Source organism: Theropithecus gelada, chromosome 20 (genome assembly GCF_003255815.1).
Source record: "Theropithecus gelada isolate Dixy chromosome 20, Tgel_1.0, whole genome shotgun sequence".
Classification (NCBI taxonomy): Eukaryota; Metazoa; Chordata; class Mammalia; order Primates; family Cercopithecidae; genus Theropithecus; species Theropithecus gelada.
Window position 1 is genome coordinate 18,652,160 of NC_037688.1, and position 72,089 is coordinate 18,724,248.

Here is a 72,089-nt window from a genome sequence, read left to right on the forward strand (position 1 = left end):
ACTTATAACATAAATAAAGATGACAATAATAATAATAATAGTAATATGTTGCTAATCACAAGGGGAAACATAAATAAAAACTTTCACAAATTTCCAGTGACACTATGAGAGAAATACTCAAAATGTGTACACCTGACATATTAACATGGTATAGTTAAGATTAGCAAATTAAAGATTAGCTTTATGACAGTTGTCATCACGTTAGTCACAATTTTAAATTGTGCAGGCCTAGGTCAAGGAAATATATAATTATTAATAACAAATATACACATTTTATTTGACCAAGGCAGGGGTTATATTGAAAAGAGTAAGCAATCAATATAATGTGCACATTGCCCACTCAGAAATTCTGCTGGTCATAAACGTCAGGATTTTGGTTGACTATCAGAGGAATTTTCATGCATGAATCTGGACATTTAATAAGCATTTAAAGCACCTGCTATATATCAGACTATACTATAATTTGGAGGAATACAGTAATGCATAAGACATTGTTTCTAAAATTCAAGTGGCCAATGGCTACAGTCTAGGTGAAAAGTTGTAAAGCATAGTACTTGGGGTCTAAGCGCTACATTTAAGTTAGACCTTGAAAAATCAAGAAAGCCTTTACAGGGAAAATGACAAGTAAGTTGACTTTTAAAAGATCAATATCTTACCAAGCAGGGCATGATGGAGGTAGTACAGTCCTCTGGTAAAGGATTATAGTGCCAATACCACTCCAATGAGTGAGCTCAATTGTCACTGAAGGATCCTGGACTGAAGTTTGCTGTCGATATTGGAGCCCCAGGATTTAATTCTGAATATTTCTTCAACTGAGTTCTAACTTGACTGAGCCTTCGCTTTTATGACTTTTTAGAGACACTGGAGGCAGGGTACCATAGACCTAAAACATAGGGTAGCAGTTATTAGACTTCAAGAACTCCAGGCTCCACCTTCAGAGATTCTGAAAATTTGTGCCTGGAGTATGGTGTATGGCCTGTTTATAACAAGCCCATAAAGTCATAAGGATGGACTTTATCAAGAGACCACATTTTTGAAAACTCTGTAGTAAATATCACAGGATAAGAGCTAATAAACGATTTTGAGGAATTTTTAAGGCATACCCCACACACTTCATCTCCAGCCAGCTGTGCTAATTAAATAAGAATACAGTATTTCAACTATAGTTATTTCTATATCACTCACCCTGAGTGTTTAGAAAGCTAATTTTTTATTTTTTTATTTTGCAATATGTCCATGTTCCTTGGGACAGAGTATATTTTGTCTATCTCTGCTTTCTCCACAGCCCTTAAGATATTAATGCATCATCTTATCAATAAATGTTTAATGAGGGAAAGTTATGTTTTACATCTGGCCTGATGATTCATCAAAAAAACTAAGGCAGTGGGCTAAGCTGGTAACCTGAACTAATCAGCATGGATTGCAGGAGTGTAGTCTCACCCACTGGCTGTTTCATAGGTCAGTTAAGCATGCTCAGCTAATGTACTGAGACTTAAAAGCAAGCCCAAGAATAGGGTGGGTAGAGCTAAGGAGACTCAGCATTAAGGGGACTCTAAGCGTTTGCCAGATTTGTCAGGAGCAAAGTTTGCAGCTCATCAGGCAATACCTACAATTATGGGAATGAAAAAGCCACGTCTAAGAGCAGAACAGTACCAGGTTTACAGTGGCCAAATCCTTGGGAGGGAAGATAGTCTCCAAAAAGAAACAGTAAACAAAAAAAGCCTGTTGATGGAAGACAAAAGAAGTTGTCCTTATGCAATTAAAAAGGATCTTTCTTCAGAGCCCAGGGGTTGGCTGTATTCTACAGTCCTTCAAAGAGGACTGTAGAATATGGCAGAGTACAGCTATAAAGGTAGAAATCTGGAATGATAGACTCTGTGGCTATATTGTGTCTCTTGGTTAGAGGTGGCCAAAAGCTGCACCGAAAGCTGAAATAGGATTGAAAGCAGGCTAGATGGAAGATGAGTCATTAAAAATCCACTCTATGATTCTTCCCACCATCCTCTTCCCTCGCTGGGTGAAGTAACCTGCATACTGTAAAATCTTTCCTTTTTCTTTTAACTTACTATTTTCTAGTAAGGACATATTTTCTTCATCTAAAGTATTCCCTACCACTTCCACCATGGTGAGAGTAGATAAAAAAAGAAGGAAGATTCATAGCATAAGCTTTAGCTCAAAAAAAAATCTCATTTAACTTTGATGGATAAGAAGCCTGTCTGGCTCCTATTGAATTCTTCAAATTCACGATGTATTTTGCAGGGTAGGATGTACTTCTCTCAGTATTATCCTCTTTAGCAATTTTTTTTCTACACAAAAGTTATCATCAGGAAGAGCTGTTATCTAGGTGATGAAAGATACTCATTTTTTCAAATCTTAAAATTAATCAGAAAGTGGTCAACACTGGAAAACGTATGGATATGGTTGGCTGTGTCAGATTTAGGGACATGAAAATGGGGTCAGGGTAGAATTAGGGAGGAACCATGGTTAAGTTTGAAGGACTAGGTTTGAATCCAGACTTCAATTACTTACTAGCTATGTTGCTGAGCAAGTTGTTCATCCTTAGTGTGACTATATTTTCATATACGTATGTTTGTGTGTACATATTTGTAAAATAGGGTGTTCATGACACTTAGCTTGTGAGACTGAAAGGAGTCAATCTGCGTAAACCATTTGGATTGGTGCCTGGCATATTGCTAGTGTACACAGTGAGTGCCCAGGAAGGATGACTATAACTATTACTTTGAGAAATGAATGGCTTGTTTGTTTCTAGGCACTTGTCTTTTCCAAGCATATCTGGGACCACATTCTATGACTGCCTAGTCACCAGTCAGTGCAGTCAAAAAGTTTCATGCTGCAGAAGTTGCAAGCACCAGGAATGGCGCAAACAGAGGAAGCATAGTTTAGCTGAGCAACATCTCTGGCCTGCTGAAATGAAGGTCTCTTCTGTACCATTTGCCTCCTTCTATGTATCAGTAAAGTGATAATCATGATAGCCCTACTCCTTCATGGATTGGTAAAGAGGATTGCATGAAATGAAATGAATGCTGGTGCTTGGTGCTGGGTTGAGTGCTTGGCATTTATTCTGCCATTTAATCATCAACCATCTGATGCAGGCATTGCTATGATTCCCGTTTTAAAGATGTGAAAGCTGAGACTCAAGTGGTTTTGCAAGTTTCCCAGTCAGGAACATCTAATAATCTGCAGGATTCAAACCAAAGCCTTAGTTCAGATGAACATGTGTTTATAACAATGACCTTGGGTTACATCCAAATGCTAGGGCAGATGGGGCCTTGAGAAAGTCTTATCCCCTCTTGCTCCTGATCTGGAGAAAAGATCAGACAGACACAAGGCCATTCAGTAAACTGAGGAGCTGCCTTTTCAAAACAGGTCAAGTGCTACATCAAGGTCTGCTTGTCCCTTAATCTGCAGAAGGCCAATGAGGACATCACTGAAAGGGTGGATCCATCTTTCTCAGTAGTGCCATTTCAAGAGAAGTTCTGGATTTTTTGTCCTTAAAAACACAGATCACTATAAACTTCTGAGAGAATCACTTGCATGGCAGGTGCTCCGGGCCACTCATTTCATGAGTGCTTATTAGAACTGTGCATTTTTTAAACACTTGATACAAGTATCAACATCTGAAAATAGGTGCTCTACAATGATAGGTGCTTGTTTTTGTAATTGTCAACACTAGAAGGCTATTGCTGGATCCAATTACATGTAGAGACTCTTTAAATAGAAGAGGAGGGATTTTTTCACATGGACAGGGGTTACCTAGTTCTGTTTGATATCCCTAACAGTCAGCCACCCTGGAACACAGAAGCTCTCCTTTGCTCTAACATATTTGGTTCTTAGTTATTCAGAAAGGCTTAATGATTACTGATGTGGAATGTACAGTCAGATTTTTATATTTAAATGCCAGGTTCCCCACTTAAGATCTGTGACAACTTGGGCAGGATATTTAACCTTTCTGTGCCTCAATGTCCTCTTCTAGAAAATAGGCATAGTTTGTGGTGCCATCATCATAGGGCTATGTAAGGAACATATCAATTAATATTTACAAAGTGTTCACCACAGAACCTTGCATTTAGGAAGTGCTTAATAAACATTCACTATGATGAGTGAATTTCTGTAATCCTAGAATATTTTAATTTCGGGTATTTGCTAATATACAAAAATTAAAATGTAAATATGAAAAAATGTACACAAAATATACAAACATTTCTGTATTTAGATATCAGGTACGTTGAAAACAGATCTGGGCTTCCAATGGTTTACATTTGAGCAGGAAACACAGATAAATAGTTAATTGCATCACTCCATACATCCCCTGAGAGATGCAACAGAATACTATTGGAGATGAAGAAGAAAGAGCGAACTCTTTGAGGGAGTTGGGAAAGTATAATTCTGGAGGTTGTAATAGATGAGCTAAGTGAACCAGGAATGTAAAACAAATAGAAAGGCATTCCAAGAGAATCAAAGGCAAAAAGACATATAAAATCTGGTACATTTGGTGAATGCATATTTGATATGATTAGAGGACTGGGAAGAGGGCATGAATGTGTGAACACAGGCTACAGAAGCAACCTGGGGCTAAGTGAGGAGGTCTGGGCCTCACCATAAATGTGCACTCTCTCTCATGGTGTTTCTTTGGGGTATGCAGTAAGAGTTCTTGGTGACAGAACTGTGCTGCCTCTCCATAGAGATACAAAGGCTTGTTCTTAAACCCTTGCTCTGCCATCTCCGAGCTATGGGCAAATTTCATATTCTTTCAGCCTCAACACTCTCCTCTGTAAAATGGGGATGATGGTAATATACCTAACTCAAAGGGTTTTGGGAAGATTAATGACATAATGATTTATGTAAATCCTAAAGCCTAGTGTTCTTACACGTTAGTGATTTTGAATTTTAATATTACCAGTGACAAAATCAATGAGACATAGCTCTTAAGCATTAAAGTCAAGATTAGATCCAAAAGCCAGTGTCTAAGCTTATGGTGGTGTTTTGTTTTGTTTTTGTTTTTTTTTAGATAAGCTGCCCTTTAAAAAATATATGTGTTTTGTATATTTTGTTTTTGCTTTCCTGTTTTTTCTTTTTCTTTTTTTTTTCCAAGTGAATGGACATTACCTTTCCCCGAGCCTGGCAGGGAATCTGATTATTTTTCCTCCAGAGCAATTTCTAGTGTTATCGTTATCCATTCAGTGAATAGCATTTGGCCACTTCAGAAGCATTTTCTCACTTCCATGTAAATGGTATGATTAGATGTGAAAGGTAATCTTGAGTGCTGCCATGTTATGACATTAAAATAGTAATTCAATTGTTAGCAACCCCTCACAAATAACTATGCAATCCACTTGTGTTTAATACCTCAGCGTCCTTGCATGTCTTTCCTTTTTGAAACACAAAGCAGTATTGATTTCTCTTCATAACCAACTAAAAAGTGCTTTGAGCACTTTTATCATTTCATTATCCAGCAGCAAATAAGGAAAATAACATGCAAAAATGAAAAACAAGTCGATGGGTTACTTTTATCCCTTTCCCTGCAAAACTCAAATGCAGGCGAGAATGATGTTTTGATAGATTTGAGTGTCTTTATATTTGAAGATGCCTTGGCAGTCATCATGAAGGAAGCTTGTTGTAGTGAAAAGCTGTGGGTGTAGAAATGGAAGGCCTGGTGTGATTAGTCTGCTCAGGCTGCCATAACAGAATATCACAGGCTGGGTGGTTTAAACAGAAATTTATATTCTCACAGTTCTGGAGGCTGAAGGCTCAATATGAAGGGGTCCACAGGGTTGGTTTCTGGTGAGGCTTCTCTCCTTGAGTTGCAAATGGCTCCCTTCTCGCTGTGTCCTCACAGGGTCTTTCCTCTGTGCATATGACTTCTGGTGTCTCTTCTTCTGATGGGGATGCCAATCTTATTGGAGTAGGTCTCTACCTTTATGACCTCGTTTTGCCTTAATAACTTCCTAAAAGGCCCTATCTGCCAAGACAGTCACAGCAGGTTTAGGGCTTCCACATATGGCCTTGGGGGAAAACAATTCAGTCCATAACACCCAGTTTGAGAACCAGCTCTGTCACTTATTGGCATACAACCTTCGGGAACGATATTGGCCCCTTTCTGTGGGAATCTGATTTCTCAAATATACAGAAAGGAGTCAGTCAATACCCCTGATTTGTAAACTTTTCGAAAGCTTTATAAAAGCATCTTGGGAAGAAAATCAAGTGTATGTAGAAGTGTATATATATATTTTTTTGAAACAAGCATTTCCTACTGCAGTGAGTTTGCAGAAATTTTTAAATCAGGTTATTACCCCTGCTTTCTCCTCTAAGGAGTCAGGAGTCTGTGAAAAAGAGTTAGGAACCTTTGAGTGTGATGTGAGAAGATTCTGTTATCCTTGTCTTCAAGAAATCAGTGAGGACTTTTTTTATTTGTCCATTATGAGAGGCATGAAGAACTTACATTTTTGGCTTCATCTTAACCTCTTGGCCTTGCCTTAAGCTGTTTCCTCTAACCAAATGCCTTCATACAACTGACTGTCAAAGACTTCATTTACTTTCTGCTGCCCAGCACCATCTTCCCTCCAAAACACTTTTCAGAGACCTTCACACAGAGTCTTTTCTGTGCCATTGCAGTGGCAAATTTCCTTTGTCTGCCTTGTGATAAGGGCATGTGAATGTGATTCTCTTATGCACTAGGTTTGAAGCCATTGTAAGCCAAAAAAAAAAAAAAAAAAAAAGCCCAAATTTCAGACCAATTCAGCTTTGAATCCAAATTGCAGACCTTAACATGTTGAAAAGTGTCTCCAGGAGTATGAATTGGGGTGGGGTGGTGATTATAGATTAAAGGGGATTGTAGCCACCTATATACTTTTCTTTATCCTGTTGCAAAAGAAAGAAGTACTAGCTCTTTATCAAAGAGAATCTCTCAGTAGTTGTCCAAGATCCTTTTAAGACCAAAGGAAATATTCTTGCTGCTCTTGTGATTTCCCCCTACTTGCAAACTAACCAGTGAACCTGTCCCTGTTTCATGGATGCTGGCAGAAGACACAAGATTTCTGGATCAGAGACAAAGACCCTTATTAATCAGAGCACGGCAGGCTTCAGAAGCTTCATGTTCTTGCCAGTTCCCCTTCTCCCATAAGACCTGGGGGAGTGACGTGAAGTGGCCCTGATGGACATAGTACACACAGTGGACTTGTATCACACCAGAGGAAACCCAAGCTTAAGAAACCCCTAATCTTGTAAAAGGCCTCCTGGTAAACCTGCCTACCTTTGGCACAGAGGAGGACATTATTTTTATTTTCCTCCTGAGAAAAGAAAGATATCTTCCTTCTATCTTGGTATCTTCCAGGGTTGTTCATTGTTCAAATATTCTTGAAGAGTTAGTCCATGGCAAAAACTGTCACAAGATAAAACAGTTTACATTGTGAAAGAAATATTATAGATAATCCCTTATTCTCCAAGCATGTCTCAGCAAATTCCTCCAGATCTGCCTCTTGCTCCATTCTTCAGACAAACTCTGTAGGACTGTTCCTTCCTCATGTCTTACCGATCTCTTCCTTTGTCTACAGAGTGATGAACAATTGGAATGGACTGCCTGGCTCTTTCTCTGCTTTCTTATTCATTTTAAAATGTTTTTCTTCTGAGAAAAAAAGAGAAGTCTTCTCAGTTGGTCCGCCAGTGCTGCTCTGACCAAGTTCCTGAGACTTATCTTGAGGCCAGGGTTGTTCCAATGTTGTAGGACTATCTCTTTAGTTCAGCTAAAGACAGGGGTGGGGTTCTTGTCACAGAGCCACCAAAAATTAGGCTTGCAGATGATTTGAAGTGGGAGAAAAATAGAATGTACTGAGTGGAAAGGAAAAAAAGAGAAACAGGGACTCTCCACAAAGCCAGAGTGAGAATCTTGTTAGTATATGCTTCCCACTTCACAGACTGAATTTCAGGTTCCACCCAGGAAGAGAAGGGGCCAGGCTCCTTCCCACTGTGAATGGTGTGAACTTCTGTGACTCCACCCCTGTGCACACTCCTCCCAATGTGCAGGCCGGTTGGAGTTTCTCTGAGGACCCCTCCCTATCTGGCTGTCTCACTAAGACGCTACTTTTGCAAAAGGAATGGAAATAAAACAGATGAGGAAATATTTGCCTAAAGGGCATTGCTAAGGGTTGGGGGGAGGGGGGATGCCTTTTTCAGAATCCAATGAATCAGGTTCATTTTTTAGAATAGATAGACAGATGGTAACTATGGAAGTGACATGCAAGTGACCAAGCAGCAACCAGGAAATGCAGGATGATTAATGGGGTACATTCTGCTGCTTACGTAGAATAAGGTATAGAAGTTTCACTGTCCCTGTAACTTCTATGACCCTTCACTTCCTAAAATGGAAAATGAGACCATTTCCTAATTGCCTGCCCACTACTAGATTGTTGTAGCTATGGAAATAAACAGATTTGAACCAAAACCCTCTTTAAATGTAAATCTTAGCAATAGCTAAGCACTGCTTTGTAGGCCAAGCATTAAATTATGTCATTGTCCAATACCTGCATTTATTTCCTAGGGTAATTGCCTATACTGACTTAAAATGTTTGAGAAGTGAAAGGAGAGTCATACTCCACATTTCTGGAGTCCAAACTAGAATGTCAAAAGTCACCAGCAGAAAATCTAAATGAATAAGTGGACTGGGAGTGGTGAAGCCTGTGGAACACTTGACAATATAAGCCTCACTGAAAGGCAGAAACTATTCATCTCTAATTGAACTTTGCTGTGTAGAAATGTTGGCTCAATGTTAGCGGATCTTCTAACCTGTCAACGTTAATTGATACCGGGGCTTTCAATTGAAATGCAAATTTCAGTTTGATAAGTAATTCAATATCTGAAAACAAAGAACATATCTATGTTACTTGCTATGACTTCGTAACAAAACAATCCTAAAGTTAGTAGTTTTCAACAATAATGCGTATTTTGCTCATAAAACTGCAGTTCAGGGATCGGTGGGGTTAACTTCTTTCTGGTCTACTAGGTTCAATTGGGGTGGCTGGAAAGCTGGGGATAAGAATGTAGATGATGAGTTAATGAGTGCAGCACACCAACATGGCACATGTATACATATGTAACAAACCTGCACATTGTGCACATGTACCCTAGAACTTAAAGTATAATAATAATTAAAAAAGAATCGTCTGAAGGTTTGCCTGCTCATGTTTAGAGGTTGGGCTGGGAAGATTTAAACAGCTGAAGACTCTTACGACATAGACTCATGAAGTCATCTCTGCCTTTCTTTATGTGGTCTTCCCACATGGCTGCACAAGGTGGCTCCCAGGCAGCCAGCCTTCTCACATATCAGCTTGGGGCACATCAGGACCTCAAGAGAGACTTGCAGAAGTCATATCGCCTTTTATAAACCAGCCTCTGAAGTCACTGAGCATTACTTGTACCATATCCCACCAGTTCAGGCAGTAACAAAGGTCTACTAAGTTAAAGAAAAACATGTATATGGCTTCCATCTCTTAACAGAGGAATCTGAACATTATACTGTAAGAAGAGTATATGGGATATGCTATGCATTGGTGAGCACATCTTTGTAAAATGCCATTTGCTATCATGTCCGTATACTCATTGTCCACCTCTTGGCACCAGCTCATGCTCAAGAAATATTGGCATGTTCTGGGATTTGAGAAAGTAATGCTAAGCCTCTTTTAATGGTATATTAAAATTTCCTTTTCCTACTCCAACTTGCTTTTGCTGAATAACATGGCTCAACCTAGATATAGTCAACTATATGATTCCTTCCCGCAAAAGATTGTGGGCAGTCCTATTAGGAACTCAAAAATCTAGATAGCTGCTGCAATTAGTCCTGGAGAATGTTCTAGAGCAGACCAGGAAGTTGTTTTAGACACTTAGAAGTAGAAGGATAAATAGAACAGTTACTAAAATATTCCTCACAGTGAAGTAGGTCAAACTGGAAAAGATAATTATATTTTTAGCTCCAAGTGGAAGAGGCAGGTTCTAGGCCAGAAGTGGGAGGTAAAGCCAAAATATCAAGAGACAAGTTTGTAGTGACAACAGATACCCAATGGGATACTTAAGGTGCCTGGCATTGGGAAGAAGCAAAAAGGGAGCAAGAAAAGAAGATGAAACCTCTCAGGGGAACGTTACGAGAAAGCTGAAAATTCCTTTTGGAATCAACACCAGGGTATCCAACTCTACATCTTACTGCAGCCCAGCTACACGCTGTGAGCAAATGACTCTACAGTTATTCTTGCTCATGAAAGCAGACAGCATTCAGGTGGATTTCTTGAGCCTCCTAAATTCAAAAGCTTCAAATCAGGGTCAAATGTTAATGGAGCTCATGTGCTCACATTACAAAAGAACTACAATGAGTTGCTGATGCAATTGGTGCACCCTATAGAAATGAGATTCTTATTCTGAATATCTGTTGCTCTCCCTGTGCATCATCTCTATATAGATATTCATAGATATTATTTCTATATAAATATGTATCTAATTCTCAAAGGCAATGCAACTGATCACCACACTTTTTTAAAAACTAAAAAAAAATTTCAGGCTTAGGAGAGAGAGAAATTATATAAGAACCTCAGGAGGAAAATCTTTATGAAATACTCATGTAAATTGCCTTATCTTGTTGTAGTGTTATTACTTTTCAGTGGTTATGTCTGATGTTAACATTTTCATTCAAGATCTGCTTCTTTGTTGTGCTCTGCTGGGGAAGGATGGATTGCTTTATTATATTGTGATCTGGCTTGAGAAAAATCCCACATAATGTGTTCTTTTAAAAAATACATATATGTAACAGAAGTGCTTCATTTTGAATCAATTCTTATTGAAAACAAAATGGCATGTTTACTGTGATACTGGTAAAGCTAACTTCAGATTTTTTTTCAGTTATCTCTACCTTCGTAAATGTATCAATATGATGTTGAAGAGTGAGCAATAAGGCAAGAACAAGAAATCTTTGGTTCTGTGCCCTCTCTAGGATGCTTATTCACAGAGTTTTATGGTCGTTTAGCCTCAGTTTTCTATTTTATTTATTTATTTATTTACTTTTGAGATGGAGTCTCGCTTTGTCACCCAGGCTGTAGTACAGTGGTGTGATCTCGGCTCACTGCAAGCTCCGCCTCCCGGGTTCAGGCCATTCTCCTGCCTCAGCCTCCCCCGTAGCTGGGGCTACAGGCGCCTACCACCACACCCGGCTAATTTTTTGTATTGTTAGTAGAGACGGGGTTTCACCGTGTTAGCCAGGATGGTCTGGATCTCCTGACCTCATGTTCCGCCTGCCTCAGCCTCCCAAAGTGCTAGAATTACAGGCGTGAGCCACTGAGCCCGGCCAGCCTCAGTTTTCTAATTTGCAAAGTTAAACAGATGGATCTAAAATATCTCTAAAATCTATTGTTTCTGATAGATCATATTGTGTAAAATATTATTCAGTGAGAAGCCTCCAAGATTTCTTGCCATCATAAAAATAATCAAATTCCTGATGGTCCTCATTTAACCCCCCAAAACAGGTTCCAAGAAAGGTCAAGAGAGATGCCAAGGTGCCAAGACGCCAAGACGGGTTAGCACCATTGATTGCAATCCCCCTGGTACTTGCATTCATGATGAAGCTTTTTCTCAAGGGTTGTGCCATGCTTTGGTCAGAGTGTTTGTGTCCCCACAAAATCCATATGTTGAAATCTGATCACCATTGCAATAATAGTAAGAGGTGGGGCCTTTAGGAGTTTATTAGTTTGTGAGGGTGAAGTCCTCATGAATGAGATTAGTGTCCTTATAAAAGAGGCTTGTGGGAGCCTGTTAACACCTTCTGCCATTTGAGGAAACGTATCTATCAGAAATGGGCTTTTACCAGGCACCAAATCTTTTAGTGCCTTGATCTTGAGTTTCCTAGTCTCCCGAACTGTAAGCAATACATTTCTATTATTTATAAATTACTTCGTATATTTTGTTTTAGCAACCTAAACAGACTAAGACAGGTCACTTTTGTGTGCTCAATGACAGAAAACTATCTCTTAAGAGATCTATACTCTCAAAGAGTATTTTTGCCAAGTGCCCTTAAGATTTGTGACAAATCTTTTTCCTGCTATAAGATTCAAGGGTTATTTACGATCTTCCGAGTCAAAAGTAGCATCACTCTGGTGATTTCCTTCATTCTACTAATATTTTTGACAAAATGTCAATGCACAGTATATACACTTACATGATTACACTGACGTATAAAATGTAATCCTTGCCCCCTCCCAAATATTAAATTCTTTGGAAAATAAAATGGTCACGAGTTCCAAATATAGAGAGTTTGAGGAGAAAGAGGTGAACGAAACTGTTGCTTTGTTTACTCTTCATAGAATACATTCAACAAACATTAGGTAATTTACCTTAATTTTGACTGAAAATCTTTAGATACATTCAACCAACAGAAAAGACAAAAAGGAAATGTGCCTATGAGTTTATGATGCTGGAGAGGAAAAGAAGGCAGAATTAACAGTTGTTCTTGCAGGAGTTCATTCTTAGGCCAAGATTTCTCTTTCCCAATTCGCTTTTTTAACTGGTGAGATTTAAATTGTTTAGTAATATACGTAGTGAATAAATAAGAGAATTTAAAAGACATTGTATTGAGAGACCACAGGTTTCTGAAGTGTGTGTGTGTGTTTAAGTACTTTTGCACTAGTGCACAAAAAATTTAGTAGTATCAGAAGGCAGTTTTTAGAATGACAAACCCAGAATTTCTACATCAATTTTAAGCACACACATCGAAGAAGTATGAGAATCACAAGGTGGCAACAAGACATATGGAAGAAACAGGAAAGTCTTACCAGAAGGTGAGTGATGGAGGAATGGGGAACAGACAGTCAGGGATGGTATTTTCTCCTGTTAAAATGACAAGAAAGAGGAACATAATGAAATAATTAAAAAAGCAAAAGCACTTTAAGATAAATGAAAATACCAACTCTCTCAGAGTTTTGGTGGTGTAAAGAGGGTTGGGTGGGATAGAAATATTCCAGAAGGAATGGAACCTATTTTAAGACACTCAGAGACTCTCTTTACTCTCTTTAACAAAAACAAAAGAGGTCAGAAGATCCGGGGTAAATGTGATTTCAGTAAAGCCAAGCAAAACAAAACAAAAAAAGAAAAAGAAAGAAGCAAAGAAAGAAAAGGGAAGAGGCTTTTACTTCACTCTGGGCTGCTTCTCCCAACTGTCACTCACCAAAGTAAAATAAAAACTGAATGACTTCTTTACTTTATATATTTTGTATATTTAAGATAATCCCGTATCAGAGTTACAACATACTACACTTTTTCTATTAACTGTTCCAGATAGAATATTCCTAAATGTCTAAATTAAGCTTTTATTTCATTCAAAACTGGCTGTTGATACATTAATGTCTAGTATCACAGAGATGCCAGGAATATGAAAGGTAAGGAAATGGTTGCAAAGTAATCTAAAGGCTTAATTACATTATGGATGTCTCAATGGACAATTAAGATCAGAACATGGAGTAAACAATCAAAACAAATTACTGAAGCTCTGACATTGAAATCCAAATCTATATATCAAGACTGAGCAGAAATCCAAATCTTTATACACCAGACTTGGATGTATCCCAAAAAGGTCATTATGAGAATAAGGTATTTTATTTATTTTTTTCATGCACACGATTTACTTCTGAGGAAGTTCTCATTTCCTAAGGATAACAACAGTATTCAGATGTCTTTTTGCAAATTCTTAATCATAATTTTGAACAAAAGCCAAATTAGATACTTTATATGATTCTTAGTATCTGAAGAGATCTTAGAGGTAACCCATGAAACACTGTTTCTTAGGAATTGGGCTTGTTCAACTGGAAGAAGAAAACACTTGGTCACTACATAGTTGTGGCCTTCAGATATTTTGAAAAACTGTCAGTGGAAAAAGCAATACATCTACTTCTCTGCCTTGGCAGGAGAACAGTGATCAATACTTGAAAATACTATTACCACCTTCAAAGTTGGAGAATTAAAAACAAACAACCAATTACAAATTGGGCATCTTACACAGTTTAAAAATTGTACTTACTGGAGGACAGAGAGAGGAGGCTTTGTTACCATAAACAGGAATCTAAGATCCTGGGTGGAAGCTAAAATTCTGCAGGCCTGGCTGAAGGTGTTGTAGCCTCGAGCCGACATGTCAGTGTGCAGACACTGCCAGAAATGCCATGTGTAGCATCTCTTTCCTTTGCCTTCCAATCCTGTTAGTACCTTCCACTGCCCAAACCCAGTGGGAATTAGGAAAACTCAGCCATCAAAACTACATTTCTCCATAACACAGGCCAGGAGGGATAAAAAAAAGACAAGGCATGCTTTTCATAGCAAATATACCAATAGATTGGCACAAGAACCCAGGGATTTATATTTTCATTTAGTTTGGGTTCCATTCCTGGAACTTAGAAGTGACATTTGAGCTGACATATTAAAGACAACAGCAGACCAGAATTGTGAAGACCCTTCAAAGAGCACTTCAGGTGGAGGAAACAGCATGAACAAACTCTTGGTGGCAGAAAAAAGCTAAATGCATGTGAGAAGCAGAAGGGGCATCCAGTGTGACTGGAGCACACTTTGTATGAAGGTGGGGACTGGGGCTGTTGGTGAAAAGGTTGTAATTATACATAGAAACCAGATTGCTGTGCCATGGTGGGTTGTTGAGACTTGCTCTAAGAACCCCAGGTGTTCTTTGAAAATAAAGTATTAGGGGATGAAAAATTCTCATTATTGTTTTGAAAATATCACTCTAGGTGCAGGAAAAAAAATCACTAAAGACATGCCAAATAGAAATAATTGTAGGCCATATGCAAGTTTCTTATTATTTATTAACATACTTTATGGCAAGTAAATTTATTCCAATATATAACTGAAGTAATAATGTAGGCATTTTCCTAAGTTAAAATGTTTATTTAGAAGTACATTTCTCTGATTTGGAAGTATTTTACAATTTTTACCTACATGTAATATAGACACGTTTCCTTTTTGTTCCATAGTTAATAATTGAGAGTACCACAAAATTTATTTGAAATTAGGTTACATTTGGCAAAAGTTATAATATGAGGTAAACTAAGACCATAATTTCAACAAATAAATAGAATCTATTTGATCCTAAGATCAAATAGCACATTTATGTAATTTAAGAATATTTGAAAATCATACAATTTTTAAAAGTTATTTTATTGTTATTACAGAAATGACAAAAGCAAAAGTTTGCGTGTTTATTAAGTGGTAACATTTTAAATATTTGAGCTTCTTCCTCCATACTTTTCTTTAAAATGCAGCATTTTCATGGCAGCAAACCTCATTTTGGCCATTTTAAAAACATAGACTGTGTTGGGCACATGAAAAATGCAGAGATTGAGAAGGCAGAGCGAGATGGTGGAATACAAGCCTACACTATTCATATCCCCTGTGGGAGCACCAAATTTTAATTATCTTCACACAGAAAAGCAGCATTACAAGAACAACGACAACAAAAAAATCAGGTAGCATCTCGGCCACAGTGAGGTAAGGCAATGGGTAAGCTCTTGGAGTCCACAAGTTCAAGACTCGGGTCTTAGCATTTCTCGACCTGTGCTGGACCAAAGGGGAAACTGCTTTCCTGAAGGGTGAGTCCCAGGCCTGGAAGCATTCACCACAAGCTGACAGAAGAGCCCTTGGGCTTTAAGTGAACATTGATGGCCACCTGGAAGAATATCCTGTGGACTGGTGGTGGTGGTGATGGCCGCAGAGAGAGGCTCCTCTGCCTGTGGAAAGGAGAGTGAAGAGCAAGAATAACTTTGCATGGTGGTTTGAGTGTCAGCTTAGCTGAAGTAGACAGAACATTGGGTACATTGTTAAGGGTTTTGATTTTCCAGTTCGTGGCTCCCACACAGCATCTCTAGACATGCCCAGGACATGGAGACACTTGCCACCCAGAAACAAAGGGCACTGGGTAAGGCTCAGTGCTGTGCTTGCTTCTGTTCTTACTCAGAGCTGTTCCAGTGGTGCTGGCCACAGGGGTACTTGTATCACCATACCTACAGTTCCAAGAGGCTCAGCATAGAGAGAGAAATTCTGTTTGTTTTGGAGAAAGTAAGGGAAAAGAACAAGAGTCTCTGCCTGGTAATCTAGAGAATTCCTTTGGATCTTATCCAGGACTACCAAGACAGTACCTCTACAATTCTGCAAAAAACACAGCATTATTGTGCTTGGGGCCCAACTCCCTTTTCGAATGTCTGGAAAGCCATATGAAGAAGGACTGTCACAAACAAGTCCAGACTGTGAAGACCATAGTAAATACAGAATTATTTAATTTCCAGACACCAGTAAACATCTACAAGCATCAACAGCATCCAGGAAAACATGACCTCACCAAATGAACTAAATAAGGTGCCAGAGATCAGTCCTGGAGAAACAGAGATATGTGACCTTTCAGACAGATAACTCAAAACAGCTGTTTTGAGGTAACTCAAATAAATTCAGGATAACAGAGAGGAATTTAGATTCTACTAGGCAATTTTAATGAAGAGATTTAAATAACTGAAAAGAATCAAGCAGAAATTCTAGAGCTGAAAAATGCCAGTGACATGCTGAACAATGCATCAGTCTCTAATAGCAGAAGTGATCAAGCAGAAGAAAGAATTAGCGAGCTTGAAGACAGGTTATTTGAAAATACACAGTCAGAGGAGACAAAAGAAAAAAAAGAATACAATACAATGAAACAAATCTATAGGATCTAGAAAATAGCCTCAAAGGGCAAATCTAAGAGTTATTGGCCTTAAAAAGAAGGTAGAGAAAGAGATAGGGGTAGAACGCTTATTCAAAGGGATAATATCAGAAAACTTCCCAAGCCTTGAGAAAAATATAAACATTCAAGTAAAAGAAGATTATAGAACACCAGGCATATTTTACCTAAAGAAGAGTCCATCAAGCTATTTAAAAATCAAACTCCCAAAGTTCAAGGATAAAGAAAGAACCCTAAAAGCAGCAAGAGAAAAGAAACAAATGCCATTCAATGGAGTTCCAATACATCTGGTAGCAGACTTTTCAGTGGAAGCCTTACAGGCCGTGAGAGAGTGGCATGACATGTTTAAATACTGAAGGACAAAAACTTTTACCCTAGAATAATATATTTGGCAAAAATATCCTTTAAGCAGGAAGAAGAAATAAAGACCTTCCCAGACAACCAAAAGCTGAAGAATTTCGTCAAAACCAGACCTGTACTACAAGAAATGCTAAAGGGAGTCCTTCAGTCAAAAGAAAAGGATGTTAATGAGCAAGAAAAAAATCATCTGAAGGTACAAAACTCACTAGTAATAGAAAGCATGCAGGAAAAACACAGAACAGTGTTACACTGTAATTGTGGTGTGTAAATTTCTCTTGACTTAAGTAGAAAGACTAAAATATAAACTAATCAAAAGCAATCACTACAACTTTTCAAGACACAGAGAATACAATAAGACAAAGAAATAACAAAAAATTTAAAAGGGGGAGATGATGCTGAAGTGTAGAGTTTTTATTAGTTTCTTTTTGTAGAGTTTTTATTAATTTTTAAGGAGTCTTCACTTTAAAATAATTGGTTACGAGATGGCATTTCCACCCCTCATAGTAACCTCAAATAAAAAAAAAACAAACACATAACAGATACACAAAAAGTAAAAAGCAATAAATTAATGCATACCACCAAAAAAAAAAAAATCACCTTCACTAAAAGGAAGAGAAGAAGGAAGGAAAAAAAGAGAAGACTGGAAAACAACCAGAAAACAAATAAAAAATGGCAAGAGTAAATCCCTACTTATCAATAATAAAATTGAATGTAAATAGATTAAATTCTGAAATCAAAAGAAATAGAGTGGCTGAATGGATGCAAAAACCATGATCTGTTACCTAGGAGAAACATACTTCATCCATAAAGTACACATAGACTGAAAATAAAGGGATAGAAAAAGATATTCCATGTGAATGCAAACCAAAAAAGAGCAAGAGTGGCTATACATAAAACAGACAAAATACATTTGAAGATAAAAGCAGTAAGAAGAGACAATGGAAGTGATTATATAATGTCAAAGGAGTCACTTCAGCAAGCAAGAGAACATAATGGTGGTAAATATATATTCACCCTTTGGGTATATACCTAGTAATGGGATTGCTGGGGCAAATGGTATTTCTATTTCTAGATCCTTGAGGAGTCGCCACACTGTCTTCCACAATGGTTGAACTAATCTACACTCCCACCAACAGTGTAAAAGCGTTCCTATTTCTCCACATCCTCTTCAGCATCTGTTGTTTCCTGACTTTTTAAAGATCGCTATTCTAACTGGCATGAGATGGTATCTCATTTTGGTTTTGATTTGCATTTTTCTAATGACCAGTGATGATGAGCATTTTTTCATGTGTTTTTTGGCTGCATAAATGTCTTCTTTTGAGAAACGGGTTGATGGGTGCAGCAAACCACCATGACACATGTATACCTACGTAACAAAATTGCACGTTCTGCATATGTACCCCAGAACTTAAAGTATAATTTAAAAAAATACATGTAGTAGTAAGGAAGGAGACCACTACTACTCCTGCTGCCCTCCTCCCGCTACCTTGCCTAGTTCACAAGACAGGAGTAAAGAGAAAGAAACAAAAGTAAGATAAATAGCCAGACAACCTTGGCACCACCACCCGGCCCTAGGAGTTAAACAAAGTAATAATAATAACATCAACCCCTGGCCTAAACTACTTGTGTTATCTGTAAATTCCAGACACTGTATGAAAAAAGCATTGTAAAACTTTCTGTTCTGTTACCTGATGTATGTAGCCCCCAGTCACGTTTCCCACGCTTGCTCGATTTATCACGACCCTTTCATGTGGACTCCTTAAAGTTGTAAGCCTTTAAAAAGGCCAAGTATTTCTTTCTCAGGGAGCTCGACTCTTAAGACTCTAGTCTGCCGACGCTCCCGGCTGAATAAAAAACCCCTTCCTTCTTTAATCCGGTGTCTGAGGAGTTTTGTCTGTGGCTCGTCCTGCTACAGTAGTTGCTCCTGAGTTTGCAGTAGACATTTATAACAAATTCAAGTCCAATTAACAATATACTGTTTTATGAGCAGTGCAAATACATATATATATATATAATGTGTATATAAAACTTTAAAAAGTAATTCCATTTATAACTGCAAATAAAATTATATATATATATATATATTCACCCTACAGTGGAGCACACAGATATATAAAGTAAATATTATTAGAGTTAAAAAGAGAGATAAACCCCAATACAATAACGGCAGGAGACTTCACCACCACACTTTCAGCATTTGACAGATCTCCCAGACATAAAATCAACAAAGAAACATCAAACTTAATTGGTACTATACAACAAATGAACCTAAAAGATATTTACAAACATTTCATCCAGGAGCTGCAGAATATACATTTTTCTCACCAACACATGGATTATTCTCAAAGGTAGATCATATGTTAGGTCACAAAACAAGTCTTAAAAATTCAAAAAATGTAAATAATATCCACCATCTTTTCTGACTACAATGGAATAAAATTACAAATCAATAACAAGAGGAATTTTGGAAACTATGTAGCCACATAGAAATTAAACAATATGCTCCTGAATGAACAGTGGGTCAATGAAGAAATTAAGAAGGAAATTGAAAAATGTATTGAAACAAATGCTAATGGAAAGAGAACATATCAAAACATATTGGATATGGCCAAAGCAGTAGTAAGAGTAAAATTCATAGCTATCAGTACTTATGTAAAAAAAGAAAAACTTCAAATAAATAACCTAATGATGCATCTTAAAGAATTAGAAAAGCAAGAACAAACTGAAACCCAAGTTAGTCAAAGAAAAGAAGTAATAAAGATCAGGGCAGAAATAAATGAAATTCAATTAAAGAAAACAAAGATCAATGAAACAAAAAGTTGGTTGTTTGCAAAGATAAACAAAATTGACACACACATAGCCAGACTAAGAAAAAAAGAGAATGTACAAATAAATAAAATCAGAGATGAAAAAGGAGACATCACGACTGATACCACAGAAATTCAAAGGATCATTAGTGGCTACTATGAGCAAGTGTATGCCAATAAAATGGGAAATCTAGAAGAAATGGATTAATGCCTAAACACATACAATCTATCAAGATTTAACTATGGAGAAATCCAAGACCTAAACAAACCAATAACAAGTGACATGATTGAAGCTGTAATTGAAAGTCTCCCAGTAACGAAAAGACTGGGGCCAATGGCTTCACTTCTGAATTTTACCAAACATTCAAAGAAGAACTAATATCAATTCTATTCAAACTGTTCCAAAAAATAGAGGAAGAGGAAGTACTTCCAAACTCATCCTAAGAGCCCAACATTACACTGATACCAAAACCAAAGACATATCAAAAAAAGAATACACAGGTCAACATCTCTAATGAATCAGTACAGAATCAATGCAAGTTCCAGCAAAATACAAATGTCATTCTTCACAGAAATAGAATATAAATTATCCTCAAATTTATATGAAATCACAAAAGACCCAGAGTAGCCAGAGCTAGCAAAAATGGGCAAAACTGGAGGAATCACGTTACCTGATTTCAAATTATAGTATGGAGCCATAGTAACCAAAACAGCATGGTACTGGCATAAAAACAGACACACCATCTAATGGGACAGAATATAGAACCCAGAAAAAAATTTACACACCTATAGTGAACTCATTCTTGACAATGTGCCAAGAACATACACTGGGGAAAAGACAGTCTCTTTTATAAATGGTGCTGGCGAAACTGGGTACCCATTATGCAGAAGAATGAAACTAGACCCCTACCTCTCTCCATATACAGAAATTTAATAAAAATTTATTAAATACTTAAATTTGAGACCTCAAACTGTGAAACTACTACTAGAAAACCTTTAGGAAACTCCCCTGCACATTGATCTGGGCAAAAATTTCTTGAATAATATCCTACAAGCACAAGCAACCAATGCAAAAATGGACAAATGGCATCACATCCAGTTAAAAAACTTCTGCACAGCAAAGGAAACAACTTACAAAATGAAGAGATAACACACAAAATGGGAGAAAATATTTGCACACTCCCCCTCTGAATAGGATTAATAACCAAAATATATAAAAAGCTCAAACACCTGCATAGGAAAGAATATAATAATCTGATTATAAATGGGAAAAGATATGAACAGACATACTTAAAAGAAGACATACAAATGCTAAACAGGAATATGAAAAAGCACTCAACTTCATTGATTATCAGAGAAATGCAAATCGAAACTACAATGAGATATCATCTTACCCCTGTTAAAATGGCTTATATCCAAAAGATAGGCAATAAGAAATCCTGGGAAGAATGTGGAGAAAAGCGAGCCTTTGTACACTTTTAGTGGAAATGTAAATTAGTAAAACCACCATGGAGAACAGTTTGGAGGTTCCTCAAAAAACTAAAAATAGAGCTACTATACAATCTGGCAATCCCACTGCTGGGTATATATCCAAAAAAAAAAAAAAAAAAAAAAGAGGAAATCAGTATGTTGAAAAATCAGCACTCCCAAGTTTGTAGCAGCACTGTTAACAATAGCCAAGAGTTGAAAGCATCCTAAGTGTCCATCAATAGACAAATGGATAAAGAAAATTTACATATACACAATAGAGTACTATTCAGCCATATAAAAGGTTGAGATTCTGCCATTTACAACAACATGGATGGAACTGGAGGTTGCTATAATAAGTGAAATAAGCAAGGCACAGAAAGATAAACATTGCATGTTCTCACTTATTTGGTGACATTTAAAAATCAAAACAATTGAACATATGAAGATAGAGAAGAATGGTTACCAGAGGCTTGGAAGGGTAGTTGGGGGAACAAGTGGGGACATGGGGTTTGGTAATGGGTATAAAAAATAGAACAAATCAAACCTAGTATTTGATAGCACAAGAGGGTGACTCTAGTCAACGATAATTTAATTACACATTTAAAAATAACTAAAAAAGTATAACTGGGTGGTTGGTAATGCAAATAATAAATGCTTGAGGGTATGGATACCTTTTTCCATTATGTGATTATTACACATTGCATACCTGTACCAAAATATCTCATGTACCATAAATATATATACACCTACTATGTACCCACAAAATTTAAAACTATTTTTTTTTAAAGTAGGGCTCTGCGAGTGGAGTTTTGGATTTAATTTTCAAATTAGAATTTCAAATGCCAATGGCAGAGAATGCTATGTTTTTCTCAAAAGGGGTTTCTGCATTGACTAGCACACATTTACAAAAAGGAAACATATCAGAGTCTTCTTATCTTCCCGCTCAACTCTAAACAAGTAATTATTGGAATCCTTTATAAACTCTGAAGTATACTCTATATGTAATAGTTTCCTTCCCTCAGTGGGATGCAATTTTTATTTGGCAGGTCTAATCTTTACTCCTCAGATCACCGTGTTTTGATGGCTTCCTTTTGCCCTATGATAAAGTAAAAATTATTTACTGCAGTCTCATGCCTAATTCTCAACCTCTTTTCTTGTGGTGTTTACATCTCTCCTTCTGTATCATTCTGTAGCTTACGTTTGTCCCTCAAATGCTTCATCTATACTTCATTCAATTCAGTTTTTGAGCTTATATTATGTTTTGGGTTTTCTGCTGGGATGGGGACACAGTGGTGAAATGATTACTCCATATCTTGAATACTTATGATGCTCATACAGTAGGACAGTAATTAACATTAAATTGCCCATACCAGGAAGTTAGCGAAACAATACACAATAGGATTTGTGAACTGTGGCAAGAGGGAGAGAGAATAGAGAACAACCCATCTGATGGAGACTAGTACAGTTAAGCTAATCAGTGCTCTAGAAGGATATGGCTGCAGTATTTCCCCTTCATCTTAGTTTGGAATTGAAAGCAGATATGCAGAATTTTCTGTGTTGTCTCTTAGCATTTAAATCTGGGCCGGCAGCTAATAGAAAAAAAAATATTGTTCTGTAAAACAAAATATGTTTGCTGGATATGGTCTTCAGTCTCTGATCTGTTCTCTCTTTTCTTGAGGCAACTCATCTCTGGCTCAGAACTTTTGCTCATGCTGTTTCTCTCACACAAAACATTATTTCTACTACCAGCAGCATCCTCCAATTCACTTAGGGAATTCCTATATAACTTTCAGATCCCAGGGAAGCTTTCTTGCATCTTCCAGACCAGTTATTGTTGCATGCCATACATTCTTTATGTAGAGTGATAGGTTCCCTACCAAGTTACTTAAGGGTGCATTTGTCTGCTGAGTGAAACTTGAAGTCCAGGCAATGAGTCCTGTGGTGTCCAGCTGAGGGGGAGATGTTCCTGGGAACCTAAATATCCTATTTAGTATCTGTGAACCTACTAAGAAAAACAGTCACATCCCTTAAGCACAGTAAGCAAAGATCCAGTGTATTAGCCTAAAAGTAGTTTAAAGACGAGAGCCTGCAGGCTCTCTAGAGTTGGCATGTCACTGTCCAGGAGTGCCTTACATGTTAATTCCTAATAAGGTCATCTACTCATCAAACTGCAGTTGTTCAAGTCATTCTTTGGTCTCATGTCTATTTCCTAGTTTGGTGTTGGAGGGGAGATGTTACAGTCCAAAATGTTTCTCGTAGCATTTTATCTTACTATTATATGGTCATATTTTCCTGTTACTGATTATTATCAGTCTGTGTGCCTAGTTCTATAAGCTCCCCGGACTGGGTCTCTGTCCTGATCATCAACCCTCATGTCTTCTTCTGATTAATATTTCAATAAAAATTTGGAAGCTTGGCATTAAGAAGAGCTGTTTCTTAAGAAGAAAACATTCACCTTTCTGAAATTTGACATAAATGAGCCCATGATTCAGTTAGGAATTTTTGATCCAAAACTAGGCTACTGCTGGGAATGGCTCATTGCTGTGTGACTCAAAAAGTGAGTTAAGAGTTAAAAGCACTGCTTTGCTGTGACTACAATCCTCAGTGAAAAATTCAGTCTACACGCAATGTCCAGAAATTGGTAGCCGAACATTCATTCAGGAATCACCATAATCCAGCTTCTCTATATGAGTCTCTAGATGGTTTCCATGTGTTCATGACAGTCAGGCAAATCCAGCCAGGAATACATCAGCCAGGCAAATGTTTGTAATATCTTAAACCTTGCTCAAAATAATAAGTTCTATTTTTGCATGAGAACAGGGTGTTCGATAATGTTCAAACTGTATTGCAGCACCCCAGTAGAAATATATTGCTGCCTACCTGGGGTATCAGAGGCACAAAGGGACACTGGAAGATAGGTGTGCCTTCTTGGAGAATCAATTTTAGCCTAACCTGTGAGAATAATATATTTTTATATTGATTAGAAGGGAAATCTATTGTTGTGAAGTACAGAAATTTATTAGGTTAAGTGAGAATTATATAACATGTAATTGCTTAAAGGATTTCTAGAGGAAAATATATAATCATGCAGTTCTGTGTGTTTGAAAATAAATACTCTGAGTTATATTAGTACAAGTGAAATACACTAAATCAGTAGAATTAGGTGAGCATGACTCAGTCAGCAAGCTGTGCACATCTGAGTCAGCAAAAAATTTGGAAATGTAATGATGATAGAGGGAGATACTACAGTTTTGAGTTTCTTGGCGCCACATAAAAGATACAGGAACTAAGCTGGATTGTAGCAGAAGCTTGTACTGAGAACACAGTTGAGGTTTAATAAGAACGAGCTTGAAGGGGAGAATCTAAAAGGCTAAACTCGGTTGTGACTTCAGAAATTTCTCAAGCACCCTTTCTTCCTGTTATTTCTTGTGTCTCATCGACTCCACCACCCCGGCATTGGTATGTGGAGAAAATTTTGGATTGGATAATTATGGGCTTGACTCTCTCCGTGATTTTTAGAAATTGGCTGGATTAACTATCAACTAAAATATAATAGATATTAATAGATATCTATATATCTATTAATCTGTCAATCTATCCTTATCATTGGTCAATACCTGTCTATCAAAACAGCATTTATTAATAGTCAAATGGTACTTAAGGGCTTACAATGAAATGCAACATCTATTTCCCTTATTTCTCATAAGGGATAAACCATTTTAACTACCTGTTGGTTGAGTTTGTGTCTAAAAATGTGTCTTAGTTTGGGTCCCTCCAGAAGCAGATCCTGAGTCAAGGAGTGAAATCTAAGTAGTTATTCAAAAAGTGCAAGGAAATAAGGAAAGGACACAGGGAAGGTAAGGAAAGGACACAGGGAAGGTAAGGAAAGGTGCTAATGTAGGATGTATTGTGACCTCAGTCACCTTAATGAATGAATAGAGGTTAATTCTGTAGAAAAAGATATAAAATGGGTGCTTCAGAAATATGTCACTGGCTGGTGGAAAGAGCTAGGACATTTGTTCATCTTCTTCCATTGGACTATGATTGAGTTCTGCTGCTGGTGGTTACTCCCTGGCACTTCTGACCTGCCTCACCAGTGGGCAAAGTGGCCTTCTGGAAAAAGTCCTGAGGCTCACCGATGTAGGTGCCAGTTACCTGGAGCACAAATAGTAAAGTCCAAAGAAATGTGGTAAAGCACTGGTAATATCCCACACAATATACTTCTACTAAATGTCTTTATACTCAATATTGGTTATAATCAATTTCTTTTCTTCTAAAGTAAAAATTAAACTCACACCATAGTCTCCAGATGTTTTCTAGCCTCCCACATAACTGATTATACTTTTTATTCCTGAGCTGTTTAGCCTTGCCTCTTTTAAATAATACACATCCCATTTGTCTTTTACAGACGTTTTGATGTCTTTCCTTACAAATTAAACATATTAGAATCCTCCTACCCTCTCTCAATTCTCCATTACTTTGACATTCCAGCTCCTGTCTTTTATAAAAGTTTATGTGCCTTCCTATGTGTAACATTACATGTCATATACACGTTAAATAGGCTTTTCTGTAACATAATTAAGCCCTAATCAGTTTGCTTATGGGCTGCATGTGTAACCTGATAATTAATAAATATCATCAAATGTATAGGATCATGTTGAATACTGTCCAATATAGATTGTTCTCGAATCTCTAAAATCTTCTGCCTTAGTTTGTTAAGTCTTCATGTCTGCCCTAAAACCATCATCCTGGAAGTTTCTTTTGTTATTATGTGTCTTGTAATTATTATTGGAACTATTATTTCCTGAATCCCATATAAAATACTACGTGGGATAGTTAGAATAGGTATACAATTATTAGTCAAACATCTTTTATCCTCAAAACATGCAAGTTCCTTATACTCTGATCTAACACTTTAGTTTATTTATAAGTGGCTTATTACTGGTCCACCTCATACTGACCTCCACCTCACGATGACTTAGAATAGTCACTTTATTGCTTATGATTCTAAAATTATGGAGCAATAAAATGATTCAGTAGTGTCTAAGAATTAATCTTTTTAATTTCTAGCCTCATATTTTAATTCTGATGACTGATGCTTAGAAGATTCCTTTTTTTATATTGAATCCAATTTTTTCTTTGTTTTCCCTTTTTGGGATAACTGTTAGTATCATATAGCCAGGATTTATCATCTTTTTTCTGTTGTCACATTTTTTATCTTCATGAGGAAATCAGGAGATTTTATTGGCTTTGTTGTCCAACTTTAATTAATTGATCACTTTTACTTACAAATTTAGCAGTTTCTCTTAATTTCTACAATGTCTTTCATATTTTCTTACTTTACATAGAATTTTGTTTCTGTTTTTTGGATGCGTTATATTAGAGACTCCCATAGACAATACAGGGTTGAAAACAGGGACAACACAGAGATTTACTTGTTTAAAAATTTTTACTTTTTATATTATATTTCTGGTCTTTCTTTAAATGTCTGGCAAGCCCTGGAGGTCTTTTCATGTTTATGGGTACAGACAACAGCACAACAGAAGGATATTTAATTAAGTGAAGGATTCAAGAAACCTTCTGACATGCCTTTGGAGCACACCTCACCTTGTCGTTTTCTATTTTTATTTTTTTTTGAGATGGAGTCTCACCATCTTCATTTTGAGTGTTAAGCCTTTCAAACTATTTTTACTATTACTTCATTTGGGGTTTCAATAGAGACAAATGTGTGCTCTTAATTTGCTTTTTTATTCAGACATTTTAAATATTCAAATGATAATCTTCCATTTTCTACATGAACAGGACATGTCAGACTTCACTCTTCATAACTTCTGGGATTGTACATCTCACCCCTCTTTGGTAAGGATATTTTAGCAGAAATAAACATTAAAAGCACTCTGGGGAGAAATAGAATGAGTGTTCATATATATGGCTTTAACTCCTCTAAGAATTGCTCCATTTACAATCTTGGATTCCTAACTCTTCTTTACTGAGATTCAGTTCCTTAATTTGACAAATAAAAATGATAATGCTTACCTACCTCATATGAATTTTCTTAAGTATCAATTTTTTAAAGCATGCAAAATTATCTGAAAAACTTTTAACAAGTATGCATTCTATCAGGGATATAAAGATAAATAAGATGTAGTCCCTTTGAAAAAGCGCATGATGACCAGTCTTAGAAGAACATCAACAACGTCAAAGTAGAGCGCCATAATGCTATTTAAAAGAAATTATTATTTTAAACAATAGTCACTTATAGAAATTTTGTAGTTTTCAAGCCATTCATTTTAAAGTAAGTGGTCTATTTTTAAACAGATTTCCTCTTGAGGGGGAGAAAAAAAACCATATCTCTCTCCCTCCTTTTTTTTTAGCAGTAGAGACGGAGTCTCCCTATGCTGCCCAGGCTTGTCTTGAACTCCTCTCCTCAAGCAATCCTCCTGTCTTGGTCTCCCAAAATGCTGAGATTACAGGCATAAGCCACCACGTCTGGCCCCAAGTTTCCCATTTTATGTATAAATAAGCATAGGGACAAGTAAGTAAAAGGGTTCCTTCGTGAGCAAACGCCAAATAAGTGATAGAACCGGTACCTAAAAATAATTCTTCTGACTAAGCTTCTGTTTCTTCCTCCTTCAACTAAGATTTATAAGAACATATTCCACTTAAAAGAAAAGTTGTAGTTTACAAAATGTGTTATAGAATATACAGAAAGGAACAGGCTTTAAAGAGCAAATGCTTATCCTAAAATGAAATGAAATTAGTAGTAAAAAAATAACACTCGATTAGTGAGTTTTTAAAAATTAACATCAAAGAGAGATGGCAGGTAATTTTCTTCAATATTGATCATTTTTTTTAGTTAGAAAAGTAGAATATGAAACACAAGCTTTTGACTAGAATGTTATCATTCAGACTATAAGAAATATTGTAAGCATAGCATTAGCTAAAAGCAGAAAGTCGCTTAAATATAAATCCTATCACTGAAGACTAGATAGGGTCTTGTGTATGGATATCAAAATAGGAATAATTTCCCAAGCCAGGTGCATTCTCACAAAGATTCAACTTCTGCATTCTCCAAGAGCTATATCTGAGAAATAATCACGAGCAAAAGCTCCAGAAAATAAGAATTACAGTAATCCAAGCTTAGAAAATCAGAAGCATTTACCTGCATAGCAAAAGCCTTTTTGCTGATCTCTACCCACAGCCTGGCTAGGTTTATTTTAGAACAGAAAGTTTAAAGTGATAATAGTTTCAGCCAATACAAATAACCCTGGTGAAGATTAAAAATTAGGTGTTTACTTGAATGTGAGCTCACTAATGTTTTTCTATTTGCACTAAAAGTAGACCGCTATAACAATGATTTAGATTACTAGATTATAATTGCTCTTGGGAGATAACTCATTATTTGGTAGTTTGATGTAGTGAGCCCTCAAATAACTGTCACATTACCGAATAGTTGGAGGTAGAGTAAATTTCTAATTATAGAGTGTTAACATATTTCTGAACTGAAATAGCCCAGGCAAAAGGAAAAGGGATGAGGTATTTTAGAATTGTGTTCAGCAACCCAGAGTGGCATGGTGTGACCTCCTTCTTTTTACAATCTTTTGAATGGCTTGATGTTTACAAACAAACAATGTGCCTTGTAGAACAAAGAGAATATGAATTTAATTTAAAAGCATCTGAATTTTTAATGTTGACCCTGTTTCCTACTTAAGTAATTGGTTTTGTCTGATCATGTTTGTTACCTCATTTATAGGATGATGGGATTGAACTACGTGTCTCCTAGCGCCTCTATAAGCTCTAGCATTTTACGGCCACTTCTATTAATCTAAATGTCTGTACCATTGGTTGTAAATCCTTTCAGCAATGATCTCCAATAAAAACACTACTTCAGATATGCATCAGTTTGTATTTTTCTCTCTCATTGTCACCATGTTTTTGCCCTTGGCCAGCGGGACATCAGCAAGCACGTAAGCAGAGGTCCTTGTGCGTTGTAGCTGCCCTTTTTGGGAACCTGACCTGGAGCTACCACATAAGAAATCCTGTGCATTCCACTGAGGAATTCATGGAAGAGAACCAAGGCAACAGAGCTGATAGACAGGACTAACTGTCAGCCATGTAACTACAGCCACATTGGAGCTTCCAGAGCCACTGAGCCAACTGAGAATATAAGACCTAATCCATAATTGTTGTTACATGACACTAAGTTTCAGAATAGTTTGTTACAGGCCAATAGATAACTGACAGACCATTTGGAAAGGTCTTCACATACATAGAATACTGAGCTATTTCTAGAATTAGTGGTGATATGGCCAACAGTTCCTTGTCACATGGGCTCCTCCAACATGTCAACTTGTTTCCTAAAAGCCAGAAAGGAAGAGAAGCTGCCAGTAAAATGGAATCTTCAGTATTTTGTAACCTAAAAATAGAAAAGACATTCCATCACTTTTGCTGTATTTGATTTGTTAATGTCTAAGTACAGTCCCCACTCAAGGGCAGGGAATAACACAAAGACATAAATGCCAAGACATAGGAATCAATGGGGGTCATCTTAGAAATATGCCTATCATATGCCCATAGACAATGCTGAATATAATTTTAAACAGGTTTATACACCAATGAATAAGCAAACACGTGTTGATCAACATATATGTGCCAAGCATTGTGCTATATGTGGAAGACACTTAGCTGGTAATAACACAGTTCTGCTTTCTAGAGCATATGCTAAAGCAAGTGATACAGAGGTATAAAAATTTGAAATATACAATAAAAGTGTTAAACTGTAGTTTTTATGGAATGCATGAGCTACAAATGGAATTTAAAAACGGCATAATTAATTTTGTTGGTTTAGACAGGTTAGAATTTCTTGTAAGTATGGTAACTAAGCCAGGGTTTTAGAGATGATTCATCATTTTCCATCTCTGGACTTGGAAGTTATGAATCAAAAGACATTTCACCTATAAAATAACATGTTCTTGTGTTCACGTGTGTATGTGTAAAGCAGATAGTAATGGAGATATAGATATGTGGATTGGCATAAGTGTCATCCCTTGATTAGTCACAAACAAAAAGTGCTGTCTTGTAAAGTCTGTTGAAGAACCATCTATCTCAGAGCCTTTAGGTGACTCAGTGAAGGTCTTTAAGAGAAGGCAAATAGCCTAGTAGGTGAGAAGATCGGATTCAGATGTAAAGAGGAGCCTGGATGTAATTGAACTTGCAGTGGCCTCTATTTCCTGAATTGTTCAGGTTAATTGCATGTTGGAGAAAATTGACTAAGTTACTAGTTTGGGACAAAACTGCTCTAAAACTAATTCTTTCAGATGGGAAAGAGAAGCTCCTTTGACACCAGGACACCAGGGCTTTTCTGAGGATGCATTGTAGAGGAGAATTTAATGATCTGTAAACTTTCACATCTGTTGACAGTTGCTCTCTGCTGTTATTACAGAAAGTAAAATAAGAGGAAAGTGTGATTTTTAAAATGAGTGTACTGAAGGATTTATTAAAATTATAAATGGAAGTGAATGTATAAAGCCATGGAAGTGCCACTAGGGAAGATATTTCTTGCTTGTTTTACACTGGGTAAGTGCAACTGGTAAGTGTCGGTTTAGAATATTCAAGAACATGATTTGCACTCATAATTAAATTTAAATCCTGGCTCCATCACTTACTTGCTATGGGACCTTGAATGAGTCTCTTAATATTATGAACCTTAGACATTCCAATCTATAAAATTGGGGTATACATATTCTCTGATTTTTGTTGAGAAGTCAATGAAAATTTCAGTAAAAATACTTAAACATAATAGTATTTTGAGTTTCTTTCCCTTTTTTGTTTCATGCTCCAAGGTTTGAGGAACCCATGTCAGAATGTCTCCTATCTTACCCTCTGCTACTCCCTCTTCATATACTTAATCATCACACAGTGTTGCCACTTGATGAAAAATCCATTATTTAAAACATTCCCCAAAGATTATGTTGTTTTCAAGTCAAGTCAACAATGGCGATTATCTCCAAAGATCCCCAACACTAGTGAAGCTCTGAATTACTGGAAGAATGGGGCAAAGGAGATGACTTACCTAAAGCAAAGAGAAACCCGTTGAACACCCAACCATCAGTGGCCAATATTGCAAGTTTCCAAGGCCAAATACACACTTAGGCTTGATTGCCTGGGTCAAAGATCCTGAAATCCTTATTTGAGATGACCTTGCTCCCAGTATTTATGAGGGGAGAGAACCTATTCATTCTCTGACTTTTAGAATTTTACTGTATGGCACTCCAAACAGCCTATACTCTAGCTAATAGCAAAACTCAGCATGAACAGATTGAAATTGTCTAGGTTCAGGATTTGGGGTAGGGCAAGGGATAGAATTGAACACATTAGATCCATGTGAAGGCTTGTGAAGGGAGTCTGTTATTATAGAAAGAACATTATTTCTGAATGTAAAGGCAGGGGACAAGTGGTAAGAAATTAAACCTATCAGTGTTAGAAAATTGTATATAGGATGGCAGTTGTTAAAAGTGAATAAATGAAATATACTAGCAGACAGCATACTAGTCGGGAGAAAGAACCATCTTCTAATGTCTCCAAATTATTGGTAAGGCTCAAAATCAATCAATGTTTTTGAGAAAGAATGATTTAAAAGTATTATAAAAAAAAAACACAAAGAAAATCCATCTATGTTAATGGAAAGTTCTTACAGATAAATCATTCCCTAGATAGAAACTGCCTTCCCTGAACGTGAATTTGTCCTTTTTCTTAATCTTTTTCCCTCTTTCATGTGATAACATTATAAATATCCTATTCTATGCTTTCCCAACAATACCACCAAACTTATAGTCCCCTTTCACCCAGAATTCTTACCTCAAATGTCCTTAATTACTATATACATATGGCTTCAAGATGTCTCTTTATTCTGTTTCTGACAAGGCATGGCATTTCCGGACACTGCTACTTCTAAACAAGTTTTCTTAACTTTGCAAATTCTCAGTTCCACATGGATAAACTATGCAGAAAATGTCTCCCTTAGATCTGGAAGTTGCTGGAGGTGATAATATGAGAATTTGAGTATGAATAAACTATAGAGTGTATGGAATACATCAAGAATGCAGGTATTTGCTGGTTATTACCGTTACTGCTGATGTTATTAGTAGTATAATACTATTATAATTTTATTATTACAACTGCTTTGCTTTCCAGACTGTAAGCTTCTTGAGTGTGGAGCTTTAGCTTTCTTTATATAAGTCTTACTCAATACCCAATTTAAGGTCATAATATATAAGGTGACCAAAAGTGTTGACATCTTGGAAGACAGACAATTCGAAAAGAAAATCTAAGATACGCTGGCAACGTGAGAAAAAAGGATGTCATAGAGCTTTAATGCAGATGGAAACACATTTAACCTTTCTCTAAGAAAATGTTGGGAGAGGTCTGGGATTGTGGAGTAAATATTCCATATCTCAAAAAGTATGTGTCATAAATTAAATAATAATATTTAAATAATACTTTAAATAATTAAAACAAAACTTATAAAATATGAACAGCTGGCCAGGCATGGTGGCGCACACATGTAGCCCCAGTTACTCAGGAAGCTTAAGTATGAGAATCGCTTGAGCCTGTGAGGCAGAGGTTTCAGTGAGCCGAGGTCGTGCCACTGTCCCCCAACCTGAGTGGCAGATCAAGACTCCGAAAAAAAAAAAAAAGGAAAAAAAAAAGAAAAGAAAAAATCTTGGGAGACCAATTAAGGATAATTCCCAATTCTCATTACAAAACCCATTATTTGATTTCAATGCATATAGTGTCAAGCTAAAGTGGACTTCAAATGATTTCATGTTGGCACACTCTGAGTTGTTGTGCAGACCCGTAGTTTGAATACTCCTGATTGGCTGTCAACTTTACTTTCAGATTCACTGAGCATCTGTGCAGGTTTCTCTTTTCTTTGGAAGAAAAGACCTAGCTGAAGTCATGCAGACAGAGTTATGCTTTACCTACAGGGCAGCTGAAGTGGGCAATATTGCAGCAAAACAAGGTGTTAGAGTTCCCTGTAAGAGAGGTCCCCAGGGTTGTTTAGGCAGAGGCAGAAAGAAATCACACACAGGCAACTCTCCAAGCCAACAACGTGGCACTTCTTTTTATTGATAATTATCTCTTACATATCTGAATAAACTTAGGCTCCTGAAGGTGTAAAAATGCCCCAGAGGTATAGCCACCAAAAATTAACACTCCAATGCGCATCCTAATTAGGATTTAATTAGGAAACTTTTAAAAAATGCCAAGCACATGTTTTTAGCAAGTGCATAATCACTGACTTATTGCTTGTAGGTTTTCTACGTATTTTTCATTGTAAATATCCAATTATAATTGTCATTTAGGTCAGACTTTAGGAATTCAATTCTTATTCAAAATAATGAGAATTTGTTTCCTTAAGCATAATATCCTCTAGTATAGTTTTTGTGTCTTTTAATTTACAATGTGGTCTACACAGTTCCTCCTGGTTGCATTGAATCTGGTGTTTTTCTCATGATGTGATGCATTGCTTTTCATCAAAGCCCCAGAACTTGTATTTACAACCGTGCGTAAGGAAGAAAAACGTGACAATCACGTCTGTGTTCTTATTCCTGAGAGATTTGTTACAAACCATGACTGTAAAAGCTCAGTTTCCTTTCCACAGTAAATGCTGTGCCTGTGCATCCAACTCTGACCAAACTTTTGGAGTGATTTATAGCATATCTGTTTTGACCTACCCCTGATAATATTCAAATTAAAGTCATGGTTGGACAAGAACATGGTATGTGCTGTGTGAATTCCACTAAAGGTATGGAAACTGTTCCAACTTTAATTTGCGGCCACTGACACCAACTTTTAAAAGCCACAGCCAATGGGGAATAATGCCTGATGCTGATTTCTTAATCACACCACCATTATGGAAATAATAGTTTGCTAAAGTAGTAAGTGTTACTCCTTTTCATTGCTTTTCACAGCCGCTTCTAATGACCATTGAACTGTTTGGTCTAATGAGTGAGAAGATGCCAACATCTTTATTCAAAAGTCCCTAATGATAATTGCCATCTATCACCCCATTTTTCAGAGCCCATGACATAGATCCACCAGATTTCACTATCATCATCACTGCAGGGCTGCATCCCAATCTTGCTAGATTTGAATAATTAGGTCTAATTTATAGCTGATCCACTCTCAAATTCATGTTTTCTGTTGTATCTGAATATCACTCTACAAAGTTGTTTAAAGGTTTTTAAAGAAATCATAAATATGAATACTGACAGATTTAATGTCAGTTAATCAGTGAAAATTTTAATACCTACATTTCTTTATACAATATGGAGTGAAGAGCAAGGAATATGAAGGGTGTAGACCTGGATTAAAGTTTTCATTTTATCCCTTAACAGCTATTGTAACCTTTACCAGGCAAGTCAGGCTCTCTGAGGTTCAGTGTTCAGTCTCTAAAATGGGAATAAGGACAGTGCTTTCCTAATATGATGGTAGTATTCTACCTAAAATGGTACCTATTATTATCGTGATCTTTGTTACTACCATCATTACTCCCACCTCACATACTTCTGCTTTTTACAGAGAATAAAGAACCACACGCAGTTCTTAGAATGAGTACATGACTGGGATTCCTTTACTGGGACAAATAATTCAGCCGTGAATGTGAAGTATCATTTCTAGAGGTCTATCATTGAGCAGCATCCGAATCTTTAAGCTTCTATACTAAACATACCTGACTTGAGTTAGAAAGCTAGCAAATTGTTGAAACACAGGAAAACAAGCAGCAAAGAAGGGAAGCTGCCAATATGTAGAATGCACACAGATATAAGGCACTAAGCTAAGAATTTTGGCTTGTTATCTCCTATTTATGTTTGCAGAAATTGTATGAAGGAGATCACAATATTTCTCTTGAATATCTAAATAATCTAAAGCTTCTAGAGATAAGTAAGTCTAATTTCAACCAGCTAATAAGTGGTAAGAATGTTGTGGTTCTTTCTAAGATCTAAAGATACATAAACTGTGTGACCTTTCAAAGAATGTATGAATCACATTCTGGTTAAGACAGATACTTAAGGAATGAATTTTTAAAAATGCATGGAAAAAAACAACAATGACACATGCAATATAAAATTTGCAGGTGCTAGAGCACAGCAGAAGCTAGAATGTTTCTTTACATACATTTAAAGCTAAAAATACAACAATATGAAAATGGCATGCAAAAGTAAAAATTTAACCTTTGGACTATATTTGATATTGATCAGACTCAAATTAAAAATGTTTGTCCTGCTTTCCCATATACACAATATAAAAAAGAAAAGGTGAATATTGAATAAGAGTGATGTGCTAGGGACTATATCATATTAGAGTTTATCAGGGAAAAAATCCAAAAGGGAAGCCATTTAATTTCTGTAACAGAAAGTTACTTCAAATAAACACAGATATATCCTCAATATTCTGAAGTGAATGAGAAGCACACATTTAAAAATCACATTTATAATTAAGGTAGTCTTTATTGTAACTGAATTCTCTCTTATTGAAAATATTTAAATGTGGCTAGGAAACAATGATATGGTTTCCACCTCCAGTCTGGGAATAACTCCACATTAACCTTGTTAATTTTCATTTTATAGTTATAGACAATTGCAAAATGAATGATCACTATATTTTTCCTCTTCTTGTAAAGAGATGGAGCCTACTTTCCCTTCAATATGGGCTACCTTCAATATGGGCTGACCTTGTGATGTACTCAACATGTGAGAATTCTAAGCCCAACCCTCAAGAGATCTCAAAGCTTCCTTTCTTGTTGCTCTTGGACTCCTTTGTTCACTATGTGAACAAACCAAAGCAAGCCTGCTAAAGATTATATGGAGACAGGACCCAGCGATGCCAGCCATTACATCATAGACCATCCTGCCCCCAAAACCCACCAGATGATCACAGATGCTAGGACCTAACTGGTATCAGCTAAGGCCGGCCCAAATCTGAAGAACTGCCCTGCTCATCTCAGTCCAAATTGTTAACCCACAAAATTGTATGCTAAATAAACGGCTGTCATTTCCCATTACTACATTTTGGGGTGATTTATTATGCAGCAGATGTTAACTGATAAAAATTAGTTCAAACTACTTAAATGTGCCAATTTTATGAAATACTTCCCAAAATGCAAAAATATTCTAATATTTAAAGAAATTTAAGGAGCTCTCCATTTACTTCCTAGGAGAATTTTTATCTGATTTTTGAATAGATAATATACTCACATGATTCAAAATTCAAAAATCTACAAAACGGTATAGAATAAAATTCTCTTTCCTTTTTCTATTCCCTAGATATCCAATTACCCAGAGGAAAAGTTATGTTGTCAGATTCTAAAGTGTACTTCCAGGGATATTTTAACCTTTTAAAAGATGTGTGTGATATAAGATGCACGTGTCTATTTCCTAGTCTTCTCTTTGAGATCTTCATGACTAAAATCTCCCCCATGTTCAAGCAGTGGCACAAATAATCCTTTTAAACCGAGCTGCATTCTCATCTCTCTACTTGATTTACATTCTGTTTTCCAAAGCACTTGAAACCCTTCTAAGTGGTTTTTATTTTTCATACCACAATACCCCAATGTACTACATATATTGTTCATTGTAGTTAATATTTGCCTTTACCTTTGTATGTTCCTTGATTAAAAGGATAATTTTATGCTGTGTCTGGATATAGTTCAATCACCTAGTATGTTGTGTGCATATAGTAGGTGCTCAGTCAATTCTGTTAAATCAATGGCAACATCCTGAAGAGGAGACAAATCTGATGAAGATATCATAAAGGAAAATCAAAACTATACCTTGGTGTCAGATTCAGGGTAACAGTATAAGTTGATTTATTTATTCAACTAATATTTTTTGAATGCAAGGAAATGTATCTTGGTGTTATAATGAATAAAATGATTTAGCAGACATGTCTTTGCCCTCTAACTGATTGAAGGTTCACGGAGGTGATAGAGAGGTGTATTATAAAATGCCTGCTGCCTACTAGGATATTGATAGATGGCTAAAATAAAGCTGCTAAAAGGGTTGTACACTAATAACTCAATGAATTAGAAAAAATTAAGTACTGTGAGTGGCACAGACAAATTGCTGACAATTCAGAAGAGTGATTACCTTCTATTAGAATAATAAGGGAGCCTTCATACAGGCAAGGATTGTATTTGAGTTGGGCACTGAAGGATCTATAGAACAGAGAAGAGGAAGATTGGATAACTGTTGAGCAGAAATGGTGATCAAAAAGAAAACAGCATATAGGAGAAAACAATGTTAAGTGTGGATCACAGAAAGCCCTGATAACTAACACACTAATCTGACATACACTGATGCAGACCTCTGTATCACCTCCACGAATGAAAGGTAAAGTGCTCAGAATGACACCTTTAACATGGCTAATTAACAGTATTTTATGATGTTAATGAAACAATTTTAATTGCTTTGGGGCCATATTTTCATCAGAGTATAGAATTTCTGACCCTTTGTATAAGATCTTCTGTTATTGGAGAAATGTGGTATACATATGCTACTGATATTTTTCTGAAGTGAGTATTAATGATGAGGCTGAAATAGTTTGATCTCAAAAAATAAATATTTATAAAGTCATGGTGAAACTAACCAGCACGACTGTCTTTGGGATATAAACAAACTTCAAGTTATCATCTGTTGAATGGAAAGAGTTGACTATTTTTCCCCATTGCTACAATGTAACTTCCATCTCTTTGTTCCTTGTGGTAACCACATTCAACACCACATTTCAAAGTTTTCAGTCTTGTTCTAAGAGAAGAAAGTTTCTATCTGCCTACATTTGAAGAACGAGCTGATCAAGCTGATGACAAGTACACCCCCCTCCCTTGTATTTGCAGTTGTAAACTGAAACATCAGCATCCAGATATACATGCAATAATTGCAAATGAAAGAAAACAGTCAAACATGGTCATCAACGAACAAGAAAACCTTCTCTATAAAGAAACTTGTTTTAAACTTGGAATGCTTTTGCTATTAAAATGTTTTTTCAAGATTGATTCTTCTAACACTCTATTAGACACTTAGAACTAGAAGAATCATTGGAAATTAACTAGTTAAGCATTTCTCATATGAAACAAAAGAAAGAAAGGTTGACGAAATGAATTTTCTTGCCTCAGTTCAGGAGCTGAGAATGTGAGTAGTAGCACACTCCAGTTGATGAGCACTAGTTTCTTTACATTTTTGGGTTACTGTGAATAATGTTGACACAGATAGTTGCATACAAGTCATTGTGAGCGTATATTTGCCTGATGTTTTCATTTTATTTTAGCAGGGCCTGGCATTGCTGGATTTCATGGTAAGACTTTTTAAGAAGGTGCCAAACTCAGTTCCTAAGTGACTGTACCATTTTGAATGCTCACAGGCATTATAAGAAAGGTATCTGCAGCACACCGGGGCCTATCATGGGGAGGGGGGAGGGGGGAGGGATTGCATTGGGAGTTATACCTGATGTAAATGACGAGTTGATGGGTGCAGTAGACCAACATGGCACAAGTATACATATGTAACAAACCTGCACGTTATGCACATGTACCCTACAACTTAAAGTATAATAATAATAAATAAATTAAAAAAAAAAGTATAAATAAATAAATAAATAAATACATTTGTCAGACAAAAAAAAAAAAAAAAAAAAAAGAAAGGTATCTGTTGCTGATGAAGCAGACAAAATTCCTCGGACACTGAGTTCAAGAAGGAACGGGTTTATTCGGCCGGGTGCATCGGCAAAACTCCTGTCTCAAGAGTCGAGCTCCCCGAGTGAGCAATTCCTGCACCTTTTAAGGGCTCACAACTCTAAGGGGGTGAGCGTGAGAGGGTCATGACTGATTGAGCAAGCAGGGGGTACGTGACTGGGGGCTGCATCACTGGTAATTAGATCGGAACAAAACAGCACAGGGATTTTCACAGTGCTTTTTTATACAATGTCTGTAATCTATGGATAACATAACCGATTAGGTCATGGGTCGATCTTTAACTACCAGGCTCAGGGTGTGGCGCCAGGCTGTCTGCTTGTGGATTTCATTTCTGCCTTTTAGTTTTTACTTTTTCTTTCTTTGGAGGCAGAAATTGGGCATAAGACAAATGAGGGGTGGTCTCCTCCCTTATTGATATGGTCTGGCTCTGTGTGTGCCCACCCTAATCTCACCTTGAATTGTAGTAATCCTCATGTGTCATGGAAGGGACCAGTGGAAGGTAATTGAATCATGGGGGCAGATTTTTCTGGTGCTGTTCTCATGACAGTGAATAAGTCTCATGAGATATGATGGTTTTATAAAGGGAAGTTCCCCTACACAAGATGTCTCTTGCCTGCTGCCATGTAAGATGTGTCTTGCTTCTCCTTTGCCTTCTGCCGTGATTGTGAGGCCTCCCCAGCCATGTGGAACTGTGAGTCCATTAAACTTCCTTCCCTTATAAATTACCCAGTCTCAGGTATGCCTTTATTAGCAGTGTGAGAATGGACAAATACAATTGTCTACATCTTCCCCAAGAGTTGGTATTTTCAGGCGCTTAAATTTCGTTTATTCAAGCAGTAGTTCTATCACAGTATCATGTTTTTAATTGAATTTGCATTTCCTCTATTACCGGTAATGTTAAATATCTTTTCTTGTGCTCGTTAGCTTTATTCATTTGTGAACAACTTGTTCAAATAATTTATCTATTTTTTGTGTCTTAAATTGGGTGATTTTCTCATTAGTGAGTTGCAAGAGTTCTTTGTATATCCTAGATTCAAGTCCTCTGTCATACATACTTTTTTCTAATCTGTGACATATCTCTACATTTTTTCATTGTGTCTTTCCATCAGCAAAATAATTTAATTTTAATAAAGTCTGAATTATTATTTTTTTCTTTGTAGATTTGTATTTTTTATTTCTAATTCAAATAAATGCTAGCTTAATCCAAGATCTCAAATATTTCCTACTATGATTTTTTCTAGCTTCGGATCTTACATGTATGTATATGTTCCTTTTTGAATTAATTTTTGTCTATTGCTTGAGAAAAGGGTCAAAGTTTTTATTTTTAAATTTTTATGTATGTATATATATACATAAAAATATATAAAATATATATTATATATAAAATAATATGTTTATATATTATTATATATAGTTATTTCAACACTATTGAAATGGCTATAATTTGTCCGTTTGTCATTTTTGTATTTTTGTGTGATATGATTTCTTGATTCACAAAACAACTTCAGACCAATTAGAGAAGCACAAATATGAATCTTTAATCAACCAAATAGGATGCCTAGGTTCTAGTTAACCCTAGTTAACCTTAGAGCTTCCCCATGCCAACAGCTTCCAATCAGGGCATCACTAAAACATTCTTTTCTTTTATTCCCCCACTATAGATATATATCTTTCTCACCTCTTTGCCTGCCTTTGAATTACTGCAAAATGTCTCTCTTGCTTTTAGTTGAGTAGTCTTTTTTCACCACAATGAGCTCATAGGGAAAGGAAGCATATTAAAGAATGTATTACCTGTTAAAAAACAAAAAACAAAAACAAAAAAACTTGCTGGGCACAGTGGCTCATGCCTGTAATCCTAGCACTTTGGGAGGCCTAGAAGGGAGGATCACTTGAGCCCAGGAGTTCAAGATAAGCCTAGGCAACACAGCAAAACCCCGTCTCTACCAAGAAAATATAAAAATAAAAAATACAAACTATTAACTGAGTGTGATGGGTTCACCTGTAATCCTAGTTACTTGGTCAGGGGGTCTGAGGTGGGAGGATCATTTGCAGCTGAAAGAAGGACATTTCAGTAAGACATGATTGTGCCACCATACTCCAGCCTGGGCAACAGGGCAAGACCCTGACTTAGAGAAGGAAGTAGTTGACTTTCCCAAGGAAATCTGGGAGTCCACATTTTGTTTTCTCATAAAGGATAAAGCCTAACCAGGTATAATCTGGATAAGAGATTATCAATTTGGGAAGGTCATTTAAGGTTGGTACAAACATGATAGTTAGTTGAAATAACAATTGATTTCATATGTAGAAGTGTCAGATGAGGAGACTGAGAAGCCCAATTTATAATTTTCAACGTACACCTATTTCAACACTATTGAAATGACTATAATTTGTGTATTTTTAAAAATATATATATATCTAGTATGATTGGATTTAGAGCAACACAGAAAAATCTGGAGTTAGCTTAGTCTACGATACTGACTAGATTTGATGGTTTCTAACCATTACATTTTATCCTGTGTTTTGTAAACTCAATTATTTTTAAAAGTATTTAAGAAAATATTTTTTAAAAATTTTAAAATTGAGTAATAATATGCTGAAGTTCTTATTTTAGGAAGAAGTTTTTGGACACATGGACAGTGGGTTGTCATAGATTAAAAATAAGAGAGAATATGGCTAATAAAATTCCAAGAAAAATGAAGAAATAATGAAAGAAGTGACACTAGGGAGAGAAATAAAGTATGATTTTAAGAAATATTAAGAAGTAACAATTGATTTGGAAGTCAGGGAGACACTTTAAGAATGCGTTCTCTAGGATTCTAACTTGAATGACTGAGTGAATAGTAATATCTAAACATGATATAGAGAAAATGTAGGAGAAGGCACAATTTTGGAAACTGTGTTGGAATGGTGGGTAAAGGGTGTTTAATAAATTCAATTTTAGTCTTGTCAAATTTGAACTCCCAACGGGGTATGTGTTTGATGATATCCAACGCACAGTTGGCGCTAAGTGCCTGAAGCATCAGAGAGATGAGGTGTCAATTTCCAGGTTATCAGCATGGAAAAAGCGGTTAAGAATATGGGCAGAGATGTACATTGGACAAATACCACAATAGAAAATCTAGCAAGCATTGCCAAATGCTAGATCTGGAGGGAAATTCAATGAAGACATAGAAGAACAAGTACAAATGTTAGGAGGAGAACAAAGAGAAACTTTTATAAGAAAAACAGATGAAGGGTTTAAAGATGAGAAAACATCAAATCTAGTCAGTATCGTAGACTAAGCTAACTCCAGATTTTTCTCTGTTGCTCTAAATCCAGTCATACTAGATAAATATATTTTTTAAAAATACATAGTCAAGCTTGAAGCAAGAAAACAAGTCTCCAGGGGACTAGAACTTAGAATAAATTCTAAGATGTAAGAAAATTTAGAATAAGTGGAAAAAAAAAATTACTGAGTGTCACCAAAGGAAAAGTAGGCATTGTTCAAACACATTTTTCTGTTATCTGATTCTAACCTTTCACTGCCTCTGGAAATATTTTACAATTCTATAAATTATTGAATGCTGATAACAATGCAAAATAATTCTTGTCTAGAGTCATGCCAGTATATTTTTCCTCTCACCCTGAAAAATGTTAGTTTTATATCCATTTGTAAATTTATGTCAACATTCCTTTATTCCCCCCCAATTTTTGCCTCTTTGACTTCTCTCTTGAGCCTCTTCTAACATCTGCCAAACTGATTCATTAAGTGATTAAATAGGGTATTAATTACATATTTATCTCGTATCTACACAAAAGTTATGCTCACATTTAAATAATATGTATTCTTTACAAAGGTAAGAGGAAACAATCTGAACAACCAAAACGTGATGGAACCACACATTCTTTAGGGACTGAGGTATTAATCCCCATTCAAAAATGGGAGACCAAACCTCAGACCCCTATGTGATAGAAGACAGGATCCTCAAAAGTCTCTCCTATTTATACAAGATAATTTGAAGAATTCACATATTGTTCATGAAGGTAGCAAAGAAACTAGATCTTAGCTAGCACTATAGATGAAAAATGAAGTCTTCATTTAGGAAAGGAATCTAAGCTTGTTCCGTAAGAGACTGCGGCACTTTCATTCCCATTCTCTATGTGGCATTGTGGCTCTCAAGTTGAGAATAAACATAAAAGTTGTTTCAGAATGTGAAAACACTTAAATGACAAATGTGAAACCACTCTGTAGGAATGCATCTATGATCTAGATGAACCTCCCAAAAATAGTTTCTCTGAAACTTCCTGTAGAAAAAAATTTCTAATCATTGCAACACTGATTACAAAATCATACCCAAAAAATAATGATAAGGCAACAGCCTCAAAGAAATTTTATTCAAAGAGATTTTATTTCTTTGAATATTTCAAAAATATTTTATTTGTAAGAAGGAGTAGAATTCTTGAGGTAAGAATCCTGTAAAGCAATGAGTGGATTTTTAAATGCAGAAAATTTATAGAAATGAAAAAAAACTTATTAGAAAAAATAAGTGGCAAATTTAAGCACTAAATTAGATGTAAACAGAGTTAATAAATTGTCTGCCAGAGTCGAAAAAATTATTCAAATGGAGTAAAAGAACAAAAAAATTTGAAAACTATAAAAGGGAAATTGAGAAATGAAAAAGACAAATAAGCTTGATTTTCCTAATAAAGCATCCATATATAGGAAACAGCTAATATAAGAGATGTAATAATAGAAAAACAGATGAAAATTTTACAGCATCTTAATGAAAGAAATATAACCTTAGAGTTAAAAAGCCTACTGGGGATCATGCAACATACATAAAAATAAATCTACACAGAGACATTTTCTAGTAACCCCTGCAAAACCTCAAAGACAAACAGATAAGTCAAGCTTTCTGCAATACTGTTGCCTGTCTTTATGATAAAAGCTTAGTGTCTTTTGGATTATAACTATAAAATAAAATAGACTTCAGGATAATTTTTATAAAACTTAATTTCCTTTCTCTAATCAATTCCAGTTGAAGCAAAATACATATTGTTCTTGCATTCTAGGGGGCTTAAGAGTTTACAGTTGATAATTGAATGAATAGATAGTCAAAACATGTGGTCTCTGAATTATAATAATAAGTAGCGAGGTAAAAAGAAAAATAATGACAGAAATAGACATACGAGATAGAGATGGGGAGAGAGAGAAAGAGAAGTGTATTTAACATGGCAGATTAAGTAATAATTAGTAATACTTAAGGAAAACCTTCTTTTGAGGTTTTGTAGGTTAACAGGAAATGTCTAGGTGTAGGTTTATTTTTATGTATATTACATGGTCCCTGGTAAGCTTCTTAATTCTGAGGTTATATTTCTTTCCTTAAAATGCTGTAAAATTTTCATTTTTTTTTCTGTTATTACATCTCCTATAATACCTTTTTTCTACCTATGGATGCTTTACTAGGTAAATTCAGCTTATTTCTTTATCTTTTCCATTTCTCAATTTTATGGGTCAGCTTGACTAGACTTGGAGATGCCCAGATAGCTGGTAAAACATTATTTAAAGCTGTGTGTGAGGCAATGTTTCCAGAATAAATTAGCTTTTGAATTGGAAAACCAAGTAAAGAAGATAGCTCTCACCAATGTAAATATAAAGGCAGAGAAATATGGATGTACTCTCTGAGCTGGGACGTCCATCTTCTTCTACCCTTGGACATCAACACTCCTAGTTTTCAGGTACTCAGACTGAATTATTCTCTCGTTATCTTTTTTTTTTTAATAAAAGGATAAAGTTGGGATATCTTTAAAAATAGATTTTTTAAAAAAAGTTCTAGCTGATTCTCTAGTCAAAAATACTTGTGGGTTGAGGGGAAAGAACTTAAAATAATTATTTTCTTAAGAAGTGCAAATAATTGTATGCTTGTACTTTTAACATATTTCTATCAAACCATCTTTAAAATTATGGACTACCATCCACAAATATGTTTTGCAAGTATTTGCAATATATACCTATTCACTAGGAGCGTTTTCATGTTTGAGACTGGGAAGCTTGATTTCAATGCCTTTTACTTTTCTGCACACTCATAGAGTCTATTGTTTCTCATCTCAGTGAATAGTGTCAAAAATAGAGTAAAAAGAGACTCAGGTTATTGTATTAGTACATGAAAGATACATCTAGGCTCAGGGATTTGTTAGACATTCAGAAATAATTACTAGGTCACTTGAGTCAAGAAGCAAACTTTTCTAAGTGAAATGTAGTGCTCTATTTAAAAAATCTACATTCTCTTTCTGACAAGTGAAGTGAGTTGTTGAATGTAGGGAAAGAAACGGTATGCTACTTTAATTATCTTGAGCATTAAATACCGAATGGCAAAACTATCACATGTAGATTTTAAGATTAACCTATTTTAAAACCAAGATGCAGTATGATGTCAGGGTGTGAGATTTAGGCTAAGAAAAACCTGAATTTTAATTTTATCTTTAGTCAACACATTTAATTAAGCCATTTTATTGAAAAACTGGAGATAAAATGCTTACCAAGTGATAACACAAGAAATAAGTGAAAAAAAAAATATTTAAAAGACCTTTCCACTTTTTGTAGGCCGTTGGTTACTGTATTTTTGAACAAGTGGTCTAAGAATGTCTTCAGATCCATGCTGCTTTGCAAATTCTCAATTCTTTTCTTTCCTGGTGTTACTGTAACTTTTTAAGCTTTTGGGAGCATTTCAATGTCCTCCTAAAGCAGGAGCCTCACTACACATTCCTTTCCACTCTGCCCACTTCTCTGTTCCTGCACTGAATCAGTCCTTCTAACTTTATACCAATATAATCACGTGTTCTTCACACTTATAACCCTTCACTGTTGTCTCATCCTCACTTTCTGCCATGCTATGGTAGACTCTGGTCATTCTAGCTCCTAACCCTCTCATCATAGCCTTTACTAAAGTCACTAACCATTTTTATAAACATCTTGTGCTCTTTTACAACTCACCACTCTTGTTCATGCCAGGTCCATTGTTTTTCTCCAGCTCATAAACTCATGATCAGTTTCACAAGCTAACTTTACTTGTAACAGTCTCATCGATTCATTCTTAGAGATTCACACTCACACATAACTCATGATATCTAACCCACTTATATATATATATATTTTATTATAGTACTTGACATATTTAGAGTCCTCTCTCCTATTGTAATAAAACCCCTTGATATCAGGAAGTGCAGCTATTCATGTTTCTACTCCAGGATTTACAATATAGTACACAATTGCTAGATATCTGCTGTGCAAATGATGAACTGAAAGCCACATAAGACATAATATAAGCCTTGCGCGGCAGCTCACACCTGTAATCCCAGCACTTTGGGAGGCTGAGGCGGGCAGATCACCTGAAGTCAGGAGTTTGAGATCAGCCTGGCCAACATGGTGAAAACCTGTCTGTACTAAAAGTGCAAAAATTAACTGGGCGTGGTGGTAGGCACCTGTAATCCCAACTACTCAGGAGGTTGAGGCAGGAGAATTGCTTGAACCCTGGAGGCGGAGGTTGCAGTGAGCTGAGATCCGGGCACTGCACTCCAGCCTGGGCAACAAGAGCAAAACTCTGTCTCAAAAAAAAAAAAAAAAAAAAAAAAGACATAATAGATACTTGACTGTGTGATACTACTATTTTAGGGAAAACATATATTTTAAAAGATGTCTGTAGGCCAGGCGCGGTGGCTCAAGCCTGTAATCCCAGCACTTTGGGAGGCCAAGACGGGTGGATCATGAAGTCAGGAGATCGAGACCATCCTGGCTAACACGGTGAAATCCCGTCTCTACTAAAAAAGACAAAAAACTAGCCGGGCGAGGTGGCGGCGCCTGTAGTCCCAGCTACTCGGGAGGCTGAGGCAGGAGAATGGCGTGAACCGGGGAGGCGGAACTTGCAGTGAGCTGAGATCCGGCCACTGCACTCCAGCCTGGGCGACAGAGCGAGACTCTGTCTCAAAAAAAAAAAAAAAAAAAAAAAAAAGATGTCTGTAAACAAAGAGTAAAAATCTCAGCAATTGGTTCTGTTCTTCCTATTATTTTCCAAAAGTTTACTGATGGTAATGATTGCAGGGTTATTCCAGCCTTCTATGTCCAGGATGCAGTGACACTGCCTCTGAAAGAGAAATTCCTTAAAAAGCAAAACTGTGTGAAACACACTCCATTGGGCAAATAGCCTGCTTTGTAAACAACCTCAAAGTCTCATAATCATATCAGTGCACCTGGAATTTCAGGGTTGCAAAGTGAATAAATATTTGCCAAAGGTCAGCCGGGCGTGGTATGTCACGCCTGTAATCCCAGCACTTTGGGAGGCCGAGGCGGGCGGATCATGATGTCAGGAGATCGAGACCATCCTGGCTAATAAGGTGAAACCCCGTCTCTATTAAAAATACAAAACAATTTGTCGGGCGTGGTGGCGTTCGCCTGTAGTCCCAGCTACTCCGGAGGCTGAGGCAGGAGAATAGCGTGAATCCGGGAGGCGGAGCTTGCAGTGAGCCGAGATCACCCCCACTGCACTCCAGCCTGGGCGACAGAGCAAGACTCCGTCTCAAAGCAAAAAGCAAAAAACAAAACAAACAAAACAAATATATTTGCCAAAAGTCAGAAAGTCTTCAGAATCAGCTTCTATAATCTAAATCTCAGCTATCTAGAAAAATAAATTAAATCAATCAATCAATAAAGGGTTATTTTAATTAGGTGGCAGTATTTCCACTCCACTCTGAGTGGTCATCGGTAATATAATAATTGAAGACTTGGCTATAGGTTTGTCTCTCAGGTTTGAACTTGCAACAATTTAACCAAGTTTGGTTTGAACTAAGTTGAAACTTTCCAAAGGGTCTTTCTAATCTCCATAAGTTCAAATCTTAATACTACAAAATAAGTAACACAAAGAAGTTACATTTTTTGAACTTTGAATAGTATTTTATAGGGATCTTACATGTAAAATTCCCTTAATAGGCGTCTCAAGTTTGGAAGCAGAAAAACATCACCTTTTCTGACCAGTCAACTTTAATCTGGTTGGTTACTCTGATGTCAGTAGGTTCTCTGTGATCTTACAGTATTTGATGCTTTTATTCTCTTCTCTATACCAAAGTTCTTAATTGTTCCAAAATGTCAGCTTTTTAAATAGCCCAAAATTGTTTTCTAATATGTTAACCAATGAACTTGTAGTTAAACATAGTACAGATTTATATCTTGATTTCATATTGATTTAAGTCAAAATCTTTCCCATTTGGTAGTACTTCCAGTCAGAGCTGGCCCGAGGCAAAATTGTGAAGTAGGTTAAACTGCTTTTAGCTTCATCCAGATTTCTTTAAGGGTCTATGTAGGAGGATAGTATTTTTCAAACTGGAGATAATTATTTTTTCTAAAAAGAAGGCTCCTTTATGCTCAAGATGAAATGTACAGGAAATGACCACTGATGTCAGATGTATCCTACGAATTCTATTTTTTATAATGATTACAAGGGTTCTTTACTGAGTAATGTTTGAATATAAAAATGTTAGAGAAGTCAAATGTATACTGTAGATTTTACATTCTTTAATAATTGCTTCTGTAATGAGATGATACTAGTGCAGGGAATTCAAAGTCAATAGAAAACGGTCACTGCCCAATAAGAGATGAAAACCTAGTGTATCTGATAAGGTCAGAAGCTTGTAAATGGCCTTAAAATGCCACTACAGAGCCCAGAACTTTGGGAGGCCAAGGCGGGCGGATCACTAAAGGTCAGGAGTTCGAGACTAGCCTGGCCAACATGGTGAAACCCCGTCTCTACTAAAAGTATAAAAAGCAGCCAGGCTTGGTGGCAGGCGCCTGTTATCCCAGTTACTCTAGAGACTGAGGCAGGAGAACAGCTTGAACCCAGGAGGCGGAGGTTGCTGTGAGCCAAGATCACACCACTGCACTCCAGCCTGGGCAATAAGAGCAAGACTCTGTCTCATTTAAAAAAAAAAAAAAATGTAACTGCAAAGATAGAAACAAAATACTATGGGAATGTGGAACACTAATTGCCTATCTATACCAAATGAGGAAGTTGGAGATAAGTTTTGAAAGAATTCTTGAAATTCCTAGGAAGGGCAGGGAAAGGGGGATATGATTTTCTGTGGGGAGAAGTAATGACAATAAATCCTGAATGTTCCTAGCATGTACGAAGCATAGTTCATCTGTCCGTGTGACATGTAGTATTCATGGAAGGTGAAGCTAGAAGTGAAAGAAAATTCAGGGCCAGATTACGAGTGATGAAAGCCTTATATCAATCATAGTTGGGATTCACTTTATAGGCTACAGGGAATTATTTGAAAGAAGTCCTAAGCGAGAAGTGACATCAAAAGCTGAGATTACTGGAGTCAACCCATGACAGCTAGAGAGCTATAAGGCTCTTCACTAAAGCATGGGGAGGGGACATGTGGGGATGTGAGGCTCTTAGGAGTTAGCTCTGACACAGAATTCTGTGACCTTGATGGGGGGTGTGTGTGTGTATTCGTGTCTGCGTGTGTGTGTGTGTGTCTTTGTGTCTAGAGGAGAGAATAACTCAAAGAAAGGATGAAAATTTACTTTGGATTCCTCCAGAGGGCAACTTACATACAAAAATTCATGCATGGGTAGTTTATTTGGGAGGTAATTCCAGAAAACACTGAAAGGGGAGTGTGAAAATGCCTAAAGGAAGCAAAGTCAGCCAACAGAGGGTTCATTATCATCCTAGTCAACACTGTGTGACAACAACTTGATCCTGTAGGAAAACTTTAGAGAACAATATTAAATACACAACTAAAGTTACCTTAACTGCAGGGTGAGGAAGATGAAATATTTATACACCAATGGACTTCTGTTCATTGTTCACCACTAAGCAATGCTAACGTAGCTTCATGTTTGTACTTTGGCCTGCCATGGGGTGGACAGTCTTCCAGCAAAAAGAGGCAGGTATTAACAGTTGGAAAGTGGCTGAGGACACTTTCATGGTGAGGCCCCAGGTATATAGTCAGGACAGCAACAGGATCTATGAAACCTAGGATGGTAATAGTGTTTGCCAATTTAGATGTGAATCTTTTTTGTTGTTTTCTTTTTGTTTGTTTAACCTTGCTCCTAGTCCAACAGTGTCATCAACATATATTATAATTGCAAGCTAAGTCTTTGTACTCTTATACCTGTTGCTTTTTTTATAAAAAAGTTGAATTTTATCATTCAAGGTAAATCACAATATTGTTTCAATTATTTAGTCATTTGAACTAGTCTTTGTTAATTGTATTCCTATAGCTCAGACTCTCTGAAGGTTTCATTTTTTTTTTGAGTCAGTGAAGTCTAAATTTAATGATACGAATAAATATAAATTTGTAGAAATTATTTCTATTTAAGTATTTTTATTATAAAAACATCACAGAGTAATTTTAAGAAGCAAACATTCATTGAATATGTCTTTTAAAAAATACTATCTGCTAAGAAACTTAAAGTTAACCGTTTTAGTGACACATGGGGAATAAATATGAAATGATGGTGTTTTATTTACTCATAGGTTTTTTTTCTTTATTATTATTATACTTTAAGTTCTAGGGTACATGTGCATAACATGCAGGTCTGTTACATATGTATACTTGTGCCATGTTGGTGTGCTGCACCCATCAACTCGTCATTTACATCAGGTATAACTCCCAATGCAATCCCTCCCCCCTCTCCCCTCCCCATGATAGGCCCCGGTGTATGATGTTCCCCTTCTCGATCTCATTGTTCAGTTCCCACCTATGAGTGAGAACATGCGGTGTTTGGTTTTCTGTTCTTGCGATAGTTTGCTGAGAATGATGGTTTCCAGCTGCATCCATGTCCCTACAAAGGACACAAACTCATCCTTTTTTATGGCTGCATAGTATTCCATGGTGTATATGTGCCACATTTTCTTAATCCAGTCTGTCACTGATGGACATTTGGGTTGATTCCAAGTCTTTGCTATTGGGAATAGTGCCGCAATAAACATACGTGTGCATGTGTCTTTATAGCAGCATGATTTATAATCCTTTGGGTATATACCCAGTAATGGGATGGCTGGGTCATATGGTACTTCTAGTTCAGAGCTTCTGCACAGCAAAAGAAACTACCATCAGAGTGAACAGGCAACCTACAGAATGGGAGAAAATTTTTGCAATCTACTCATCAGAAAAAGGGCTAATATCCAGAACCTACAAAGAACTCAAACAAATTTACAAGAAAAAAACAAACAATCCCATCAAAAAGTGGGCAAAGGATATGAACAGACAGTTCTCAAAAGAAGACATTCATACAGCCAACAGACACATGAAAAAATGCTCATCATCACTGGCCATCAGAGAAATGCAAATCAAAACCACAATGAGATACCATCTCACACCAGTTAGAATGGTAATCATTAAAAAGTCAGGAAACAACAGGTGCTGGAGAGGATATGGAGAAATAGGAACACTTTTACACTGTTGGTGGGACTGTAAACTAGTTCAACCATTATGGAAAACAGTATGGCGATTCCTGAAGGTTTCATTTTTGATGGCCATTCCAGTTAGTAGTGGCTTCCTTGAACACCATGTTAAGATTGATTCTGATGCTGCATTTGCACTTGGAGAAAGGAGAGCCATAGGCAGGGGTGACATAGGGTGAGACACAACCAGGTATTTGTTATGTTTCATTAGCAATTTATGTTCCCTTTTATTGTTTTTAAAAATGATAAAATGTTTGCTTATCTGCCCAGGCTTGAGATGAAAGACAAGACCTTATTATTCTTTATGTATCCAATGGTTAGGACATAGTAAGCAACTTATACATAACTAATAAATGCCTGGTCAGTCTCTTCTACTGATACGTTCTGAACAAAAAGATATACACTCTCCAAAAAAATATCCTATATACTCTCTTCTACTAATACATTCTGAAAAAAAAACTATACTATATATCCTCCATAATAGTTGCAAATTGCTGCAGATTTTTCTAGATATGTCAACATACCAGGGTTATCTGACCTTGCATTACATTTTTTTAAATGTTGTCTTAATTTATCTGAATAAGACAGCTTTCCCGCGCTGCCCCTAAAAACATGCAATAGATGAACAGTACCTCAGCAGACTTGATAGGGTTATAATTAACTTTTTGCACACGGATACTAAAAATTTTTCCTAAATAAAGGCTAAAGTTAAGTGAAGAATAGAAACAACAGGATATAAGAAATGAACAGGAAAAGAATGGATCAAAAAGCCATGGAAGAATGAAAGGTAGGAGGTTAGGAAAGAGGGGCAGTTTAGAAACATCAGCATGCTCTGGTGCCTCATGTCACTTCACATTATGTGTGGTCCTGGAGTACACATGGAGCCCCATCAGAGTCATGAGGATAATTTCTATCCAAGGTTGCCCTGCCGCTTTGTCTTTGCTTTTACTGTTGATTTTACTTGACAAGAAAATGTTCCTAATATAGAAGAGTGGTTTAAAAACATGGAGTTTGAGTCAGGAATACATGAAGTCAAATCTCATCTCTATGCCTTTATTGATTGTGGGAGGGTGAGCAAGTTTTAATTTTTCATATTCTTCCTCCTTCCCCCATTTCTTCAACTGACAAAGAGGGCAATACATACCTCTTAGGTTTTTTGATTTGTTTGTTTTGATAAAAATCAAATGTGAGAGAACTTTAAAGAGCTAGTGAGGAACATGGCAGAGACTGAAACTTTTTTCTGCTTACAATGACAATTTTGGGGGGAGAGAGAGAGAGCGTGCGCACTGTGAACACGAAAAAAAATTATACTGTCAGGCAGGAAGATAATACAGCTAACATTCCCTCTTTATGATGCCAGCTCTATTACCAATTATCACAAAACATTGCTCAATATAGCAGAAATAACTTCTATATTAAGTCTAGGCATGCAACCAGAGTCTTTTTTTTTTTTCTTTTTTTTTTTTTTTTTTTGAGACGGAGTCTCGCTCTGTCGCTCAGACTGGAGTGCAGTGGCCGGATCTCGGCTCACTACAAGCTCCGCCTCCCGGGTTTACACCATTCTCCTGCCTCAGCCTCCCGAGTAGCTGGGACTACAGGCGCCCGCCACCTCACCCAGCTAGTTTTTTTGTATTTTTGTAGTAGAGACGGGATTTCACCGTGTTAGCCAGGATGGTCTCGATCTCCTGACCTCGTGATCTGCCCGCCTCGGCCTCCCAAAGTGCTGGGATTACAGGCTTGAGCCACCGCGCCCGGCCCAAAGAGTCTTATTTTTAACTCAGAATTACCATGAGAGAATGGGAAGATAAATAAGCTAAAAACGGGTGCTTTTATGCAAGTGTACCCCTGCCACAAGGCTTAGTTGTCTGAGTAAGATACTGACTGAGACCTCTAAAGAATACTATTTAGTTGGTTATATGAGCTACGTAGGTGATCCACAAATAATGCAAGGAACTCTCATGGCACACATAAATATTCATGGAATATTTATAGTGTGTTCAGTGTGTGAGGCATGGTTATAGAAGGTTAGATAATATAGAATGAATATTCCCTTTTATTAGAAAATTATAATTATATTATCTACTAAGTTCTGTTTTTTCCTGGACACAAAGTCCTTGAAAACTAAACCTAATTCTCAGTCACAGTAAGTTATTTGTCTATGAATATTATATTCTTGCTTCTTTTCCTTTTCAGAACCTGTACTTTTCAATTTCGTTTACTCATTCTATCAGTATTAAGTATGTATTTCATTTCCAGTATTAAGACTGTAAGTGAGAAGAAGGGAATTACGATCACTGCTTTCGTGAAACTTAAATATCATCATTTCTGTGACTATTTAATAAAATTGTTTGTGGAGGTAGGCAGCATATGGAAAACAAATACAACATCAGAGAAAGGAAACTGAAAACCAGAGAAGCATTTTCTATATATTTTTCAATAATAGAAATTAATATATGCACATACACAAACACTCAGACCAATTTCATCTTGAGCTGCATTCTTAATTATATGGTACTTTTTAACGATATATATGTGTGTGTATATAAACACATACATACACACATGTATATATGTAGATATGTATATGCATACATACACACATCTACATATATGTATATACACATACACACACGTATATATGTATATACATACACACACACGTATATATGTATGTACATACATATATCTGTATATATGTATGTACATACATATATCTGTATATATGTATGTACATACGTATATCTGTATATATGTATGTACATACGTATATCTGTATATATGTATGTACATACGTATATCTGTATATATGTACATACGTATATCTGTATATATGTACATACGTATATCTGTATATATGTACATACGTATATCTGCATATATGTATATACGTATATCTGCATATATGTATATACGTATATCTGCATATATACACACATATATAGATATGTATGTGCATGCAAACATATTTCTACATATATGTATATATACATATACACATATATGTGTACGTATACATTCATATATACATATATGCATATGTATATATGTATATACACACATACACATATATACACATTTATATACATATATGTGTATATGTATATGTACATATATACACATTTATATACATATATGTGTATATGTATATGTACATATACATGTGTGTATATATACACACACAGAGAGAGGGAGAGAAAATAGAGGCCATCTTTTGCTCCCCGGCGAGAATTATGTGGGAGAGCGACAGTGTTTTGGGCATAATAATCTAGTAAAGGTTTTTTCCCTAAATTTATTTACCCAAGGAATCCCTGAATGGTCAAAACTGTTCATCTTTTCTCCTTTATTTTCTCATATATTTCTTGCTGTCTCGGTGTGCATCTATTAGTTTACTCTGTGTAGACCTCATCTTTTTGCAAAAAGTTCTTATAATAGAGAAAATTATTTATTTAGGAAAACATTATTACCATTTTCTCTTTGTATAAAATGTGTAAACACACACACACCATACACTGGCTGGTAAGTGGAACTACCTTCTTCATAACAACATGTGTAACATACGGCATCAGTCAGATTTTATAGAAAACACAACTAAGGTGACCAGAAGTAAAAAATTCACCTAATGTTAATCAGCTGGTAAAAGACATTACCTGTTATGCATACTACTAAGATCCTTGTTATTCTCTTTTTTTGCACTTCATTTATTCATTTAACAACTATTTATTAGGCTCTTAAGATGTGCCATATATTGTTCTAGGTTTTAAGGATACAACAGTGAAAAAAAAAACATAAAAAAATCAATTTTTATGGAACTTACATTCCTGTGGGGATGAAGATAGACAATGAAAATAATAAAGACAGAATAATATGCCATATTGTTGTAAGTGTTATGGAGAAATCTAGAGCAGGGAAGGAGAATAGAAACCACCATGGTCATATTAAGAAGAAAATATATAATTAAAGACAAAAGAATGTGAATGAATGAAAAGACCCAAAGACTCTCTGGTATCCAGAGTACTGAACAAACACTTTGCCTTTTGATCATCAAATCGCAGATCTCAGAATTTATCATTCAAGCTCGTGTCGGCTGCATCTCTTTGTCAATTTTCTCATCCAGCTCACAAATGTGTGCCCCAAACTACCTCTAATACTCATCCCATGTCATGACTCATTTTAACCTCTGTCTCTAGCCTGGATGATTCTCTCTCTCTCTCTTCTCATATCTCTTTCTTAGTTTCAGTTTCTTTCTACCATTTACCCTTTTTTGCAAAATTCTCTCAAACAGAAATTCTTTCTATTGTGCGCAAACGTATGACAATAATCAGTTCACTTATTTAAGTCACACATTCAAATTGTGATGAAAGTTTAGCAAAAATAAATCAAGGAGGGCAAGCATTTCGAGAATTGTTTTATAAGACTGTAGGTTGATTGCCTTTCTAACTCTCTAACTGGCCTCATTTCTTTTAGGTACTGAAAATATGCTAATTTTCATGGCAGATATCCTGTGTGTGTTTGCAAAAAAGTAACAGTGTGCTCTGCTGAGATGGGGAGAAATATTTTGATAGATACCAGGTTTCTCAACCTAATTACACAGACATAACTAATTTTACCCATCAGCCATGCGTAAGTTCATTGCTATTTCGAACACTTCCCCAAACTTAAATTGAAGGTATTTTTGACACACATCCCTTCCCCAAATCATACATTAATACTTGCCCTGTTAAAAATAGAAAATGGAAAGGTTTTTCCACTAGTTGTTTTAATATTCCATAAGCCATTATTATAGCTATCAATGCTGAATGCCTACTATGTGCTAGGAAGTAACATAGACATTTTTTATACCTTATTTCATGCATTCTTTTACAAACCTTACAAACATATACAACTATCTTACACTGAAAGATGAAGAAACTGAAATGCAGTTTTAAGACACCTGGCTTATTCAAGACTGCTTAATTTACATACAGTCACCTAGGGATTTGCAGAAAAACTATTAGATTTGGACTACAAAGGGGCCAGCCAGCCAATTTACCAGATCCTTTCTCTTAACAGATGACTGTTGCTGGAATTGTTTTAATTCAACATTCATTTTTATTTTATGATTAAAATTGAGAACCGAGAGTGACAGTAAACTCAGGTTGGGGTAGGAAGATTAAACTGAGGAGAGCTCAGGGATATACGGAATTTTAAAGTCATAATGCTTCTAAGTACATTGTAAGTAAGTCAATCAGTAGGAAATATTTGTAAACTGAGGAATACACAGGATTGAGTCCGTGTAGTTTGAGCATATCAACCTATTGAGCCTTTCCCACACTGTATTCTGAAAATAACTCTTATTAAATAAAGATAAATAACTGTTCTAAAAATGCTAGTAATATCAGTAATAAAATAAGAAAGTCTTGTGGGCTCAAAAGGGTTTGAGAAACACCGTGTTTGGTATTTCTGCCTCTTCTTCGCTGATTCATAATACATATAAACTTTGTGATGACAGTAAAAAAATCCTGTTCCATGATGTTTCATTTCCCAAGATTTAAAAAGTACATTCGAGTATAGAACATCCTTTCCCTCATGCAACAACACCTAATAATGTCTCATAAAATACGAGCGTTCAATAGAATAACGTGATAAGGGAATTGAGGAAGGCCAAATTCTTGAGCCTCATATAGACAGCTCCTGGTAACTTGTCCTCCAATTGTTTCTTTGCTGTTCTTCAATAGATTGCTATTTCATAAAAGAATGTAATTTTGGGCCGGATGTAGTGACTCATGCCTGTAATTCCAGCACTTTGGGAGGATGAGGTGGGCAGATCATTTGAGGTCAGGAGTTCAAGACCAGTCTAGCTAACACAGTGAAACCTCATCTCTACTGAACATACAAAAATGAGTCGGGTATGGTAGCACATGCCTGTAATCCCAGCTACTTGGGAGGTTGAGGCAGGAGAATGGCGAGGCAGAGGTCGTTGTGAGCCGAGATTGTGCCACTGCACTCCAGCCTGGGTGGCAGAGCAAGACTCCATTAAAAAAAAGAGAGAAATTTTAACTATGATTAGTAGAGCCAGTTAACTTACTTGAGTATAATTATTACCTCTCAGTCAAGGAAATAAAGCACCCTAGAGGCCATATAGCATAAAGATTAGGCATTAAGATGTAAATATACAAGTCCAGTTCTCATTCTGAAATTTTTGTTTGCATAACTGCACTTATCTCCTTAAGGTACTAAAAATATGTAGTTAGTATAGATTTGCTATAACAGTCTAGGCCTTATAACTACTGCTGTTAAGAGATAGCTATTAACTCATCACAACTTTAAAATGAGATGTATTTTCTATATGGAAAATGAAAACCTTGAACAAAACAAGGTTTAGTATCATACACATCCAAAAATAATTGAATTGAAACTGTAATGTTCTCAAGATGAAAATATAAATGAAAATGTTACAAAGCCATACCTTTGCTGATACGAAGGCAATTAGTGCATTGCTGCAGATTGATAACAAAAGACTGTACTTCAATCCCATCATCTTCCACTCCTTCCTGAGCTTATAACCTTTCATGGTACTGTATGACTTCTCACTAATTCAGCCTTCATATAAAGTTGAGAAACACATTTTGATGATTCAGTGTCTAGTTTTAAGTGGCTTTCCCTTACATATCTGGGATAATTTTTTAAATGTTTAGGAAAACAAACTCTCCACATCACCTTAATGCAGAAAAACACTAACTGTAGGTACATACCTGACGGAATCATTACCAACTCCTTATGCGTTAAAATTGGTCCATCAAAACCTGTTTCACTATGAGGAAAGGTCAGTGTGTATGTGTTTGCGTGTGTGTGTTTGTGTACCTACATATGTGTCTATGTATATTTACAGATACTTATTTATAATCTAAACACATTTTCCCTGTTTTACTTAAAATTGTCATTTTAGAATTTTTAGAAATGTTTAGTAACAGATAAAGGTTGAAAACACAGAAAATATAATTAGACCATTAAGGCTCTCATTATTCATATATTTTCTGTACAATCCTTTTCTAGATAACGTTTTATATGATATTTAAATGTATTTTTTTATTTTTAGCTTGTTTAAAGTTAAATTTTTATATAAGAATGTTTCATATTATTAAACTGTTTTTAAAGATTTTTTTAAATATTGTATTCTGTTACATATATCAGATGAGTCATAATTAACTTATCTATTAACTCATTTTAAACAGAAAAGATAATTTTGCTTTTTCACTATTATAAGTAATGGCATGGTGGAAATCTTCATCTATAGAGCTTGTTCCCTTTGATAGGACATTCCCTGAAATTGATACTGGGTCAAAAATTGTGAATCTTTGTTAAGATTTTCAACACATCAACTAACATTTTATTTACCTAAATTTATCATAAGTAGTGAAACCACTACTACTATTTCGTTAGTAGTTGATAATATGTACTGTTGATTAATGTGAGATTCTTACATGCTAAAACAAAGAAATATATTATCAATTATCCTTTTAACTTTCAAGTCACCTTGAAAATTGTTTTGTATGCATTTGGTGCTTGACATAGTTCTTGAATTAATGGGGCGTTATGGTATATTTTTATTACTGCATAGCATTTATTCCATATTCCATCAATCAACAAAAACCAATGTAAAAAATCATTACTACTGTAGATTGAGTGTGGTCTGAGTCTCTCCATCCAGTAATTATTGTTAAGGTTTTGATGACTGTATAGACTAGGAATTTTAGTATTTCCATTCTGGCATCACCATTAGGTCAAGTTCTTGCGTGGCCTTAGAAAAATCATATTTCCTTTCTGGTCTTCAGTTTGTCCAACAGTACTTAAGTGGAATGAGACACAGAGTGGACTCCCATCTCCTCCTATGACACTGATTATTTATTTACTTCAATGTTTACATAGAAAAATACAATTTTAAAAATGTTTGTCTTAGTCAATTTAAGGTTGCTATAAATAAATGTCTGAGGCCAGGTAATTTATAGAGAAAAGAGGTTTATTTGGCTCATGGTTCTACAGGCTGTACAAGAAGCATGGTACCAGCATCTGCTTCTGGTGAGAGTTTCAGGGATCTTCCACTCCTGGCAGCTGAGATCACATGGCAAGAGATGAGGGAGGAGAGAGAAGGGGGAGATATTAGACTCCTTTCAACAATCAGCTCCTATAGGAACTCACAGAGTGAGAACTCACTCACCTCTATCCCAGGGAGGGCATTAATCTATTCATGAGGGGTCTACCCCCATGACCCAAACTTCCCATTAGGCTCCAACTTCCAACGTTGAGATCAAAGTTTAACAAGAGGTTTTGGGGAGACAAACTTCCAAGGTATAGCAATATTGTTTCCTTGTTTAGGAGTTAACATCCTGAAATCATTTGTAATGATTAAAATTTAATTGCATAATCTTTCAGTATTTTCTGTATAATTACCAAAAAATAGTCATTTATGGCATCTAATATATATTTTATGCTACATAAAATGACTAAATATTATGAAGAAGTATCACTTACCATTGGTTTCACTATATTTTAGAACAATTTGAGCTCAAATAAATCAAATTAAAGCCTGTTGTGTGTTACTAACATCCAAAAAATGATTTTTTCTCTATCGCCAGGTCTGTACTGTTCTTTTAATGATGGAATATGGCAACATGCTTCTAAAGTTCTAAATGTACCACTTTCAAAGTTGTTCACAGTGGGTTGCAGCATCAGATGCCTATTTCTAGAAATTCTCTACTTCAGCTGGCCTCCCACATACTTTGAGTTGTGGAGATTATTAAAAATTTAAACTATGGAAAAAAACATTTATATTTAAAATAAACACAATATATTAAGAATCAATCTCTCTCTTTCTCTCACAAAAAGTTACCTTTGAAAATGAAAATATAGCAGGTTTTCAGATTTGGATGGATTCCTAGGTTATTCAGTTCTTCCTAGGTACAAGTATCTTCCTAGGTACTTTTCTCGAATATCATCCATGTCTGAAATGTCTAGAAGATGCCTTCTCCTTGCTGGACAGATCAACTAGAAAATGTTACTTTGGTTTAAGCAGAAACACCTCCCTTTCGAACCTTTATTGATTACAGCTCTCCAAAATTTCTCAAAGCATATTGTAGCCATAAGCATTTTGCAGAAAATATGTTTCTGCAAAACTGAATGTTCCATTTAATTGACAGGTGATACATATTTTTCTTTTTTGCATAAAGAACAGGCTTTCCCCTTTTACACATCTGTTGTCCCCTTGCTGTTTGCCCAGGCAATATCTGCTAATATATGACCACTCCCATTCCCTGAATTCATTTCAAAAGCATCATCATCCTTCAGGAATTTGCTGAAATGTTCCATATCTCTGACATTTTCCTAATTTACCTATCAAAGTTTTCTTCTTTATCATTCTTTTCCTGAAGCACTGAAAACTATCTTGTTTGCCTTTGAATATATGCTTCTGTTTTGTGGCAAAATGGATACTCCTTAATTTTCTGTCTGAGTGAATGAAACAAAATTTCCAGGTATCACCAAAAAGATATAAGTTACAGTCTGACAGATTCCCTTTAGTTGAAACCATCTCACACTATCACTTCCACAACCCTAGGCCTGCAATCTCTAGTTGCAAGTAGTGGTTCAATCTAGGAAAGTAACAAAAACAAAAGCAATGTAACTGATTGAACAATATATAAGCTTACATATAAAAAATGCCGTAAGTTCTAATTGATGGAAGTTTTTTTTTTTTTTTTTTGTTTTTTGTTTTTTGTTTTTTTTTGAGGCGGAGTCTCGCTCTGTCGCCCAGGCTGGAGTGCAGTGGCCGGATCTCGGCTCACTGCAAGCTCCGCCTCCCGGGTTTACGCCATTCTCCTGCCTCAGCCTCCTGAGTAGCTGGGACTACAGGCGCCCGCCACCTCGCCCGGCTAGTTTTTTGTATTTTTTAGTAGAGACGGGGTTTCCCCGTGTTAGCCAGGATGGTCTCGATCTCCTGACCTCGTGATCCGCCCGTCTCGGCCTCCCAAAGTGCTGGGATTACAGGCTTGAGCCACCGCGCCCGGCCGGAAGTTTTTTTTTTAATTATGAAATGATGGACCTGTTGCAATAGGTATGATTGGGTTGAACATTAGAACATTTTCCTGCTTTGCTTTATGTGATGTGGCCAATGCTGTGCTCTGCTTGCTTAAGGTTAAATTGCATATTTAAGGCATGTAGCACATTGCCTGACACATAAGAAAGGCACATAAATGCAATAATTATTTTAGATTTTTTTAAAATAGGAGTAACTCAGAGGGGAAATCTACCTTCTGTACATCATAAATGGGTTCTGTCTTCATAAAGGGAGTGAACGAAGTAGAGAAAGTTAAATGCCTATAATTAAGTCTTGGGACCTCTCTATTATTGTAACATAGTATGCCCTTCCTCTCCAAATCACACGTATTCAAAGGGAGCAGAAAATCTCTTTGTGCAGGCCCATTCAGTCTATCCCAATCCTATGACTGTATTCTTCAGGGCTATATTCCTAGTTTCCAGAGGGTGTCTGCAATTCTAGTATTTGCTACATGAGATGAACAGAGGAATGAATGAATTCTTCCCTCAAGCTTCCAAGGAAATGCATTTACTCAAAATACTTTTGATTAATCTCCAATTAGCTCTTTCTTCCAGGGCAGAGTCAAATTTATAAGCACTCAGATTTTTAAGAAAAAAGAAGACAAAAAATAAAAATAAAATTTACATTTTTTAATTGGAAATTTACATTTTTATTGGAAATTCTTTTTTTTATTATTATACTTTAAGTTCTAGGGTACTTGTGCAAAACGTGCAGGTTTGTTACATATGTATACATGTGCCATGTTAGTGTGCTACACGCATTAATTCATCAGTAGTGTATCTCCTAATACTGTCCCTCCCATCTCCCTCCACCCCACGACAAGCCCCGGTGTGTGATATTCCCCTTCCTGTGTCCTAGTGTTCTCCTTGTTCAGTTCCCACCTATCAGTGAGAACATGTGGTGTTTAGTTTTTAGTCCTTGCAATAGTTTGCTGAGAATGGTGATTTCCAGCTACATCCATGTCCCTGCAAAGGACATGAACTCATCCTTTTTTATGGCTGCATAGTATTCCATGGTGTATATGTGCCACATTTTCTTAATCCAGTCTATCATTGATGGACATTTGGGTTGGTTCCAAGTCTTTGCTATTGTGAATAGTGCCACAGTAAACATTCGTGTGCATGTGTCTTTATAGCAGCATTATTTATAATCCTGTGGGTATATACCCAATAATGGGATGACTGGGTCAAATGGTACATCTAGTTCTAGATCCTTGAGGAATCGCCACGCTGTCTTCCACAATGGTTGAACTAGTTTACAGTCCCACCAACAGTGTAAAAGTGTTCCTATTTCTCCACATCCTCTCCAGCACCTGTTGTTTCCTGACTTTTTAATGATCGCCCTTCTAACTGATGTGAGATGATATCTCATTGTGGTTTTGATTTGCATTTCTCTGATGGCCAGTGATGATGAGCATTTTTTCATGTGCCTGTTGGCTGCATAAATGTCTTCTTTTGAGAAGAGTCTGCTCATATCCTTCACCCACTTTTTGGTGGGATTGTTTGTTTGTTTGGTTGTTTTTTTTTTTTGTAAGTTTGAGTTCTTTGTAGATTCTGGATATTAGCCCTTTGTCAGATGAGTAGATTGCAAAAATTTTCTCCCATTCTGTAGGTTGCTTGTTCACTCTGATGGTAGTTTCTTTTTCTGTGCAGAAGCTCTTTAGTTTAATTAGATCCCATTTGTCAATTTTGGCTTTTGTTGCCATTGCTTTTGGTGTTTTAGACATGAGGTCCTTGCCCATGCCTATGTCCTGAAGGGCATTGCCTAGGTTTTCTTCTAGGGTTTTTATGGTTTTAGATCTAACATTTAAGTCTTTAATCCATCTTGAATTACTTTTTGTATAAGGTGTAAGGAAGGGATCAAGTTTCAGCTTTCTACACATGGGTAGCCAGTTTTCCCAGCACCATTTATTAAATAGGGAATACTTTCCCCATTTCTTGTTTCTGTCAGATTTGTCAAAGATCAGATGGTTGTAGATGTGTGGTATTATTTCTGAGGGCTCTGTTCTGTTCCATTGGTCTATATCTCTGTTTTGGTACCAGTACCATGCTGTTTTGATTACTGTAGTCTTGTAGTATAGTTTGAAGTCAGGTAGAATGCTGCCTCCAGCTTTGTTCTTTTGCCTTAGGATTGTCTTGGCAATGTGGGCTCTTTCTTGATTCCATAAGAACTTTAAAGTAGCTTTTTCCAAGTCTGTGAAGAAAGTCATTGGTAGCTTAAAGGGTATGGCATTGAATCTATAAATTACCTTGGGCAGTATGGCCATTTTCACAATATTAATTCTTCCTATCCATGGGCATGGAATGTTCTTCCATTTGTTTGTGTCCTCTTTTATTTCGTTGAGCAGTGCTTTGTAGTTCTCCTTGAAGAGGTCCTTCACATCCCTTGTAAGTTGTATTCCTAGGTATTTTATTCTCTTTGAAGCAACTGTGAATGGGAATTCACTCATGATTTGGCTCTCTGTTTGTCTGTTATTTGTGTATAAGAATGCAGGTTCATCTCACTGGGGCTTGTCAGAGAGTGGGTGCAAGACAGTGGGTGCAGCCCACTGAGTGTGAGCAGAAGCAAGACGAGGCATCACCTCATGTGGGACGTGCAAAGTGTCAGGGAATTCTCTCTCCTAGCCAAGGGAAGCTGTGACAGAGGGCACCTGGAAAATCAGGTCACTCCCACCCTAATATTGTGCTTTTCCAACGGTCTTAGCAACTGGCACACTGTGCCTGGCTCAGAGGGTCCCACGTCCATGGAGCCTCACTCATTGCTAGCACAGCAGTCTGAGATAGAACTTCAAGGCAGCAGCGAGGCTGGGGGAGGTGTGCCCGCCATTGCTCAAGCTTGAGTAGGTAAACAAAGCAGCCAGGAAGCTCGAACTGGGTGGAGCCCACCGCAGCTCAAGGATGCCTGCCTGCCTCTATAGACTCCACCTCTGGGGGCAGGGCATAGCTGAACAAAAGGCAGCAGAAACCTCTGCAGACTTAAATGTCCCTGACTGACAGCTTTGAAGAGAGTAGTGATTCTCTCAGCCCGAAGTTTGAGATCTGAGAACAGACAGACTGCCTCCTCAAGTGGGTCCCTGACCCACAAGTAGCCTAACTGGGAGGCAGACCCCAGTAGGGGCAGACTGACACCCCAAATGGCCGGGTACCCCTCTGAGATGAAGCTTCCAGAGGAAGGATCAGGCAGAAACATTTGCTGTTCAGCAATATTCACTGTTCTGCAGCCTCCACTGGTGATACTCAGGCAAACAGGGTCTGGAGTGGACCCCCAGCAAACTCCAACAGACCTGCAGCTGTGGGTCCCAACTGTTAGAAGGAAACCTAACCAACAGAAAGGGCATCCACACCAAAACCCCATCTGTAGGTCACCATCACCAAAGACAAAAAGTAGATAAAACCATAAAGATGGGGAAAAAGCAGAGCAGAAAAGCTGAAAATTCTAAAAATCAGAGCGCCTCTCCAACTTCAAAGGAACACAGCTCCTTGACAGCAACAGAACAAAGATGGAGGAAGAATGACTTTGACGAGTTGAGAAAAGAAGGCTTCAGACAATCAAACTTCTCTGAGCTAAAGGAGGAAGTTTTAACCCATTACAAAGAAGCTAAAAACCTTAAAAAAAGATTAGACGAATGGCTAACTAGAATAACCAGTGTAGAGAAGTTCTTAAATGACCAGATGGAGCTGAAAACCATGGCACGAGAACTACATGACAAATGCACAAGCTTCAGCATCCGATTCGATCAACTGGAAGAAAGGGTATCAGTGATTGAAGATCAAATGAATGAAATGAAATGAGAAGAGAAGATTAGAGAAAAAAGAGTAACAAGAAATGAACAAAGCCTCCAAGAAATTTGGGACTATGTGAAAAGACCAAATCTACATCTAACTGGTGTACCTGAAAGTGATGGGCAGAATGGAACCAAGTTGAAAACACTCTGCAGGATATCATCCAGGAGAACTTCCCCAACCTAGCAAGGCAGGGCAACATTCAAATTCAGGAAATACAGAGAATGCCACAAAGATACTCCTTGAGAAGAGCAACTTCAAGACATAATAGTCAGATTCACCAAAGTTGAAATGAAGGAAAAAATGTTAAGTGCAGCCAGAGAGAAAGATCGGGTTACACACAATGAGAAGCCCATCAGACTAACAGCAGATCTCTCAGCAGAAACTCTACAAGCCAGAAGAGAGTGGGGGCCAATATTCAACATTCTTAAAGAAAATAATTTTCAACCCAAAATTTCATATGCAGCCAAACTAAGTTTCATAAGTGAAGGAGAAATAAAATCCTTTACAGACAAGCAAACGCTGAGAGATTTTGTCACCACCAGGACTGCCCTACCAGAGCTCCTGAAGGAAGCACTAAACATGGAAAGGAACAACCAGTATCAGCCACTGCAAAAACATGCCAAATTTTAGAGACCATCGATGCTAGGAAGGAACTGCATCAACTCACGAACAAAATAACCAGCTAATATCATAGTGACAGGATCAAATTCACACATAACAATATTAACCTTAAATGTAAATGAGCTAAATGTTCCAATTAAAAGACACAGACTGGCAAATTGGATAAAGAGTCAAGACCCATCAGTGTGCTGTATTCAGGAGACCAATCTCATATGCAGAGACACACATAGGCTCAAAATAAAGGGATGAAGGAAGATCTACAAAGCAAATGGAAAACAAAAAAAGGCAGGGGTTGCAATCCTAGTCTCTGATAAAACAGACTTTAAACCAACAAAGATCAAAAGAGACAAAGAAGGGCATTACATAATGGTAAAGGGATCGATTCAACAAGAAGAGCTAACTATCTTAAATATATATGCACCCAATACAGGAGCACCCAGATTCATAAAGGAAGTCCTTAGAGACTTACAAAGAGACTTAGACTCCCACACAATAATAATGGGAGATTTTAACACCCCACTGTCAACATTAGACAGATCGAGACAGAAAGTTAACAAGGATATCCAGGAATTGAACTCAGCTCTGCACCAAGCAGACCTAATAATAGACATCTACAGAACTCTCTACCCCAAATCAACAGAATATACATTCTTCTCAGCACCACATTGCACTTATTCCAAAATTGACCATATAATTGGAAGTAAAGCACTCCTCAGCAAATGTAAAAGAACAGAAATTATAACAAACTGTCTCTCAGACCACAGTGCAATCAAATTAGAACCCAGGATTAAGAAACTCACTCAAAACCGCTCAACTACATGGAAACTGAACAACCTGCTCCTGAATGACTACTGGGTACATAACGAAATGAAGGCAGAAATAAAGATGTTCTTTGAAACCAATGAGAACAAAAACCCAACATACCAGAATCTCTGGGACACATTTAAAGCAGTGTGTAGTGGGAAATTTATAGCACTAAGTGCCCACAAGAGAAAGCAGGAAAGATCTAAAATTGATACCCTAACATCACAATTAAAAGAACTAGAGAATTAAGAGCAAACACATTCAAAAGCTAGCAGAAGGCAAGAAATAACTAAGATCAGAGCAGAACTGAAGGACATAGAGACTCAAAAAACCTTTCAAAAAATCAATGAATCCAGGAACTGTTTTTTTGAAAAGATCGACAAAATTGATAGACGTCTAGCAAGACTAATAAAGAAGAAGAGAGAGAAGAATCAAATAGATGCAATAAAAAATGATAAAGGGGATATCACCACCGATCCTACAAAAATACAAACTACCATCAGAGAATACTATAAACACCTCTATGCAAATAAACTAGAAAACCTAGAAGAAATGGATAAATTCCTGGACACATAGAAGAATTTGAATCCTTGAATAGACTAATAACAGGCTCTGAAATTGAGGCAATAATTAATAGCCTACCAACCAAAAAAAGTTCAGAACCAGACGGATTCACAGCCTAATTCTACCAGAGGTGCAAGGAGGAGTTGGTACCATTCCTTCTGAAACTATTCCAATCAATAGAAAAAGAAGGAATCCTCCCTAACTCATTTTATGAGGCCAGCATCATCCTGATACCAAAGCCTGACAGAGACACAACAAAAAAAGAGAATTTTAGACCAATATCCCTGATGAACATCAGTGCAAAAATCCTCAATAAAATACTGGCAAACTGAATCCAGCCGCACATCAAAAAGCTTATCCACCATGATCAAGTGGGCTTCATCCCTGGGATGCAAGCCTGGTTCAACATATGCAAATCAATAAATGTAATCCAGTATATAAACAGAGCCAAAGACAAAAACCACATGATTATCTCAATAGATGCAGAAAAGGCCTTTGACAAAATTCAACAGCGCTTCATGCCAAAAACTCTCAATAAACTAGGTATTGATGGGACATATCTCTAAATAATAAGAACTATTTATGAGAAACCCACAGCCAATATCATACTGAATGGAATGGGCAAAAACTGGAAACTTTCCCTTTGAAAACTGGCACAAGACAGATATGCCCTCTCTCACCACTCTTATTCAACATAGTGTTGGAAGTTCTGGCCAGGGCAATCAGGCAGGAGAAAGAAATAAAGCGTATTCAATTAGGAAAAGAGGAAGTCAAATTGTCCCTATTTGCAAATGACATGATTGTATATTTAGAAAACCCCATCATCTCAGCCCAAAATCTCCTTAAGCTGATAAGCAACTTCAGCAAAGTCTCAGGATACAAAATCAATGTGCAAAAATTTTCATTTTCTAAAAGCAATTTGAACTAGATCCTCTAGAAACTGAAGTTTTAAATAAATACCTCATTATTTGAACCCAGAGTGATATCAGTCTGGGTTCTAAATTTGTTAAAGAATAAATTAATATTTTCCTAGTTTAATACATTAAGGATTTGTTCAAACTTCTACACCTGTCCACCTGTCTAGCAATATAAAGAAGCCAATATAAATGATATATAAGATGGAGTTGATTAGGATTGTGTCACTTACAACCAGAGAATAGTCTCTTTTTAAAATGTGTTCTATAACCCCACTAAATAACAAAATAACCTACACTGCCTATGATTTGCAAATCCCTGTTATTTGGAAAAGTTATTATCAATGTAGTGTCCTACTACGTGTGTTCACATATTAAACTTCTTTAACATACAATTTTTAAAAGATACCACTGCATTTTCATAATTACATTTAATGTTTAACATATTCCAATTAATGCTTTTAAATTTCCTTCCTAATGTATTCAATGAACTGGCTATATATTTAAATTTGATTTTCATTGCTAATTATAGTCAAATGTAACATCATTCAATGAAGGGATTACATTTTTTTTCTTATCAACTTAAGGTGGCACTGGGTTTAACTATTCATTTAAAGTTTTAACCTAATGTGTTTAATATATTTATTCCGAACGAAGTATTTTTGATGACTATTAAAACCAAATTGTGCTCATTATCCTCCGTTTGTCCCCTAGATACACTCTCCATCCTTCCCTGATAGAGGGTCTCTTGACCTCTTCCTTCTGGTTGGGTTTAGCCAAAAAGCACACTGACTGGAGATAGAAGGGAGAGAACAGAGGTCAAGTATTTATTTCTTCAGCTCTGTTTTTTCTGGCGTACACTTGCATCTGTTGTTTCTCAAAACAAAGTTTATAGTTGCATTTACAAAGTCTCCTCCCATCTACTGTCTCATTCTCTGCTGTAGAACACATCCCGCCTTTCACCCTTTAGATCTTCAAGACTGATGATGAAAATGAAGCATCTCCCTTCTTACTAATCCCTATAGATCCCTAGCACTATCCCTTTATGCCCTTACATTCTGCTCACAGCATTTTGTAAACCCTTTATTAAATTCTTTTCTAGTTAAAAAATTGGAATGTTTGCTGCCTACTTACTAACTGATGCATTATCAAGAAATGATAATGCATTTTATCATTATCTGTTTGATAATGATAAAATGCATTTTTTTTGCATTTGTTTGCTGCCTACGTACTAACTGATGCATTGTCAAGAAACAAAGCTCTTTATTCTAACTGCAAATTGAATATATTTAATAATAAATGTTTATTTGAAAATACTTATTTTTTTATTTATATCACACTTTAAAAACCATTAAAGTTGCCTAGTAACTTACCCCATGAAATTAAAACATTATACCTAGAATTCGCAAATCAATTATGACCAAGTTATATACCACATAGAGAAATAAGATTTACCCATTAGGTACATTCAATAAAGTCTTCTCTCTGTGTGTGTATATGTGTGTGTATACAGGAAATAAATATGAAATCAACTTTCCTCATAGTATTACGTTTTTTTTTCCTAATCCCAAAGACATGAAGAATCAGAGTGGACTTGCCTGAGAAGTATGTGGGTATGGAGGAAAAGGAGAACAAAGGAGATTTCCAGCACTGTTGAAAGATTAGGAACTAAGGAGACCTTACAATAGATTGCTTAAGGAACAAAGGTCAGTATAGATCTTGATACTAGGAGCAGGCACCAGGGGATGCTCTGAAAGAAAAGGCAGACTTGAAAGAGGAATGACATGAAAAATGTTATTATATTTTTATACCTATATTGAGCCCTCACTATTCGCCAGCCACATCAAGCGTGACTGTTTTTATTCTCATTTTACATTTGAGGAAAGCATAATGCAGAAAATTCTCCAACATTTTCTAGTAGAGCAGAAAAATTTAAACCCAATTTCCTCTGATCCTGTGCCTAAGCATCATATTAAATTCAGGCTATTCAGTTTTTTTAGATGAAAAAATGGAATAATGCAGATAGTACATAACTTCTGTGTGCCAAGAGCTACATATAGGGCCCATCTCTTTGGTAGGGTATCAAGGTCATCAGGCAAAATGGGGAGTTCTGTTCAAATACTACAATGGCTGCCACAGCCATGACAAAAGCAACTTATGTTGAGTGGCCACAAGTAGAGTGAAGTTTCTTAAGAAGAAGTTAGAAAATCTTTCCTTCCTAGAAAATTTCCTGGATAGTCTTAAATCCTCTTTTATGTGAGCACTGAGGTGGGAGGATTTACTCATCAGACTCAGAATTACACTAAAATGTCTTCTGTTCTCTTCCTGCTTCTATGGACATTTACACCTGGCTATTTGGTTATTATTTTTTCCATAAGAAGCTCATTTTGATTGAGTAAATACAAGTGAATTATTTATTTTTTCATAATAGATATATGTTGAAACTCTCAGCACCTGATACTTGCTAAGACAGAGGCCTGCTTTAAACCAGCTGCTGTGAAAACAATATAAATACATTTCTGTCCTTAGATACTTTTCCTGGCACCGTGCTTCTGAGCATTTACACCTGGCTGTTGGATTATTTCTTCCATAAGAAGCTCATTTTGATTGAGCAAATACAAGTAAATTATTATTTTTAATAGAAATAGGTCTGAAACTTTCTTAGCATCTGATATTCTCTAACGTGTAGGTTTGTAGTTTCTCTGCAAAGCCTAAACTTAAAACCAGTTTACTTGCTGGATGGTCACTTAAAAAAATCTACAAAACAACAGCAGCAGCAATCTAACTAGGATGAATGAGTGCATGTGTTATTTTATTTAAGTATTTATTTTTCATCAAAAAATATATTTCAAGGCAAAGTATGAGTGGGTTCTTAAAAACACTCTGGGAAAAAGCAACTTATAAAAGTTAATTATTTTAAAATCCCATTGTCAAAGTTGATCAAAGAATCCAATAATCATTGCAGATATTAACTGAATACTGTTCACTTTAACAACTTGAAATAACTCAAAATAATTTGTCATTGCAAGACACATGCCCTTTGTTATTTGTGTCTCAGAATTTATCTATTTTTTATTTATTTATTTTTTATTTTTTTGCGCAAATTACTAAAATGACCTAAGACATACACTTGGTCTCTACTGGTTGGGTGATCCAAAACTAATTTTCTTTTTGCTTTTCCTTCCTTCCTAACTTCTTCGATAGCATGTCATTGGAGATTTTGTCATTTTATGAGATCTAGCCATTGAGAGGACACTCTATTACTTTGTTTCTCTCAAACATTTTGGCCACAGATGTATTGTTCTAACTTTTATTTTAATGATTAAATGTTGTCCGGAAAAGATATGTGAAACATTCTGCTAATGAAATGTGAGAATGGTGAATGTGGGTTGAAACTGTCAACTTCTTTCATGTGATTAACCTAAGGAAAAATACTAATCTCTCTTTTCTGACTTTCTTGAATATGGAGGTTAGCATTAACATTTAAGCACTGCTATTTCCTGTTTGATTTTTGAGGAGTTCATACATTCTAAACTAATGCCAAAGGGAAAAATTTACCTCTGAAATTCTCCTGATATGAAACTTAATGAAATGATTTGCACAAAAACAAAGTAATCGGACATTGCTTTGTCCTTCTCTAATTATATATAATTATCTATACACATACACACACACACATATATATAATACATATATACATATATATATTTATACTAAACAAGGACGTAG